Genomic DNA, 70443 nt, shown 5'->3' with positions numbered 1-70443 from the left:
ACACAGCAGCAGGTCCCCGGCTTCTTGGCGCTTACAGTCTAGTGGGCATTCATAGCATTTCTCCGCTTCCTTCGTCTTGACCTTGAAAAGTCACTCTCCGTCTTATGCTGGTGGCCCTGCCCCCCGCTGTTATTCCAGCCTATCCAGCTTCCTTTAGCCCACGGACTGGGGAGACAGTCACGATCGTAGGTAATGAGGTTTGGGTCAGCCCTGGGGCACCTGCCAGTGTGAGCAAAGGGTTCCATTCGCTCCGTGGTGTGTTTCCAGTGGTTCGGCTTCCGGAAGTCCTCGGTGTGCGGTGCTAAAGGAGAAGTTGGGACAATGACTTAATTGATCCTTGTAAAGAACAACCAGTGCCGGAGAAAGGAGGTCACACATTCTGGAACGGCCCTGGATGTGCATCCGAGTGGCCAGAACATCCCTCCCTTAGCCGCTGTCCTTTACAGGAATCAGGTACAGTATCTTAGGAAGCTTTTGTAAGAATGGATGAGACAGGCAGGCGACTCAGACTATTTCTCTTCTACGGAGGAGGAAACAGAGGCACAGACGTCCCCCTGAGCCACACACCAGCGAAGCGGTGGGAATGGTTAAAACAGCTACGAGTTACCAAGAATCCACTGCTCGCCTCACGGTCGGGCCAGCACTGTTATAAACATTATCGCTGCTTTCACCTGGACTCTGGGAGGTAAATGTCAGCACAAGGTTGAGAGGTTAAGTGACTTGCCTAGGTCACACAGCAGGTAAGTGACTGGATTTAGGACCTGCCTGTCTTGGTCCAGAGCCCAGTTCTTTGTACTCCCTCCCGGGTAGGCATCCTGGCCTGTGGCTGAGAAGATCACACCGTGAGGTAGGGAGGTAGAACGGGCACGTGAAAGCCTCGCGTGGGGTTTCAGAGAAGAGTTACAGGCGAATTCTGCCTCCGGTGTAGCTGCTGCGAAAGCCGGTGTTCCCGGCACAGCAAATGTCGCTGAGCTGCGGTGGGCCGCGGGCCAGGGAGGAAGGAGCACGGGGCCTGCCCCAGCTCCGGGGAAGAGTAGGGCCAGGACCCGTGCTGGGCTGGAGGAGGGGGCGCCCCTGCCTTTCTCCCGAGCATCCTGCGGAGAGAGCCTCAGAGCGAGGCAGGGAGCTCAGCCTTCCTCCCAACCCCACATACCAGTGGTCGTTTCAGACCCGCCTCCTCTACTGCTTCCCCGAGGGCAGGCCCAGCTTCGTGACTGGGACCAGGGACGTTCTGACCATCTTCAGAGCGACCTGAGAGAGCTGAAGTGGGAAGATACGGTTAAAGGGGTTAAATCCCAGAGTCGGTCTTGGCTCCCACTTTTGACCTTCCTTTTCTGGAATGGCCGGGACTCAGAAAGCCAGATCACTTCTGCGGGGGAGGAGGTGGGACCCGAGGGCAGCCCAGGCCGGTTTGGTGTGCCCGGAGCAAGCCGGGCCCGGCCCTGGCGTTCACAGCTCTGGTGTTCCGGGCGCGCGGTTCCGGCTTGCTGGCGGGCACGGGCAGTTTCCACCAGGCTGACTGAGAAGAAGGAGGCAGGGAGGACAGGGACTGCCTGGGGCCCGGTCACCTCCCGGAGTGTGGCCCAGGCCGCCGTGCTCCCCACCCGAGCAGCAAGCTGCTGGTGGGGTCTGGAGAGGCCTGCAGGGCGCGGGCAGGGGTAAAAGCAAATCGCCCACTTCTCGAGGCCTCTTGCAAGCTTCAGGTGTTCCCTACGTCACCCACGGTTTTGAGCAGGGCACAGAGCAGTACCCCCTCCTCCAGCTCCCATCAGATGGCCTCCTTGTATGCTGCCTCCTGACCTGCAGGCTCTCGGGGCACGGCTTGTGGAGAGTGAGGGCCTCCTGATTCCGGACTAAGTGGAGTGAGCACGGCACCAGAGCCTCCACATTTTCTGTGACTCGGGAGCCTCCAGCGCTACGGTAATTTGCAGTTAATGGGGTGACCTGTTTCTCACTTGCCCTCGACCCTGACTGAGTGCCCTCTTCTAGCCGGGCACGAACTGCACAGCCCAGGGCGCCGGGGTCCCGACTGAGCACACAGCTTGCGATGGGCTTGCTTTGCCCGGCTTACTGCCCCAGCCACTTCGGGCCCCTGGACTTGAGCTGCCGCGTCTGTAAAATGAGAACGCCGTGAACGCGCACAAGGGGTTTCGTCCGTGAATAGTTCTGTTACCGTGCGGTCATAATGAAGAGCAAACAGAAGAATTGTGTGTACGCGTGATGTGTGTGTCAGCGTGCAATTCAGAGATGCCATGACTAGGAAGGACCACGAGACGCAGAATTCTGGAGAGTGACCTTAAAGGCATTTAATTCTGCCAGACGGTCATGCTGGGCCAACAGCCAGCTCCAAGCGGGCCTCAGCTTCAGAACTGCATTTTAACGAGGAGGATTTTTAACTTCGTTATCATATGGCTCAGGGGTGTTGGTGATAATTTCATTCATTCCACAAATATTTTTACTGCCTACCATGTGCAAAGTTTTCCAAATAAAATAGCTGCACATTCAGGCAAGAGTGACACATACAATTTCTTGTTAATCAGTCGGGATCCTGTGGGGTGATGCTACCGAGAAGGCAGATTGCCCCGTTCCGTGTGTGCTGCGCCCCAGCACCCCCCTTGCTCCGGGAGCCCCTCCGCCCACCACATCCCGCCTGGGCATGGAGGTCTCGCTGGTTGCTAGGGGTCTCCCTCCTTCCCGCGTGGAAATCAGTAGACTCCTCCCCTTGCTCATCCTATCCTTGTTTCCTCAATGTCCGAGCCTCGGCGAGTTCTGGAAAGCCAAACGGAGAGACTGCATTTCACGTTCTAGTAACCCCACCGAAGCCTCAGTGGTTCCAGTATGAAGAAGGGCAGGCTGGGCGTGGAGCACCTGGGCCTCAGGAGCTGAACCCAGCAGGGCTGCAGACGCGACAGCAGGAGATGAGGCACGGACACACAGTTTTGCTTCCTACTCTGACATTTTTGCCAGAAGATGGGAGAAGAAGGAAGAAGAGAATCTCAGGAGGAAGCGGACCGGATGCTGAGCTGGGCGTTGGCAATAAGTAAACGAACAAGACAGTCTGAACAGATTTTTAAGTGGGAAAAAATGAGGTGATTTGAAAGGTGCTAAGATAATGCTTTTTCCTCCAAGTAGAGACTTTCGCCATGTCGTGACTTGACGTCTTCTGGACATTCTCCCTCTGCTGGAATCTCCAGGGCGGCCGTCGCCCACCTCCTACCCGACGTGTTCCCTGTCTGACCTGTCGGATGGAATCTTGAAATGCCCCAGGTCACTAAGCAGATTTTTACAAGGGAATTTGTGATCACATAAACACCGTGTTTCGTCAAGTGGTCAGTCCTTGAGTCTGTTTTCCTGGCGTTTTAAAACAGTGGGCACAGGGGTGGTTCCTTCGATCAAATCCGGCCAAAGGGGTTTCACAGGAGAATATTAGTTTTCATCAAAATATGATTATTTTCTTTGCTTATATTCATAGTCAGGGATCAAAATATTTTTTCCCATGGGAAATCTTTCAAATCATAATGCAAGTAGGAAGGTTGATTCATTAGGAAAATTTAATTTAATTTACAAATATACAGAAAGAAAACTAAGGATTATAATCTGAACCTGTTTGATTAAAAATTTGTACTATTCTATGGGTGAAAAATCAAGAACTACCAGATTTTCAAATTTTAACCTGATCCTCTCTGGAATATTGAATTTAAAATTAATGTCTTCAGGGCAGAATTAATGCTCGTATGGTTTACTCCCTCCTGTAATGAGTTCGTGGTCATATAACATTAGAAGAGGGAAAACAGTATTCGGAGAGTACCCTTTAAAGTAGGGACCCACAGTCTGTGGATGGATTCAAAGTGCCCACAAAATCCCCAGAAATGTATGTTAAAAGTTTAATGTGCATGTTCTTTTCTGGAATGAAATTTCAGTATTTTCACCAGAGTCTCAAACTTGTCTATAGATCTTCCAAATGTTGAGAATCACTGTGTTGGAGGAGAGCTACATTAACCCTCATTCTAACCGGCGGGCACCTGCCCACCCCTTCCCAAACCTGAATGGTTAAACAACCTGCCTAACTTCTCCAGGAGTATAGGGCAGATCTCGGGCATGGACTTCCAGGAACGTAAGAATTAAAACCAGCCCCACCAGCCCGAGTATCCCCAGGGCCTTTCCGGCAAACAACAGATACTAAATTTAGCTTTTAAAAGACCATTTCCACCATAACTTGTAAATGAACATTGAAGGGGAGCTGGGACTGGATCCGGGAAACCCGGCATGGCCTCCTGTTCGGTTCTGATTTAGGACTGGGGATGCACAGGTCCTTGAACCAACACCCCCCTCCCTTTCTCTAGACCTGCATCCCGCTCACATGCTTGGTCTCCTCTGATGACGCTCTTTGACTGGGGAAATGCTGTCTGCTTTAGTTTCATGGAAAAGTACTCCCACATCTGCCATGATACCTGAAACCCCTTCCACAGTTCTCATCCAACAGGTCTTTCAGGCGTCAGGCCTTTGCAAAACGGTCTGTTGGATGATAACAGAGAAGATCAAGTTTCACAGATAAGGAGGAAGTGTTGGGAGTGGAAACCCAGGGGTGAACTTTGCACTCCGTGCTCCCCTCCACGGGTCTCCGCTGCCCTCCAGCTCTGGCCCTGGGACCCCTGCCTGTCTGGACAGTTACTACAAGCTGCAGAGTCCACAACTACTAGCTGTGAGCCGTCCACCACGAAATGCTTCCTCTGCACGTGCGACGTGTGAACTGCTCCTTCCTGAGCCGTTGGGAGGAAGCAAAGCTGGGTTTGAAGGGTTAAGCTAAATTACCTGTCAGCCTTCGAGTGACCTGGGCTCCCTTCTCTGGCACACCTGGGAGAAACGACCCCCATCATCCGTATCAGCGTGCCCTGGACGATCTGTTTACGTCCGTAACTCTAGGAGCCGACGAGGTCCTTTCATTCCAACGCGTAAGAACTTGTCTTGATGTTTGTATGAAACAGAACTCTTACTTGAGGGCTTTCCTCGCTCCTCGCTCGCAGCCAAGTTCCTGAGGACCCACGTCAGGCGGCTGTTAGACAGGATGTCCTTTCTGCTCTGTCTGTTCTCGTCTGGGGGACGTGGCCTCCTCGGTTCCTTGTTACCGTGTCCGGCAGCAGGGTTTGAGCTGAGCTCTGATGGCCTGAAGTCGTTAACAGGTGTCGCTTGCGAAGTGCTTACTACGGGCTTCGTGCATTCTCTCATTCTGTGCCCACAGCACCCTGTGGCATAGACACTTACAACCGGGAAAATGCGGGCTCACACTTCAAATGACTCCAACCACCAAACGCACTTCTTGCTGCCTCCCTAACGCCGGCTTCCTTGTAAGCTCTCCAGCCCGCAGGAGGTGGACGGCGCTCCAGGCTCTGCTTCCGTGTTTCTTGGCTGCACAGCGGGAAGTCGGTCTCAGGGAGCAGGACTGTGGCAGCCTGGAAAACAGCGCAGGAACGCTGCTTGAGCCCGGAGCAGGCCCTCTGGGCCAGGCTTGCCCGAGCACCTCACAGACACAATTATCATCTCGTCCTCAAGACAATCTTGAGAATCTCCAGTATTACAGTTGCAGAGACTCTGAGAGCTGAAATTACTTCCTTGAAAGAACGTCAAAGAGCGGGGCCTTGACCTGATGTCCCAGTGACTCCTTTCCGATCTCCTCATCCGGCAGGGAGACGAGTGTCCACAAACCTGATCAAAGACCTCCAGGCTTTGGTTTTTTAAGATTTTATTTATTTATTTGTCAGAGAGAGAGAGAGAGAGAGCGTGTGCGCACAAACAGGAGGAGGGGAAGAGGGGACACAGACTCCCCGCAGAGCAGGGAGCCCGATGCAGGACTCGATCAGGACCCCGGGATCATGACCTGAGCCGAAGGCAGAGGCTTTAACCCACCGAGCACCCAGGCGTCCTACTTCCAGGCTTTTAACCATGACTGTCCCTTTGCCTCCTTCCTTTCTCCAACCCAGGACCAAAAGACAAGTTTGAGAAGATCCTAGATCCCTTCATCGAGCTGGCTTCCTGTCGTTAGCTAGAATGCTGCAGGCTGAATTACCCACTGACAATGGGAAAGAAATGGGAGTAGTGAATTCTCACCATCACCTCCCAGAATTCGTACCACACTCTGCGTTACACATGAAAGAACTTATACTCAGCGAAGAACCTTGGTTCACGTCAGAGAGTCGTGATGCAGAGTCAGTGGGGAGGGATTCGTCGCAGGTGACGGAGATCGGCTCCCCGTCTCCGGGGAGAAACCCAGCCTCCTTGGGCGGTTCTTTGGAGGGACACGCAGTCCGAATTCGTAGATGGTCCCTTTCTTCCTAGTTTGGAATTGGGCTGTTCTGTTCCTTGTGGGACTTGGGAGTGTGTGTTGGACTTCCCTTTCACGGTTCTTTGCTGAGGTGCTGGAGCAGACCCCATGGGAGGCCCTTTCACAGCCCAGCTCTACAGAGGAGGCAAGAAGGGCCCCAGGATTGCATGGCCCTGGGGGAGATTGCAGAACGTGCTTCCTTCTCCGTCTCAGGTGAAAGCAGCATGTTTCTCAGCAGGTCATGGGGTGAATGTCCAAATGCCTGTCAGGTAGCCGTGCCATGCTGGTGATTTATGGGGTGGATCTCAGAGGACAGCGGTTCTCAGCGAACCAACCGACAACCGCAGTGTGACAGTCTTACTCAGAGGGACTAAACTTTTATACAACGCTGTGTGACTGAAAGCCCGTGTTCTCCCACAGCGACATGCGGATTTATCGGGCACCCATCCCTGGGCCAGCTGCTCTGTGAGAAGCTGGATGTAAGGCTGGAGAATGTTAAACTTCCACCTTACGATCTGGAAGCGTCTGCAAAGCAAGCAAGCAAGCACACTCGAGTTCAGGACGTGGCGTCATCGGGGCACTCGGAACAGGAATGCCCAGGGTGCGCTGTCCGGATGCGGGGTCTGGGAGGGCTTCTCCAGAGAGCTTCCCCTGGGCCGAAGTGGGAAGGGGAGATGGAGAGGCCTTCCTGGGCCACCAGGGCACCGCACAAAGGCCAGCACGTAAGAATGATCACGTGGTTTTAGAGACGAGGTAGTCGTTCGTCATACAGCTCTGGGGAGGAAGCAGGGGACACTGCCAGATGACATCTCCTGTCTTTCAGGCACTGATTATTCTCCATAATCAATAATTTAATGGTCACTTCAAAGTTTTAGAGACAGAATCTTTGTCAACACTTTTTTTTTTTGAGATTATATTTTAATATTTTCCAGATTGGAAAGGGCCTCTCATCCAAGGCCATCCCCTTGTGTAACATGTGAGGAAACGGAGGCTCAGGGCAGTTGGGTGAATTATCCAAGGCCCCCGACAGGCTTTAACAAATGCTTTTGCTTTTAGTGAATGCGCAAGTGTAGTACATCGCTGGACGGAAGGACGGCGTATTGTCAGAGGGAATACCTTTTCCAGATCCAGGTGTAGCATTCACACAACCCCAACTCAGCTGACAAATGGTTATTCATAAACAATTCAACAAAGTCACTCTAGAAATCCGTGACCCTGAAGTCCTCCAGTCATTTGAGGTACTTGTCTGTGCCATAGTACATTCTGTTATTGGCTTGTTTGTTCGAGAGAGAATGCACACACGTGAGCGGGGCAAAGGAGAGGGGGAGAGAAAGTCTAAAGCAGACTCTGTGCTCAGCACGGATCCTGGCAGGGGCGGAGATCATGACCTGAGCCAAAACCAGGCAGTTGCTCGACTGCCTGAGCCACCCAGGCTCCCCTCCATAGTACATTCTAGACAGAAAGGTCGAGTGTTGGCGATATGAACCCTTTCCTCCTAACACAAGGTACTTTCTCGTGTCATATCCACCTTTTAAGGAATGTGAGTACATGCTGAGGACACACCCCCAGGGAAATGTTCTTGTCCTTGGCACTGTCCATCCGTCCGACTGCCGTCTTGGCGAGCTGATTTGCAGGCAAACCGAGCCATGCTGACATCGGCCACAAAAGGAAAGCAGCAGAGGCTGTGCCCATGACCTTGACGAGAGCCTCACTCCGCCCTGAAAATCCTGTATTAGCTCTTCTTCCTTCCAACTGCAATAGTAATGCTTATATAATGTCCTTTATCCCAGGCGCGGGGAGGGATGTACCCACGTTACCCGCTTCGTTCCCTTCCGATTAGCCACGGGAAAATGCTGGCTCTTGTTGTCAGGAAAGTTACTGGCCTTTCCCCGACACACACACAGGCTGAGCCATCATCATCAGGCCAGGACGGGGGGGTGGGGGGGGTCCTACGTCCCGAAGGCAAACCAAGACAGAGACAAGGAGGGACCCCTGCAGGTCGTGGGACTCCGTTGCTGGGGGGGTGGCGTTGACAGGTTCAGCGCTGGGGATGGTCTGCTGTTGGAGGACCTGGTTCCAGAACTATGCAGTCCCATGGGCAAGGTGTCCGCGTGCTGGGGCAAGTAGATCACGTCTACAGGGAAAGTGACACTTGAGGCCCCACTCCTTGGGCGCTTTCCCAGCCTTCAGTCAGCATCTGGTTTCCTGTCTAGACCGTGAACTTTGAAGTCAGAGTTCTGGGGTTCAAATCCCGTGTGCTCTCCGACCCGACCGTGGGACCGTGGACGGTTTCCTAGCTCCGTCCTGTGAGTCTGTTTCCTCATCTCTGCCGTGTGTCCAGTCCCATCCCAAGGGCTGTCGTGAGGATCAAACGTGGTGAACATGAAGAGCCTGGTCCTGGTCCAGGGCCAGCTCTGCGGGCGGCGACTTCGTTCTGTCCGTGTGGTGCTTGCGGCCGACAGCCTTGTTCGCAGGGTTAAGCCAAGTACCCTTTGCTTTTGTGAAAAGGAACAGGAGACTGTTTTTTCCTCCTTTATGACAATCAGGATTTTTAAAAAATATATATGAACTGTGACTTAGCAAAAACAGGATTGGCTCTCTCTGGCCCTTGCCACTAATAGCTCTTCCCCACATGCTAGCTTTCTATCTCGTCTTCCAGTTTGACGTTGTTTTCTGTTTCCGCTGACATCTTTGAAGTAAGATATTTATATCATTATCAGATTGTTCCTAAAGTTTTGAAGTTTAATGGAGAATTCTTACTAGCTTGGTATCAAAACCCGAATCTCCTGACAGCCCGGAACGGTTTGCGTTGCTCACCTCTTATTACGTGCCTAACGGCTTTCCAGGGCTTTACATCTGCCGACCTGTTTGGTTCTCACACTGATCGTACAAGGCAGGAACTATTAATTTTCCCATTTTACAAAGGAAGAAACCAAAGCACAGAGACATTCATTAATTTTCTCTGGTTATGCCACCATGTCTTCCCAGGGTTGGCTAAAACTCAGAGCCTGAGGTAAGCAATAAAACTTTTACTTCAGGCTTTATGCAGGGGATGCAAACCTGAGTGAGGATGAGATAAGATGAAGTAAAGTGAGGTGGGATGAGGGGAGGGGAGGGGAGGGGAGGGGAGGGGAGGTGGGATGAGGTGAGGTGAAGCACGGGCAGGCATGTTCCCTGGGAGCCTGGGCTTCTCCACAACATTTGCAAGGGGAAAGTGTACCTCAGAGCAGTCGATGGAAGGGAGGGCCCCTTCAGTCCCACTTGCTCCCCTCTGATGGAGGTGCCCCTCGCCTCCAGGCTCATGACCCCACACAGTCCCTCAGCTCAGCAGCTGCTCAGGAGACCAACACTGTGATGTTGCATTCAAGTGACGATGCGGAAGGGCCACTTGCAGCAGGTGCGGTGCTGTCAGGAAGAAGGAGGCGCTTAAGGGAAACGGAGAAGGCTGGTGGGGATGGTTCCTCACGCAGGGGTGCAAGGGCGGCAATTCTCACCATACTGGCGGACTCCTAGAACTTAGAGACATTTTTCCTGGGACGGCTGCAGTAAACAACCACAAACCTGGGGCTTAACACCATGGAAATTTGTCATCTCACCCTTCCAGAGGCTGGAACTCTGACATCGAGGCGTCATCATAGCCGTATCTCCCTATCCTCCATAGCTCCCTTGGAGACTCCGGGCAAGGACCCTTCCTTGCTTCTGCAGAGCTTCAGTTGGCTCCTGGCAATGCTTGGTGCTCCTTGGTGCTTCTTGGCTGGAGATGCCTCACTGCAGTCTCCGTCACCGTCTCCATCACCCTCTTCTCTGTGTCTGTGTCCTCTCTTCTTGTGGGGACACCAGTCATTGGCCAGCGGGCCCACCCTAAATCCAAGATCCTTTCACCTTGAGACTCTTATAACTGACCACACCTGCAAAGACATTTCTTCCAACTGAGACCACATTCTGAGGTTTTGGGGACAGAAAGGTGTGGGGGACACTATTTAACCCACTTCCCCAGGCCTCAGGAAACCACCACTGCTATCGGTTTCAGTGAAATAAACAGAGTAAACACGCCCTGCCTAAGAGAGACCAAGTCCATCCGGGGCTCTAGAAAGCATGGAGTCAAAAGCTTAAAGTCCAGATACCTCAGAATGTACGGATAATTCGGTTTTCTGAGCTTATCAGGATAAACCACTTGATAGCTGCTGAGAATTTTGAATCGATCACATATTCTTTGGCATTCCCACTTGAAATGAGCTGCGTGATATAGCCACACGGCCACAAAAATGGATCCCGTGATGCTGAAGGCATCTAAGTGGGTTATGGACACTTCTGCACACACACAGACTGATATACAGAGGGTAGACAGAGGATAGACAGGGCAGGCAAAAGAGGTTTGATGGACATCACTCCCGGTGTTATTACATACAGACAGAGAAGACCCAAAGCCCTTTGCACTGGTGTGCGACCGGAGGCTTCCCCTTCAGTTGTGCTGTTGGTCACTTCATGGCACAGTGTGCAACTTCATTGTCTCTTCATGCCATGAATTACATTTTGTCCCAAGTCCGTCTCCTGGGATTTTCGCAGAGTGTACTTTTCATCCTCGATTGTTTTCTCTATAATGTCACCCGCGGGTTGGCCACATGGTTTCCAGTTTGCTTCATTTACTCTTGGATGCATTTTGGAGGGATGAGGAGTAGGACTCCCTTGATGTTGGCCTAGTTCACCCCGTCCCTGCAAGAAGATGTCGGATCACACCCCCCCACCCCCGCCATGCAGCAGCCCCTGCAGCCGGCCAGCCATCCCGCTCGGCAGACAGCAGCTGCCTGGATATCCTGAGACGGCAAGAATCAGAAAAACCACAGTTTCTGAGCTGTGCCTTGATCTGAATTTGATATCTCAGGAGACATCAGACAAAAAGAAGTCACCGTTGCTCTTAAAGGTATTTATAGAGTCAAAGACTGAAAGGGCCCTCGGGAGCATTCGATCCAATCTCCCGATTTCTGTCCAGAAACAGCGGAGGGACACTTGTCGGAGCCGGCAGCGTGCCAGGCACGGCACTCGTCCTGCAGAAACAACAGGGGTAAACCGGGCACAGAATCACCCTGCTGGAGCGGCGACAGTCCCACGGGAGAGGCCAGACGTCACCCAAAATGACACGAATGAAGACGGAGATGTGACGGTGATGGGCACCGCACGCCGCGTCATGGGAGCGAGATGGGAGTCGCTGGAGTCGAAGCGCTCGAGAGGTCCTCCCGGGAAGCCGACTTGAGCCGGGCCGACCGTGGAAGCCGAGCAGAAGCAGGACGAGGGCGCAGCCCCAGGGCAGGGAGCCGGGAAGCTCCCTGCGGACTCCGGCCCCCCGCGCTCTGGGGGCAGCCCCGGAAGCTGCACGTCCTGTGCCCTGTGCGTCCGGTTACGCCCCGAGCGCGCGGTCGTTCCAGGAGGGCGAGCTCTGGGTCCGCACAGGCTTGCCCCGGGGTGGCCTCAGGCAAGCTCCCCCTGGAGCGCCGTGGCGGGGCGTCCTGAGCGCCAAGGTGACGCGCAGTCGAGCGAGTGTGAACGTTCTGCGCCGTCAACCTGCCGCGCCAAGTGCGCGCGGGTCCGCAGATGTCGCCGTCCTGTGCTCGGGACGTCTCCGGGGCGCAGACTGCCCGGTGGGAAGCCCGACTCCGCACAGAGGGACACTCCGAGGGGAGGGAAAGCGTGTCGTCAAGGACGAGGTCCAGCTCTGACCTCGCGAAGGGAGCAGGTCGCAAGGGTGGGCCCTGGGTCGGAGCCGGGTCAGAGTCGGGGACGAAGGACCGCGGGGGACGTCAGGCCGCCTGACCCGGAGCAGGGACCGCGCGACGCTTCCGGACCGCGCGGCTGCTGAGCACGTCCTTCTCCGCGGGCGCAGCTCGCAGCGCCGCCGCGGGACGCGCGCCCGAGCCGGGGCCGTTCCAGGTTTCGGGGTCTCGCGCCGGGTCCAGCCGGGTCTCGCTTCCATCAGCCGCGCCCTGGCGGGAAGCCGGAGGCGCGGCCGGGGCGGGGTCGAGACGCAGCCCCTCCGGGCCAGTGGCGCCTGGAAGGTGCGGACGGACCGTTCCAGCCTGAAGCGGTGGCGGGAGGGCCGAGGTGACCCGAAGCCTCGAAGCGGGAGCGGCCGGCGGAAGCCCAGGCGTCAAGGAGACGAAGGCGGCCGCTGCCCACCGGGGCCGGCAGGCCGGGAGCCCGGGAGCCCGAGGAGTTGGTGACGCGCGGCTCCTCTCAGCCTCCGGCGTCCTCGGTGCCGCACTGGCCCAGCCCCGGGAGCGGGAGTGGAAAGGCCCGTCCATGCGGCCGTGAGTCATCTGCGCACCGCCCGGATGACACGTCCTGCAAAGTGACAGTCTCCTTCTTGGAGCGCCCGACTCCGTGCCACGCTTTCCTCGTATTTACGGCCTTAACCTCCACGGCGGGTCCAAAGTACGCGGCGTGCGTGTGGGACTGTGTGTGTGCGAGCGCAACCCGTGCACACGCACACCTGCACGCACGTACACGCGCGTGCGCACACACATGTACACACGTACACGTGTGCGCACGCACACCCACACATGTACACGCGCGCGCACATGCACACCCTCTCTCGTGCGCACGCACGTGCACACACACATACACGTGCGCACACACGGACGCGCACACGCACACGCACACGCACACACAGGGCTTTGGCCGCGGCAGGAACGCTGCGGCTCTGCAGCTTCTTCCCCTCTGGTGAGGCCCACGGTGGACGCAGCCGACTCGGTCCGGCGGCGGTGGGCGCGGCGGCCCTGGAGCAGCGGGAGGGCGAGTGGCCGGGGTCAGCTCCGCCGCAGACTGGCCGGGCCGGGAGCGGGCAGAGCCGCGGTTCTTCCTTCTGCTCCGTCGGTGTCTGCGTGGGGGCGGGAGTCGCGGCTCCACACCAGGGGTCCCAGCGCAGAGCCCCGCACACCGCCCGAGTGCGCAGAGGCCACAGCCCGACCCGCACGGTGGCTGGGTTCTTGGCCGAGACTTGCCCGGCGCCGCCGCATGCGGGGAACGCAGGTGCACCGCAGCTGCGGCTCCAGACATCGGGGTGCAGAGAGGTCACCCGGAGGGCTCGCCGCGAACACGGACGCCGGCCCCGTCTCCAGCGCCCCGCCTTCGGCACGGCTGACTTCAGCGCGTCCCTCGCCCGCCGCGACGCCGCAGTCCGCGGACTCACCCGGAATCGCTGATTTGCGGGGGACGCGTGCTCCAGGCCTGGGAAAGGCGGTGGGCTTCCTCGGTGACCACGGCAGCACCCAAAGCTAGAGGCGAAGGGACTGACCAATACAAACGGGAGTCCAAGGGTGTGGTTGCCGCAGTGCGTCGAGGGCACGGACCCTAGCAGGAGGGTAGCCGTGTGATCCGAGGAAGCGGCAGGCACCGTGCTGGGGCAGCGCCCGGCAGAGACAGTGGGAATGCTGTCTCCTCTGAGGAGAAGGGCCGTCCAGGGAGGCTGCTTCTGCTGCCCAAACCCAGTGCCACAGCCGTCAGAGTGGTCAGACGACAGGGCGTGGCAAACGTGTGTTGTGGATCTTCCAGAACATTCTAGAATGGGCCACCTTGCTTCCGTGCAAGTCAAGTTCAAGGGCCTCTGACCGGTCCTACAGCGCCCTGAGAACCTGGCAGGGCTCACCGGGTGGTCAGAGTGAGGCAGGGAGCTTCCCCCGACATGGAACCCGGAGGCACAGGTTTATATCCACACGCGGTCACTCGGCATGTCTGTAACCTCGGACAGGACCCAACCTCCCCAAGCCTCCATTTCAAAGGCGGTAAGAGGACTGGTGAAGCCCCCTCACCACCTCCATCAACGCAAAGGTGAACGGACTCTCGCTGGAGCCCTGCAGGTAGAAGAGAATAAACATGAACCGGGGCCTTCTCCCTGCTGGGTGGCATGCTTTATACCAGGTCTGAGCATTCATAAAGCCACTTTGAAACTAGGAACTTCGGCTTGGAGTGACATCACTCAAGACCTCCTTCTCCCCCACGAAGCCTCCTCCTCCTCCTGCCTGTTGCTCCCAGACCTCCAGAATTCTCCTCCCTCACTCCCTGCCTCTAGTGCCCAGCCCTGTCCTCCTGACATCTGCAAACTCACTCTCTCGGTGACCTCTGCCATCCGCACTCACCCGTGTGGAGTACTGAAGCCCTTGGGTGGTAAAACGTGAATTCTGAGCTTCACCATTCCCAGACGAGTCCCTCCTGGCCCTCGGGTGCTTAGGAGTGCTGGGCTGCAGGCGGAGACAGGCCCTCATTCCACTGCTTGGCATGACGAGCCCCTCTGCTCCAGTGGCTAGTGTTTCTCTGAGGGATAATGACAACCTATGTTTGGGGCAAGCTCTGCAATCCACAAAGGCTTTGCAAGACCATTATCCGGTCTTGCATTATCTGGTCACAGCAATCTCATGGCGGGGAGAGGGGCAGGTCCTGTGATCATCCCCCGTCTTACAGATGACCAAACAGGTTTTGTCTAACTCCATGGTTCTCAACCAGAAAGGATTCTGTCCCCAGGAAATGTTTGGCGATGTCTACAGGCATTCTTGATTGTCACATCGTGGGGAAGGAGGTGCTGCTGGCATGTAGTGAGTGACGAGACCAGAGATGCTGCCCAGGACAGCAGAGAGTTATCTGGCCCAAAGCACCACTAGTGCCAAAGTCAGAAAACTGGTTCAGTCCTTTAGTTTACTTTGTAGAACCAGGGTTTTGACCCAAATATGTGAATGCCAAGCACCTCTGCCCATTTCAGGATCATGTGTCCCAGCTCTGAAGTCCTGCCATGACCGTTTGGGACCTGGGATAGTAGAATCGGAAACAGACTGATGGTCAAGCCCCCTTTGTGCCTTGTGCCATCTGTAAAAATTGAGGTGAGTTACCATTCCCCTCTCAGCCTCATTTTCTTCAGCCATGAAATGATGATCCTGACCTGTGGGACGACGAACTGGCCAATCGCACGTAAAGTCACAGCAAAGGTTCCGGCACACAGTAGGTGCTCTGTGCTCTACCCGCTCCTGATGCCCCCCTCCCCTCTCATTGACCTTGGTGCTCACTCTCTCCCGCTGCCTCCAATACAAGCGTCTTTAACCTCACTGGGAGCTCGCAGGACTCCCCTCCAAGTGGCAGAATGGTGAGGGCCCCACAGATCTTAGGAAAACAGTGCGTCATGCAAAGAGTGGCGAGCTGGAGGGACAAGAGGAAAGCCTGGGGATACAGAGGCCATTTAAGACCTTCCTCAGCTAAACTCTGAAGCTGGGAAGTGTTCTTTCTGAGGAGAGAACACGGATGGGGAAGAAAGTGTTCTCTCTGGGGCACACACGTGGCCTGGGGTTCCTCGCAGTGTGTGTGCAAAGACCTTGTACAGAGAGCTGTAGCTACACCCCGGTTATAGGCAGTTGTTGAAAGGGGAAAAAAGAAAGTGTGCACAAATGGAATCTTCCCGTAATTTCCAGCCAATATTTCAGGCTAAGCATCTGCTCGCTCATCTGGGGCATCCGCTTTCATCCAAGCACCACAGTGAGCTATGCCTTCTGCCTTCCCCATGGCTTGTCCATGGAGCCAACGGGTCTTACCAGAATACTGCAGTGGCTTCGGTCTGCTCGAGAGTGACACCACGAATACACACTGTTTTTCTTGCCAACGTGCAATGAGATCTGCTGCAATCCAGAAAGTGTAAAAATAACTCACTCAGAGGGCTAAGTGGATTCCAGGATCATTCTGGGGGCTCCCCACTGACATCAGGCCAAAAGAGTATACTCCGCCTTTCTCGAGAAGGAATTACATCTCTGAGAAAGCGACCAGATTGGAGTGGATCCAGACCGTGAAAAGTGTCACCAGAGCGGCTGTGGCTTCCCACAGCTTTCCAGAGAAGCCAGACCTGCTAAAGGTCTTGGTGAAGACGTAGAGAAATCGGAACACCTTGCACACTGCTGGTGGTTCGACTGTGCTGCAAAGCACACCGGCAGTTCCTCAAAAAGTTAAACACGGAGTTATTCTACACCCCAGCAATTCCACTCCTGGGTGCATATCCAAGAAAATGGAAACCTATGTCCCTCAAAGACTGGCACGTGGATGTTCATAACAACGTTGTTGGCAGTAGCCAAAAGGTGGAAACAACCCAAATGTCCACCAAGCTGTGAGTGGGTGAACAGCCTGCAGGATGCCTACACCGTGGGACGTTGTCTGGCAACGAGAAGAAATGAAGTCCTGACACGTGTTGCCACAGGGACGGGGCTGGAAAGCCGCTACACTAAGTGGAAGAACAGTCACCAAAGACCACAGGATTCTGTCCACATGAAGTGTCCAGGTTGGACAAGTCTGCAGAGACAGAATGTAGATTAGTGGTTCCCCAGGGTGGGGAGGAGTGGGGAGCCCCTGCTGACAAGGACAGCGGCTCTCGTCGGGTGACGGAACCGCTCGGAAACCGGCTGTGCTGACGGTCCGATGCGGCTGCAGCCGGAGCCGCGGACTCTCGTGGCTCACCTGACGAATCGCGGGGTATGTGAGCTGCATGTCAGCGAAGCTGTTAGACGGAGCCGGAGGAAGAGGAAGGAGGAGGAGGAGAAGGTGACTCATCCTCATCCTCACCATCCAGGCTTTGGAAGGCTCATCAGCTGAGTTTCTGCAGAATAGCTCGGGTTCATGACTACTCGGCAGTGCCCCAGTCCAGTCCTTCCTGTGTGGGCTCTCGAACAGAAGGAGTGGTTCAGACTCATGGGCTTCAGCAGCACTCACGGCCTCAGGAACCCTTTGTGCGGCAGCGCGCTCTGAGTGCTGACGTCCGGTCCGTGACTGCAGTTCGGACAGAGCAAGGAAAGGAATCCCAGGATGGGCCCGAGCGACCGGCAGTGGGACCCTCCCCGCTCTAGAGATCAGAGCCAGAATGCCCCCGGCCCCAGATCCCTCACTGTGGAAATGAACCCAGCGACGCCTCACTGGCAGACGTTATAAGGTTGTGAGAGAGATGGTAAGATCCCCTAGTTGAAAGTGCACGTTAACGTGCACGTGTTTAACAGGTTCCTAATGTCCGCTCGGGAAAACCATTCTCTGTGAGGCCTCCAGCAGCTCGCTCAAAGCCCTCGGCAGTTTCTGGAATCCCCCGAGCCATCGCGTAAGTTGGGACACTTTCAGCTCCACGTAAAGGATTCGACACCCAGACTGGCCTAAACTATCAAGATGTCCCCGCACGTCGGAGGGGGTCCAGCCGGAGTGTCTCTGAGCGGCGAGACAAGAGAGTCTGCCCAGAAGAGGGAACAGGCGGGCCCTGGAATGGTTGGGAAATGAATGTACCGTCGCGATAAGTGCTTCGAGGGCTTGCATTGCCTCTGGGAGTTCTTTAAGGGTTGGGGTTACTCAGACGTCATACCCAGAATGCAGGAGAGACCTCTGAGCAGCAGGACGCTATAATCCAAAACCTCCAGGGGAAAGGGATGGAGGAAAACTGATCAATCCATCAATCAGTCGCTTGATCCTCTCTGGTAGTGGCTCTCAAAGCTGGCTGCGTGTGAGACTCATACAGGAGCCGGGGCCCTGCTCAGAAGCTTCTGGTCCGGGTGGTCTGGGACGAGGCTGAGACCCTGGGTATTTCACAAGCTCCCCAGGTAGTTCTTGAGTGCTGAGCTTTGACAAGCTTGAGAACGATTGCTCCAGCATGTGGAAAATCAAAGGGGTCACCCTAAGCGTGGAGGCCCCCAGTGGCCAGTGGTGAGCAGTTACTTAGGGATGACGTGGTGAGGAAGGATGATGCTGGAAACAAAACTGAGGCCCCTTTCCCTGTTCAGCCCAGAGCCTCTTCCTCTCCCTTTGGTAAACATAACCTCAGAGCAAGCTGCATGCCCAACACACACACACACACACACACACACACACCTGCTCTCCTCACGTGTGGGACGTTCTTTCTCCTCCGAGGTCATCGTGATTAATCTAGCCTGAATGCCATCTGGTGAATGTGCTGTGGGTCAGACGTGGGATTTAGGATTTGTAGTGTGATTTCTTTTTCCCCAGCTCCACATTCCTTTAGGAAAGTGGTTCTTTAACTTGAACAAGAATCACCTGGTAAACTGTTTTTAGCTGTGGTACTTGGGCATCCCCTGTGAGGCTGTGGTCGACTGGGTTCCGGGGTGGAGCCCAGGAATCTGCATTTTAACAAGCTTCACAGGGGGCTGAAGAGATCATTTAAAGAAACTTCTTTAAGAACAACCCAGATGAAAAATGAGATACACTGTGCACCGGGAGACACCCAGGGGGCTCAAAAGATCTGAACAGCTAAGTCACCGAGAAGACATACGGTGGCTGATAAACACATGAAAAAATGTTCAAAATCCTCAGTCATTAGCGAAATGCAGATCAAAACCTCACTGAAATACCACTAGAAACCCGTTACCCTATTAAAATGGTTAAAGTAAAGAAAAATGGCAATTTTCCAGGAGGGATAGAGAGAGAGAGTGAGCACAGGCTCAAGCAAGGGGACACGCAGGCAGAGGGAGAAGCAGGCTCCCCGCTGAGCAGAGAGCCCGATGCAGGACTCAATCCCAGGACCCTGAGGTCATGACCTGACCCGAAGGCAGAGGCCTAACCAACAGAGCCCGTAGGCGTCCCTTGAAAGCACTATTCTCAGGGAAAGGGTCAGACACAAAAGACCACTGAGGTACGACTGCATTTACTGGGCATTCTGGAAACAGCAAAGCTGTAGTGACAGAGTAGGTCAGGGGTTCCCAGGAACAGAGCGTTGGGGAAGACTTGACTATCAAGGGGTATAAGTGGGATTGGGGGGGGGTGGACCTGTTCTATGTCTCAGTTATGGTACTGGTTAAATGACTGAATCTAAATATTTTAAAAGATGAGTTTCAGGGGCACCTGGGTGGCTCCATTGGTCAAGCATCTGCCCTTGGCTCATGTTATGATCCCAGAGTCCTGGGTTCGAGCCCCACATCGGGCTCGCTGCTCGGCGGGGAGTCTGCCTGCCGCTCCCTCTGCTTGTGCGCTCTCTCTCTCCCTCTTTCTGTCAAATAAACAGATAAAATCTTTCTTTTTAAAGATGAATTTTATTTTCTGTACATTATACTTCAAAGAAAACCACAACCATGGAGGAAAACAAAAACTCTGAGGGACGAATTCAGATGACTCAGATTAAACTCACTACACACTTGGGAGCAGAGCGCAGCTTGTAAATGTGGCCGGTCCCATTCCAGCAGCTTAGGAGGCACCTCAAGGGCAGAGAGCGTCCCGAACGTCCCCTCCCGGGGCCCACAGCACCTCCGTGTGTGACTGGACAGCTCCCAGAGCAGCCGTGCAGGCCGGCACGCCGTCTAGACGCTGACGGTCGAGAGACAGTGGGCCCAGAGCCTAAGAGAAACCAGGCACCTCGCCCTGCAGAAATCGTAGTGACTCCTTCCCTTCACCCCATGACGTTGCGGTTCTGGAATCCCTCCGGGTGTCTGGGGGTCCCAGAGGGCGAGTTGGGAGAACACAGGAGGAGCTTGCCGGGGGAGGGGAGCCCTCCACGGGGGTAAAGCCTCTGTCTGCAGAGCCGGTCTCTTTCCAGGGCGTTTCTTTCATGTGCACGTTCTTACGTTTTCCTAGAATTCCACCTTAAAACAAGCCGGATGGGCTTGTGGCCGGGATCTCCACGCCGAAGAGTCCTGCCTCCGCGATGACAGAGCAGCTGGAGCCCGTTCACCCACATCTGCCGGCCACATGTCGGCGGCCGCCGCATAAAACGGTCAGCCCGGCGGCCAGGGGTGCAGTGCTTGCCAGCGCCCGGCAGCATGGACCTCGCTGTGCTCTGCGTGCTTCTGCCCCTGGTCACCGCGGCCTGGGGCCAGTACGGAGACTACGGGTACCCATACCAACAGTACCACGACTACAGCGACGACGGCTGGGTGAACCTGAACCGGCAGGGCTTCAGCTACCAGTGTCCCCACGGGCAGGTGGTGGTGGCTGTGAGGAGCATCTTCAACAAGAAAGAGGGCTCGGACCGACAGTGGAACTACGCCTGCATGCCCACGCCGCAGAGCCTCGGGGAGCCCACGGAGTGCTGGTGGGAGGAGATCAACAGAGCCGGAATGGAGTGGTAAGGGCAGCCTGCGCGCAGCCGGGGGGCGCGGCCGTGGTAGCCGTCCCTCCCCCAGCCTCTAGGGACGGGGGCCGGGAGCTCGTTCTCTGGGGGGCCGGCCTGCTGCCCAGTAGCCTTCAGGACAGACAGAAACCCGGGACGGGGAGTGCCCGCAGCAGATGGGCTCCTCTGAGGTCTGTTCCTTCTAGAATCAAGCCCTCTCAGTCTGGTCAGGGACGGCCATGGGTCTGCGAAATGTTTCCTAGCCTGCAAAAAGGGAAGTACAGAAATGGACACTTTACAAATTTCTTTTTATTAAAGACTTTATTTATTTGACAGACAGAGATCATAAGTAGGCAGAGAGGCAGGCAGAGAGAGAGGAGGAAGCAGGCTCCCCGCTGAGCAGAGAGCCCGATGCAGGGCTCGATCCCAGGACCCTGAGATCATGACCTGAGCCGAAGGCAGAGGCTTAACCCACTGAGCCACCCAGGTGCCCCAAAGACACTTCAAAGACAACAATCTAACATTGTTGTGATGTCCAAATGGCGTTTTCATTTGGCAGTAACTTATTTACTGTTTTACGACGTTATTGGTCTGAGAGAGTGTGGGGACAGTGAACAACAGGACACGGACAGTTTGAGAAGCACGGACTTGAAACAAGTGAGAGGGGAAGAGTGGACAAAGAAGCTGAGGCAAAGAGAAGGGAAACTGAGTCTTTGTTGCCCCAGTAAAAACTCGCTCTCTGGGTTGTAAGAGCTGAGATCCTCCTCTCCGTGAATTTCAAGTGGGTTTCACTGCCGGAGAACAGTTTCCTAAGGACTTTAGGGAGAAGTGCTGTTCGCACCCGAACGGACTCTGCCACAGTCAGTGGCGTGAAGTGGTCCAGGCCGGGGCTTCGCTGTGGGTGTGACCGTCCCGGCCCCAGAGCTTGGTCAGGACCTGTCCCAGCACTACTGCCTGCAGGCAGCTTCGGGGGGAGGGCAGGGACCCGGGGGCGGAGGTGAGGGAGGGGGACCTGGGGGAGGCAGGTCCAGGCTGTAGAGCAGGGCTCTCTGAGGGTTCCAGAAGCACGTGGCGGAGAGCGGGTTGGGGGTGGTCGAACCTGGGGGATCACGCAGCCAGCAGACCGCACCATGACGAGACCCCGAGAGGGACAGGCGCCGACACGCCTGTGCAGGGGCAGGCAAGAGAGGGGACTTCTGAGTCGTCCAACGGCCGCCGTTCGGGGAGGGCTTACCCCGGGCTACGCCGTTATCCCCTCAGCGCTCAGAACAAATCCTAAGTCGTTATGCGCAGCCGGACTGCGGTCTGCAGACCCGGGGGTCCCCTCAGCCAGCAAGCGGCAGAGCCGGGATTCGGATCCAGAGCGAAGTGCATGAGCTTGGCCGCGGCGAGAAACGTGACCGCCTGCTGCCCCCCTGCTGTGGGCCAGGGGCCGGCGCTGGGCCCAGGGAAGGGCGTCCTCCGGGGGCCGGGAGCTGCGAGGTCGCAGAGGAAGCGGAGGCTGCAGGAGTGGGGGCAGCGTGGTGACCGTCACGGAGGAGGGGCCCAGCCAGCTCGGGGGCGGGCGGGGCAGGCGTCAAACATGCGGCAGCAGGTGTGGCCCTTTCCTGGGCTTTCGTTGTCTGCCGGACTGTCTCTGTTCGGTGGATTTAATGACCCAGACTCCTGTTAGGAGTCCCCCCTCCCACCCCCAGCCTCGGCGACGCCCACAGCCAGGCCCACGGCTCGGCCGGGTCCTCCCAGCGGGGGCTGCTGTCTGCGCGGTGCCCCCTCTAATGCCCCTTTTTAGAGCCGTGTGGGAAAACAGCGCTCAGAGATGATTTCTGGGCTCTGAGTCAGAAGGCCTGCGTTCGGGTCCAGGCTCCAAGACCACGTGACCTTGCTCCAGGGGTTCAACTCCCTGGGCTCAAACCTCCTGTGGAAAATCAGTGTCACGCTGCATGACCTCAGAAGAATCCACAGCCGCCGTAGCCCACGCTTGTCTGGCCCCGAAAGCGCACTTGGATTTCTCCCGCGCTCTGACCCTTGCATCTCCCTGCTGGGAGAGACGCAGCTGGGGCTTAGTCTGAAGCGTGCCAGCGTCTGGCGCGCGGACCCCCCGGCTGCTGGGAGAGAAGTGGGAGAGGAAGGGAGTGGACGCAACGCGATTCTGTTTGGCTCAGAGCGGGGGTCGAGGGAGAGGCTGACAGACGGGCCACTCTCCCCCTCCCCCACATGTGGGCTGTGCTGACTCAACGGTTTTCCTTCTCCCTTTCCACCCTCCGCCGCCTCCTACTCTGCTAATCACAGAGTAAAAAATGCCCAAACATGAAAAACTCTACTGCCCCAGGTCTGATACCCATGACCACAAACGCGCTTTTTAGATGATTATTGGTTTGAGTTTTGACTCTGGTCTCAGTGAAAAGTCTGGAAGGACAGGATTTGCTCCCCGGCCGACGAGCCGTCCCACGCGCCCTGGACTTGCCGTCTGCTCTGGGGGCGGAGCTGTGGCGGCTCCGGGACTCTGGCTCGGTCCCGGCCCGGGGTCCCCTTGCGGGTCTGCTTCAGGAGGGAGGGGAGCTCAGGTGCCCATCTGGCAACAGGACACAGGACCCGCAAAGACGCTTGCGAACGGACGCACAGATTCAAAACGCGCTGCACGGGGCGGCCGGTGGCTCGGTCTCTTAAGGGTCGGACTCTTGGCTTTAGCTCAGGTCATGGTCCCGCCATCGTGGGGTCGAGCCCCGGGCCAGGCTCTGCGCTCAGCCCGGAACCTGCTTCACAGTGTCTCCCTACCCCGCGCGCTCTCTCTCAGATAAATAAAATCTTTAAAAATAAATAACTGAATGAAAGGGGTGTCAAGCGTGGCTGAGCCACTCGTAACCCTGCTGTTGGCTACAGCTTCTCGGGAGAAAACCACCTCTTCGGGTGCTGGACTCTGGAGCACCGGCTGGCCCCCAGAGCCCAGGAGCGCCGCTCTGCCATTTCGGGGCCTGCCCTGGTGGTTCCCCGGGAATCTTCTCTCACGTGATGTGGCACAGGCTCTGGGGCACGTGGGTCCCGCGTGGGGCAAACACAGCGGGGACTGCCTGGTGAGGCCGAGCTGTCGCATGGCAGAGGGAGCTCCGGCCTTAGAGGCAGGACCCCCGGATTCACGGCCCCTTCCTAGCCCTGTGGTCCTGAGCACCCGAGTCCTTGGTCTTGAAGAAGGGAAGGTGCAGCGGCCACCAGGGCAGGGGGCCCCCGTGCAGGAGCAGCGGACAGAGGACTCCGTGTGAGCGGCGAGGCCCGTCGCCTGCGGTCTGCGGTTTCGCGCGTCTGGAAGCGCTCGCGGCTGGTCCGGGGCCAGCCGGGCTATGTGGAGACCGAATTCAAAGGAACGGCTATGGGCACCTGCTTTCCTCTCCCGCTCCCGGGGTCCCTGGGCTTCGGAGGCACCCGGGAAGGTGTTTTTAAATGGCAGCTTCTGTTAGGGCTGATCCCGGAGGTTTATGAAGTCGCCAGAGACAAGCCATGCGGCCGGGAAGAGGAGAAGGAGAGCCCCGAGCCGGGTCAGCATGAAAGTCAACGTGGAGCAGAGAGCGGAGGACCAGAGCTCGGGTTTCCGTAATCTGACTCTCCCCGAGACCAGGGCGCTGGGCGTGCAGAGCGATCCCCCCGATCCACAGTTCTGAGCCCTCAGGGCCCGCAGTGCCGCCTCCTCTGAGAGTCTCAGACCACCTTGTCCAAACCCACGTTTCCCACCTTCTACTCCCCGACCTGCCTTGCGGTTGCTGCGGAGGCCCCGTCATTACCTGACCGGTGCTTGTGGGCTGTCCGTCTCCTTCAAACAAGCTTTACGGAGGTAGGGACTCTGTCTTGTTTGACACGGCCCAGAATATTCCCCAGGGCCTGGGCATGCGGTGCACAGTAGGACCACGAAATGCGGCCGCACCCCTGCATCGGACTAGCCAGTGTTGAGAGCGGTTCGACCCAGCCAGTGACCGCACCTTGCCCAGCAGAGAAGCCTGCGGAAGCGCCCGGGGGGAAACCGTTTGTTCGTACTTTCGGCTCTCTGTCCTGTTGCTTATAGGGCCCGGCTTTGCTGTCGGCCTCACATTCCGGCTAGTTGTCTTGGTCGCCCTGAGACTCCCTGAGGTTCTCTGAAACGTGCACAGAGGACGTCAGACTCACTTACCTCCGATGAATTCTTTATTGCATCTCCACGATCCCCAAACCTTACTGTCCCGGTAAACGTTCAAAAGTACAGTCATGAGCTCTTTATCTCAAAAACCACATGGGCCGAATGCCACATTCTGGTGTGGATCTAGGTGCACACATGCACACACACACACACACACAGAAGAAGACATTCGTGAGGAAACTTGAAACCCAGATGAAGTCTGGCGCTTACGTTTGCAGCAATCGAAACTCCTCGGCGCAGATCAAGGAACCAGAGTTCTGAGAGATAAGGTCAGGGGACAGCTCTTCTGTACGTCTAAGATTACTTCAGTCTGAAAGGATTTTTAAAAACAAGGCCCCACACTGGCAGTTTAAAGGCAAAGAGCAGCGGAACCAAAGAAGCTGAGCCCAGGAGAGGCCTGAGAGTCAGCGCAGCAGCGTCCCCACGTCACGGAGGAGCGAAGGCCCAGGGAGTCGGCGACGGAGAAACCCGGAAACACGTGTGTTCCGTGTGGGGCGACCAGCCTAGGCCTGGTCTCTGTGGTGCTGGTTTCTAAACATGCGCTGCTTTGCTCTTTCACTCACTGCAAGATGTTTATCTCAGACTTTGCCAGACTCCGGGCGCGTGAGGACGAAGGGCGGTCTGTGGCCTTGAGTCCCTCGCAGTCTGGTCTCAAGGTCTCGGTGCCGCGGGAGGCAGCACCGCATAGCCCGGCTGGCAGAGCAGGGGCCGGGCTCCGAGCGTCGGGACGCTTGGCCGCCGGGAGCGGGTGCGCAGCGGAGGCTCAAGCCAGACATTTCGCGGCCCCCGTGCTGGGGCCGACGGGAAAGGTTGGCTCCGTTTCTGTTTGTGGACCAAGCCAGGCTCGAGAAGATACCGCAGCCCCGGAAGAGTGACTTCTGAGGGCAAGCAGGCAGGTGTGGGGGAAGGGTGATGGCCGCCGCGGGACTCTCGCCGACGCCCCATCGCGGCCACCCTTCTTCTCGGCCCCAGGAATCGGCTGTCTGGGGACTCGAGTTCTGCAAAACTGGCTCTTGGCTGTGCTCATAAGGACGGCAAATGTCCACTAATCCCAGGAGAGGGTTTGCCTCTGCGGACGTGCCTGCCAGACGTAACCTTCTCCTTAAATAAGAGGTTCCCCAGAGTTACGAGATCTTCCTCTTAAAGTAATGGAAAGATGATTTTTGCAGCCCAGCAGGACAGTGCTCCAGAGGCCACCGTACTGCCGCGGAGGCAGGCTGGGTCATCTTCCGAGCCGTGTCTCCCTCCACAAAGACGGAAGTAAGTGACATAACATCTAGGCGTTACCGGCAGTGTGTCCCTGAGAAGATCACATGATGTCTCAAGTCCACGTTTCCTTAAGGTCGCACGCCGGCGGCAGCGGGAACTGGCTAGGCAAGCCCGTGCCCTGAGACGGTTTCGGTGACCTAAAGTCATGAACAGGGGCCACGGCGCGGAGCACACCCCGGGCGCGGTGCGGCAGGTCCCTGACAAAGGTTACTTGTTTCTACTCTCGACTGCTCTGTGGAAACTAAACTCAGATATCAAAGGCCATTGAAAAGCTGGAGATGAGGTGTAAATTGGTCCATCACAAAGGCCGCTGGTGTTACCGTTTTGCTTAGGGATGTGTAACTCAGCTACGATCTGTGAAGATTTAACGTGCATTATGAGTGTCTTGAACATCGCTCACATTTTCAGAGATGTTGAGGCACCGTTTGATCTCTGGGTTAGCAAATGTTGTGATAATCGATGTCCGTGGGCTCCTGTCCCCGAGCCTCAGATCCCCACCTGACCTGGGCTTGCTCTCAAGCCATAACGGACCTCAGGACATTAATACGTCACCCAAGATCATCTGGATCTTCTCGGAAGCCTTTGGGATCGTCTCTACTGGTCGAATTTTTCCAAAACAGGGCAGGAGTTTGTATTTTGGGGAGAGCATGTTTTTCTTCCTCTCTCCTGCTGTGTTTTTTTCTTTCATCCAGAGAAGCTACTCAGCAGGTTCTTGTGCGTCACCATCTGGAAACCTGGTAGACAGGCAGGTGGACCCGAAACCAGACGCAGAGAAGACAGGAGAGTCTTCCTCAGAGGTGGAAGGCCGAGCGCTCAGGCCGAGCGCTCACGTCCCCCCTGCGCGGCGGAAGGTACCTCCAGAAACGGCTCTGGCACGCCTTACCCCAGACCGCCTCTTGCCACTTCCCCTTGCCACTTGCCTGTCCCAAAGTCCGCACCTGGTCTCTCTCTTCTCTTCTCTGGCTGTGGTGCCGATCTCCTTCCTCCGACACCCGTATTGCCGTGGCAGGTGCAAGCGGGTACCAGGCCACGCACAGAACCAGGCAGAGAGTAGTTCCGATGAGTGTTTGCTGGAAGCTTTAATGAACATTCTGAAACCCTGTGGACTGTGCTCTAAATGCCTTTGAGTTGCACTCAAAGGCTTATTCTGGGGAAAAGAGAATTAAGAGGCATCAAAACTTTATTTTAAAATAATGAATCTCTCTTGGTGGAACTTAAGCCCTCATCAAGCTGGATTGGGAGGAAAACTGGGGAGAGTAAAGGAGGCTGTGTCACATGGTGTCCCCCCGTGGCTCTTACTCCACCCCTGCTGGCCGGGGGGAGACCGGCTGATGGGCCCGGAGCACAGCGCACGTCTGCGGGACTGGAGGAAAGAGACTGCGCATCCGCCGTTCGACGTGACTGTGGAAGCTTGACCCAGAGGGCGCCGCTTTACCCTGTCCTACGACAGACCCGTCGCTGTAAGAGCTTGGACTTTTGTAAGCTTGGGCCCAAGCCAGCCGAGACTGTGAGGAGGGACTAAAACCCCACAGAAGAGCTCACCAGCCCGACCAGACATGGGCACCCCCGCCGGTCCCAGCCCCCGTCACTCGGCCTGACGGACAGCCCGGACCCAAGGAGGACTCCAGGAGACAGAGAAACCCCGGCCAGGGGATGAGCCGGAAGCAGAGGGCGGCTCCACACAACGCTGTGCCCCGATAGCTCCCGTGCAGAGATTCGGCCTCGGGAGAAGCCACGTCCGGGTCCGGCTCTCCTGGTTTCCCCGAGGTGAGGCTCCACGGCGTGGCAAGGACAGGGCGCGGGCGGGACCTGGTCGGCCGCTTCCTCGACGGGACGCCGTCCTCTCCCGGCAGGTCCCCGCGTGCTCGGGAGGGCTACTCCCTGCCTGTGACCCGCCTTCTAGAAGGTTTCTTCCGTGCGGTGGAGCAGGGGTATGTGAAACAAACGCCCCCGAAGGGCGGGCGCGGGAGCACCGGGACGCCGTGGCCGGGGAGTCGGTGCCCGGGACGCGGTTCTGCGGCGCCTGTGCCGCGGCTCGGCCGGTCACGCAGGAGTGGGGGGGCGGCCCCCAGACGTGGGGCGGAGGCATCGGCCAGTCTCCTCGCCACCCGCCCCTTCTTAAAAACGGAGTCTGAGTCGCTTCACCGATGCCGGCCCTCGGCGGCGGCCCCGCAGCCCCTGCTCACGGCCGCCCTCGCCCTCTTCGCTGCTGCGGGCCCCCTTGGTTGTGGTCCTGCCGCTTGTGGCCACGTGCGCGAGCGCGAGCGAGTCTGGTCCAGTAAGGAGCTTTTACAGAACAGTGATCGGAGGGACAGGCGTGGAGCAGGCTTCGTTCCTGAGGGAGAAGGTGATGTGGGGCGAGCTTCAGTCACTCTGCGTCCTGGAAACTTCTGGGGGGAGCAGCACGGCCCTTTCTGGATCGGAGCGGGGGCTCTCCCGTGTCACCTGTGCCTCTGGGGACGGCAGACGCCTGACCAGGCCCCCGTCCGTCCGCTCTCCCGTCAGACTCCTGCTAGAGCTGCCGTGCGGGGCACCGAGGGGGGGTTCAGCCTGAGGACAGAGCGGACTTTCCCCTTAAGGTCTTCACCATCCACTCACGTCTGCGCTGCCGCGGGCGTGTGTGCCGGCGGCTCCCCGGCCCACCTCCCGGAGCTTCGTGCTGGGCGGTCAGCAGCTCAGGGCCACACTGGAGTCCGCCGGCTTTGCTCCGACTGGAGACGTTTAAGCAGGCAGCTCTGGCCCAGCTTCCACAGTCGCGGCTGTCGAGTGGGCGAAATGAAAGCAGGTGACGCTAACAAATGCCGCTTCGAGCGCCAGGAGTCATGTGCGTCGTCTCATTAACTTAAACGAGTGTGTGCTACTATTATGCCCATTTTACAGAAGAGAAAACTGAGGCCAATACGGAGTATAAATCCTACACCCAAGACGACAGCCAGGGTGACTGCGGCCCGGTCCAGCAGCCGTCCACACTCTTAGCCGTTCCGCTCACTGATCCCGCACGAGTGTGACAAGGCGCCTCAGCACAAGTCCTGTTCTGGAAGGCGCGACGTTCTCGGTGGCCACAAGCCCTACGGAACTCCGTGCTCACACTCCCAGAAGGGAAGGCCACGGGACAGAGGCAGGAGGGGAGCGCCGCCCGGTTCTCTGGTCTTCATGGGCAGCGCCATGGAAGGTGGTGTGTGAGGGAGCGACACACACTCCCGCACAGGGTCGCGGGGCTGCCTGGCTCTCGGCCGGCGGGGACTCACGGAGCTGGGGTTGTACCCCTGAAACAGCTCAGCTTATCTTGCTGCCCCCCCGGGAACACTGTCCCCACAGGACAAACCCAGACGATGGAACAGCGGCCACAGGGAAACCGCAGCCTGGCTCGGGCTCGAAAGGGCTGTTCTGGAGGAAATCAGAATTGCGGTGGCGGTGAGGAGGCCGGCAGAAGCCCGCTCACAGCTTCCCTCTTGAACGGCTCGCACTCACACTGCTAGGAGGAGGACGCGACAGGCTGTCTTGGCCTGCGACTGCCCCAGACCCGAGCATCCGTTCCGGTCTCAGTCCCCAGTGGGGCAGGTGTCTTCCAAAGTGGCACGATGAGCCGTGAGCAGCGTTAGAGCAAAGAAGGTTAGTGGGTCAGGGCTCGGGTCTCAGCGCACACTTGGACCCGCACTCCTGATGGCCCAGCGCTGTGTCTGGGGTCCGCCAGAACCTCTGACACATCCCAGGGACAGGCAAGTCCGGCTGAGACGCGAGGCTGCCCAACACCAAGCCACTCCTCAGTGCCCTGAGCACGGTCGCGTGGTAGGAAGGACCGCCGGGTAAAGTGTGTGGAGCGGATGGACAAATACGTGCATGTGTTTGAGTGTAGCTATGCACGAATGAGTAAATGAGTAGTGAATGGATGAAAAGGTCAGATGCCCTCCGCTCAGAGACAGGACGTATATTTAATGCCGGTTTCGTCAAATCCACGGGGTCGTTTCCAGCGATTGCAAAGAAACCATCACTGGTTTTATAGTCTGGGTCTCAGGAAGGTCCCTCTCACCGATCAGCAGGAGAGAGACAGCAATTCTGGATTCCTTATTCTTACACTGTCTGCCGTATCTTCTGGGAACTGACCTGTACTTGGGAAATGGGGCTGTGTTCCGGAACCGTCACGCCGTCACACGCAGACGCCGTCCCGAGCGCGAGCTTGGCCAGTGGCTGCGCGATGGGAAACACGGAGAACCTGGCGGAGCTGAGGGCTGGTTCCGGAAGGACTTGTGAGAGATCCCACCCCCCACCAGGCCGGGCGGACACAGCCTCCCCACCGTCCAGCAGGAAGCGGCGGCCTTCGGGCACTGGTGGGATTTGGGCCGGAGCCGGGAGAAAGCAGGGAGGAGGGACGAGGAAGAAATGGCCGTAGCGTCCGCAGCCAGACTCCGGAAGGTGCCGTGACGATGACAGGGCCAGCACCCAGAGGCCTCAGCGGACCAGCTAGAAAGAAAGAGGAGGGTCTGTGGGCCAGAGAGAAGGGTTTGCCTTCTTCGAAGAAATAGAACAGAGCATCTAAGACAGGAAAAAGGTCCCTACAGGGAACTTGAGGCAGTCAGTTGGCCTGTCACCACCCTGGAAGGAGTGTGCCGTGTGCCGGGACCCACCGTGGGCGCTGGGGATAACTCCGAGCCAGCCCACCTGACGACGTACAGTCTAGCGGGCAGGAAGAAGATCCCTGCCAAGTGCTGAGAACCCAGGCATGTGGTCCAGCTTCCCACGGGTGCCCCGTACGACGTGCCGTCCGTGCCCACTGGGCTTTGGGGCTGCATGGGCTCGAGTGAATGGGTGTCCCGTGCAAACTCCTGGGGCTCTGTTCTTGAGCCAGAGAAACGTTTGAAGTTCATCGATTCATTGTTTCTCTTTGTCTTCTTCTTATTTTAAATTCAAGTAAAATAAAGGGATTTCTGTTTCAAGTGGCAGAAGTAACGTTGTGTTATTTTGTAAAAAACGCTTCTCCGTCCGTGCATGCGTAAACTCTTGTAAGTATAAGTTCATCGACGTCTCTCAGGAGCCAGGCTCCCCCGTTTCCTTCAGCGGAAATACTCTGAGTCGTCTGAGTTGTAATGGTGACCATGTGTCATTTCTACAAGTGCAGCAAAGTCTTTATCATCCGCATCACAGTGGAAAAACTGGGGCACCTGCGTGGCCTGGTCGCGTAAGCATCCGACCCTTGATCCTGGCTCCAGCCATCCTCTCGGGGTCCCGAGACCGCGCCCCGTGTCGGGCTGCACGCTGGGTGTGGAGCCTGCTTAAGATTCTCTCTCCCGCTGCCCCCCCCCAAAGAGGCACGAATTGCCAGGAATCTGGGTTGTCAAAGCGTGGGCTGGCGCGGGAGCTGGGGTCGTGGTGTCCTTGCCGTTTGCTCACTTGTTCCCTTCTCTCCAGGTACCAGACATGCTCCAACAATGGGCTGGTGGCCGGCTTCCAGAGCCGCTACTTCGAGTCCGTGCTGGACCGGGAGTGGCAGTTTTACTGCTGTCGCTACAGCAAGAGATGTCCCTACTCCTGCTGGTAAGCCTGGCCGCCGAGCGTAAGCCCGGAGACGCCTGGGGCTGCAGGGGAGCTTGGGAGGGCGCGGTGTGGTCCCTGTTTCTGACGGCAGACAAGCCTGGGCCGTCACGAAGGAGCTTGGAAGGCAGCAGGCAGCAGTGGAAGGAAACGGATGCGCAGCATTCCCGAAAGGCTGGGGCAACATTTCCGCTGGGAGGGACCTCCCGGCTCATCAGCCAATGCCTCTACACCCCTCTTTTGGCAGGAAAGAACCCTACAAACCATAGAACAAAGAGGTCACTTGTCCAGAGTTACACGGCGTTCCATGGGGGTCACCCCTGCCGCTGGGATGTGCTGACTCCCGAGGCAGTGCTCTCTCCCTCTACCACAATAACGTCTCATCGCAGCCTTGGCTGCTGGACCTGTCCGGGAGCTGCTTTTTCCCTTGTCACAGGTCCGAGCAGCAAACATAGTCAATAATCACAGACCCGAGAGAGGCTAGTGTTTCCTAGACCCGTTCGTAATTCCAGCCTGTATAATTTTGCCCCTTTTGTGCCCCCTGGGCTGAGGCCAGACATGGCCGACCCAGGCTTCAAACTGACTGGGGGGTGTGAACATATTTCTTTAGCGGGAAACTTCCAGCGGGGGTCGACAGCACAGCTCGTCCTAAGTTCTTCGGTCTGAACACGAGCCGGGCATTTCTGCCTTGGACCGAGGGGTCCCAAAGTGTCCACGTTTGAAGTTTGGCTCCTCCGGGGACTGGGCTCTCTGCGGTGCGGCGCCGGAGAGGACAGGCCCGCGGGCCACACTTTGTCCTGCCCAGACAGCGCGACCGCAAGCTGCCCGAGCAGGCGCCCTAACAGTGAGGGCAGCTCCAGAAGCTAAGAGTTTTCTGTTCAAAGTAACGAGAAACAGAAAACACAGAGCTCGAAGCCCCCGACACCAGTAGCTGTAGGACAGAGCCAGGCCTTGCCATCAAGCAGTCCTCGCCCCAGCACGACGGGAGCAGGCGTGGCGAGGGTGTCAGGGCCGTGACTGGTCCCGAACAAAGCCCTAAAGCTTGCACGTGCTGGGGTGGGGTGGCAGAAACACCGACGGAAGGGGCAACGAGGGGCTGAGCTCCCCTCTCGGTATTGACCCCTCCCCCCCTGCTGCCCTCCCCCTCCCCCGCCTCCTCTCTGGCTGTAACTGTGCTAGAACGTCACCTCCCTTCTCTTTGGGCCTCAAGTCCATCCCTTGGAAGACAGCCACCTTTGCTGGGTCTCTGAGACTTTTGAGAATCCGATGGAAGCTGTAGGTCTTGGCCTCCGGAAAAAGAAAAAGCCCGTCACCGTATTCAGACCAAAAGGGTACACAGAATCTCCAGGAGCCCTCAAACCCCCTGAAGGCCGCCAAAAGACCTTTGAGGTTGTTTGAGCCCTAAAACTTCCTCGACGCCAAAGGTGCTTTTGCAAGAGGCAGTCCAGACACCCAGAACTGCTTTCAAAGATGGGGAGAAGGTCCATAAGGTGCCTGGACCCCATGAGTGGGGAGACGGTAGGAGCCTGCTGGCTGCCCCAAGAAGCGCGGATTTCCCCGATCTTCCTGTCCCCGGTCTGCCAACAGGAAGCCCCTCCCCGCCCTCCACTCCCAGGGGGAACCTGCTTCCCTCGTGGAGAGGCAGGGAGAGCCAGTTAAAATGAAAATGAATTCTCTGAAGAGTGAGAGTAAGCAACAGACTAATAGTCCATCACCCCATTAGCAAGACGTCCCCTTAGGCTCCAGAGGAAAACATCTGGGCCTCCGTACCCCGTACCCCGGGTGGTCCAGAGGAGCAAGTTCTGGAGACAAGGGATGCGGAGATCAGCTCTGAGCTGCTGCGGGGGGGTGGGGCACGGTGTAAGGGCAGGGGGAGGACCGGGCGTGGGGCCCTGCCTTCTGCCCCTTGTGGATGCCCGTCCGTGCTTCGAGTGCCGCCTCGGACTGGCTGTAGACTGGGAGCATCTGGGCACACGCCGACCGTGCGTCCCCAGTGCCGTGTGTCAAGCTCGGAACATAGTGTCTGCTGGGTAATTATGGAATGAGTATTTGCAGAAGGGATTCCGAAGGGCAGGCACAAACAGGAAATATGATTCACTTACTTGCTCTAAAAGTTTTTTGTATTTTTTTTAAATTGCACTCTCCCACCCCTGCCCTAGAGTGTAAGCTCTGTGCAGGCAAAGACCTTTGTGCGGATATGGTCCAGCCCTTAACTTGTGCCAAGCACTTCGTCGGCGCTCGGGAGCGTTTGTTGAACGAGCGATAACTTTGGCCTCTTCCTAATTCTGTGCGGATAAAGCGAGATGATATACGTCCGGACTTGGCGCTGGCCGCGATCACACAGAGCTGACCCGTCCCCTGCGACCTTCCCAGCTCCAGGGTAGACCCAGCCTCCTCGCTAAAAGACAGGCCTTTCAAAGGCTGACTCTGCCCAAGGTCATCGACGTCGGGGTGGGTCGCCCTGCAGGAGGCAGAGCGGTGACTGGAGCTGGCTGGGCAGAGAAGCAAGAGACGGTCCACGGGATAGTCTCCTGGGGGGCGCACCCCTTGCTCCCCCGGCAGAGGAAGGGGGATCTGGGGGAGCTGCACATCCCGTCACTGTGGGGACCGCTTCTCTCCAAGACGGACAGGAGCATCGGCCCCTCTAGTGGTCACCCAGTCCCTGGCCACCTGGCTTCCGGCCGAGCAGGGCGGCAGGGGGGAGTAGACTTAGGGCCACGGCTTTTGGCGATAAGGCAGGTAAGAAACAGTCTCACTCGTGTTGGAAAAATTGTCCAACAGCCGAGGTGGGGTGAGTGGAGGGAAGCGGGCGCGGAAGGGCAACACCTCATCTTCCCAGAGTCCCGTATTCTGTGGCGTCTGGGGCCTGCATCCCTGTCCCAAACACCGCCTGACCTTCACCCGTGTCGCTGAGAGCCGAGACCCAAGAGACACGCAGGTCTTTACGTCCCAAGAAGCCGGTCGCTCTCTAAGGCTGCCCCCGACGTCCGCGGTCACCTGCGGGGAGGTCCCAGCCCCCTCCTGCTCCCCGCCACCGCCGGGGTCCCTCCTCGCACGGCCGAGAGCGGTGACCGTCCACGTTCCCCTGCGTGCGCCCGCGGAGACGCGAGGAGCTGAGTGAGCCTGGAAACGCGTGTGGGAACCGAGTCCGGAGGTGAAGGATGAGCCACTTCCGCTCGGTCACCCGAGACACTCGGGCCCTGTGGCAGAACGTCCCCGAGCCTTGGTCTGCCGCGCCGGCCCCTCCCCCACCGCTCGGCCACCGAGATGTGTCACTGACGTCAGCAGAAGCCAGTGGGGGGCGAGGAGAGAATGACTCAGGAAGAGGCGCCGGCCGACTCGGGGTCAGGCCTCCTGAGGAAGACGTGGCTGGGCGGCCTCTGGCTCTGGCCACAGGGCGCTAGAGCTGAGGGCCACCGCGGTTGTCCAAGGAGACGGAGCTTTCTGGAAGGGGACTGGGAGCAGCCGCACCCCGGTGCACAGGTGTGACTCGCTCTTCCTCGCCGTCTGGACGCTTCAGCGCCGTCGTCAAACGGCCGTCATGGCGTCGCATGTCCCTCTACATGCGGGCGAAACGGAGGTCCTTCCGCAGCGTCTCGGCCTTCCCGAGCCTGACCGCGCTGCTCCCCGTGAGCGGCGCCGCGGGCCTGCTCGTGAGGGGGACGCTTCGGCGGTGACAAGGGTCTCCTGCCTGCGCCGCTCCACTCGGTCCCTCCGGCGGCCCCTCACGGTGCTCCCCGCGCCTTCCCCCTGCGGAAGCTGCCACCTGCGCGACGCCTTCCGTCCCGTCACTTCACCAGCTTGAATTAGCTCCCGGGACCCGGCGCAGCGGGGGGACACGTTCTCTCCCCCGCCGTGAGCCACCTGCGGCTCCGAGCCCGACCGCGCTGTGACTCGCTGAGCGAGCATCTGTCCCCCCCGCGTCTGCAACGCTCGGGGGACACACAGCACCGCCACGCAGGGGGAGAGGACAGACCGCCCGGCGGCGCCCGGGTGAGAACGAGGCTGTCGCTTGACGGGGACCGAGGCGCTGCCCTCACTTCGGGCGGTGAAGCTGCTCCTGGATGGTCTGTCTTGGTGGGACCCTGGCAGAGGCCGGATCTTGGACACACTCAGACGTGCGGTCGCCGAACAGGCCGCACCGGGCGGGAGATGTGCGGGAGACACACGCTTACTTGTGTGTGAGGATTCCAGGGCTCGGTGCCGTCACCTGCAAACCACAGACCCGTGTCACCGAAGAAGCCCCCCCCCCTTTCAGAGGCGCTGGTCCTGAGTCCCCGTCCGCAAGCAGCTGTGGCCGTGGCTGGCCCTGCGCAGACCGTCCCCGTCAGCGTGGGTGGCCGGCCGCAGGCCCTGGTCCTGGGAACCGGTGGTTGCGAATCGAGCACCGATTTCCTTTTCCATGCACGGTTCTTCTCCAGACCCGTGGCCTTTCATCAGATTCACTCCGAGTGATGTTTTTCGATAAGCTCTCTGGCTGATCTCCTGCTAGCTGAAGTAGTCTCAGCCTGCTACTTCTCCGCCATCTTGACTCCTCCCCTCCCAAGTTATGTTTTGATAGGGGAAAAAACGTTATTCTCCAAATCCACAGAGATAACATTTCAGTTTTCTTCCAAACTTGGCATCCTGTGACCTTACAGGTCACTTTCTCCAGGGCCCATCGTCCCTCCCTTCCTGAAGCTCAGGTCTTACACCAGAGAACACGGTTCTTAATTCCTGGGTAGCTCTAGTTAGCAACGACAGAATCAGCTAAGGAGAACGGTCTCCTCTCTCCACCCCAAAGCCTCAACCAAAGCTAATCTGTAACTCCTCATCTCAAGGTTCAGACTTTTTTTTAACTTGTATATTCTCTGGATTACTTCTTCTTTTTCTTCAATTAACATATAATGTATTCTTCGCCCCAGGGGTACGGATCTGTGAATCGACAGGCAACACACTTCACAGCACTCACCATAGCACACACCCTCCCGTGTCCATGACCCGGCCGCCCCATCCGTGCCCCCCACCCCCCAGCAAGCCTCAGTTTGTTTTGTGAGATTAAGAGTCTCTTATGGTTTGTCTTCCTCACTGGTTCCATCTTATTTCATTTCTTCCCTCCTTACCTCCCTCAACACTCTGCCCCATCTCTCAAATTCCTCATATCAGACAGATCACATGATAATTGTCTTTCTCTGATTGACGTATTTTGCTCAGCATAATCCCCTCTCGTTCCACCCATGTCGTTGCAAATGGCAAGATTTCATTTCTTTTAATGGCTGCATAGTATTCCATTGTGTATATATACCACGTCTTCTTTATCCATTCGTCTGTTGATGGACATCTAGGCTCTTTCCATAGTTTGGCTATTGTGGACATTGCTGCTATAAACGTTGAGGTGCACGTGCCCCTTGGGATCACTACATCTGTTATCTTCAGGGTAAATATCCAGTAATGTGATGGCTAGATCGTAGGATAGCTCTATTTTCAACTTTTTTTTTAAATTTTTTTTATAAACATATAATGTATTATTAGCCCCAGGGGTACAGGTCTATGAATCATCAGGTTTACACACTTCACAGCACTCACCATAGCACATGCCCTCCCCAGTGTCTATAACCCAACAACCCTCTCCCTACCCTCCACCCCTGAACAATCCTCAGTTTGTTTTGTGAGATTAAAAGTCTTTTCTGGTTTGTCTCCCTCCCAATCCCATCTTGTTTCATTTATTCTTTTCCTACCCCCCAGTCCCCCCATGTTGCATCTCCACTTCCTCATATCAGGGAGATCATATGATAGTTGTCTTTCTCCGATTGACTTATTTCGCTAAGCACCATACCCTCTAGTTCCATCCACATACTCGCAAATGGCAAGATTTCATTTCTTTTGATGGCTGCATAGTATTCCATTGTGTATATCTACCACATCTTCTTTATCCATTCATCTGTTGATGGGCATCTAGGCTCTTTCCATAGTTTGGCTATTGTGGGCATTGCTGCTATAAACATTAGGGTGCATGTGCCCCTTCGGACCACTAAAATTTCTGTCTTCAGGGAAAATACCCAGTAGTGTGATTGCTGGGTCGTAGGATAGCTCTGTTTAAAACTTTTTCAGGAACCTCCCTGCCGTTTTCCAGAGTGGCTGCACCAGCTTGCATTCCCACTAACAGTGTTGGAGGGTTCCACTTTCTCCGCATCCTCGCCAGCATCAGTTATTTCCTGACTTGTTAATTTTAGCCATTCTGACTGGTGTGAGGTGGTAACTCATTGTGGTTTTGATTTGTATTTCCCTGATGCCAAGTGATGTGGAGCACTTCTTCATGTGTCTGTTGGCCATCTGGATATCTTCTTTGCAGAAATGTCTGTTCATGTCCTCTGCCCATTTCTTGATTGGATTATTTGTTCTATAGGTGTTGAGTTTGATAAGTTCTTTCTAGATTTTGGATACTAGCCCTTTATCTGATATGTCGTTTGCAAATATCTTCTCCCATTCTGTCAGTTGTCTTTTGGTTTTGGTGACTGTTTCCTTTGCTGTGCAAAAACTTTGGATCTTGATGAAATCCTAATAGTTCATTTTTGCCCTTGCTTCCCTTGCCTTTGACGATGTTTCTAGGAAGAAGTTGTTGCTGCTGAGGTGGAAAAGGTTGCTGTCTGTGTTCTCCTCAAGGATTTTGATGGATTCCTTTCTCACATTGAGGTCCTTCATCCATTTTGAGTCTATTTTCATGTGTGGTGTAAGGAAATGGTCCAGTTTCATTCTTCTGCATGTGACTGTCCAATTGTCCCAGCACCATTTGTTGAAGAGACTGTCTTTATTCCTTAGGACATTCGTTCCTGCTTTGTCAAAGATTAATTGATCATAAAGTTGAGGGTCTGTTTCTGGGCTCTCTCTTCTGTTCCATTGATCTATGTGTCTGTTTTTGTGCCAGTACCATACTGTCTTGATGAGACAGCTTTGTAATAGAGCTTGAAGTCTGGAATTGTGATGCTACCAACTTTGGCTTTCTTTTTCAATATTCCTCTGGCTATTCAAGGTCTTTTCTGGTTCCATATAAATTTTAGGATTATTTGTTCCATTTCTTTGAAAAATATGGATGGGATTTTTGATAGGGGTTGCATTAAACGTGTAGATCATTTTAGGTAGCATCAACATTTTCACAATATTTGCTCTTCCAATTCATGAGCTTGGAAAGTTTTTCCATTTCATTGTGTATTCCTCAATTTCTTCCATGAGTACTTTATAGTTTTCTGAGTACAGATTCTTTGCTTCTTTGGTTAGGTTTATTCCTAGGAGTCTTGTGGTTTGGGGTATAATTGTAAATAGGATGGACTCCTTAATTTCTCTTTCTTCTGTCTTGCTCTTGGTGTATAGAAATGCAGCTGATTTCTCTGCATTGATTTTATATCCTGACACTTTACTGAATTCCTGTATGAGTTCTAGCAGTTTGGGAGTGGAATGTTTTGGGTTTTCCACATAAAATATCCTATCATCTGCAAAGAGTGATAGTTTGACTTCTTAGCCAATTCAGATGCCTTTTATTTCTTTTTGTTGTCTTACTGCTGGGGCTAGGACTTCTAGTACTATGTAGAATAGCAGTGGTGATAGTGGACATCCCTGCCATATTCCTGACCTTACAGGAAAAGCTCTCAGTTTTTTTCTATTGAGAATGATATTCACTGTGGGCTTTTCATAGATGGCTTTGATGATATTGAAGTAGGTATCCTCTATGCCTGTACTGTGAAGAGTTTTGATCAAGAACGGATGCTCTATTTGTCAAATGCTTTTTTAGCATCTATTAAGAGTATCATATGGTTCTTGTCCTTTTTTTTTAAATTAATGTATTGTATCACATTGATTGATTTGCAGATGTTGAACCAACCTTGCAGCCCAGGAATAAATCCCACTTGGTCATGGTGAATCATCCTTTTACTGTGCTGTTGGATTCTCTTGACTAGTATTTTGGTGAGAATTTTCACATCTGTGCTTCTCACGGATATTGGTCTGTAATTCTCCTTTTTGATGGGGTCTTTGTCTGGTTTGGGGATCAAGGTAATGCTAGCCTCTTAGAATGTGTTTAGAAGTTTTCCTTCCATCTCTATTTTTTTTGGAATAGTTTCAGGAGAATATTTATTAAATCTTCTTTAAATGTTTCATAGAATTCCCCTGGGAAGCTGTCTGGCCCTCGGCTCTTGTTTGTTGGGAGATTTTTAATGACTGCTTCAATCTCCTTACTAGTTATGGGCCTGTTCCGGTTTTCTAGTTCTTCCTGGCTCAGTTTTGGTAGTTTATATGTCTCTAGGAATGCCTCCATTTCTTCTAGATTATCAAATTTGCTGCCATATAGTTGCTCATAATATGTTCTTATAACTGTTTGTATTTCTTTAGTGTTGGTTGTGATCTCTCCTCTTTCATTCTTGATTTTATTTATTTGGGTCCTTTCTCTTTTCTTTTTGATAAGAGTGGCCAAGGGTTTATCAATCTTATTAATTCTTTCAAAGAACCAGCTCGTAGTTTTGTTGATTTGTTCTACTGTTCTTTTGGCTTCTATTTCATTGATTTTTGCTCTGATCCTTATTATTTCTCTTCTCCCGCTGGGTTTAGGCTTTCTTTGCCTTTCTTTCTCCAGCTCCTTTAGGTATAGGGTTAGGTTGTGTATTGAGACCTCTCTTGTTTCTTGAGAAAGGCTTGTATTGCTATGTATTTTCCTCTCAGGACTGCCTTTGCTGTATCCAAAAGATTTTGAGCAGTTGTGTTTTCATTTTCATTTGTTTCCATGATTTTTTTCAATTCTCCTTTAATTTCCTGGTTGACCCATTCATTCTTTAGTAGGATGCTCTCTAGCCTCCATGTGTCTGAATTTTTTCCAAATTTCCTCTTGTGATTGAGTTCTAGTTTCAAAGCATTGTGATCTGAAAATATACATGGAATGATCCCAATCTTTTGGTACCAGTTGAGACCTGATTTGTGACCCAGGATGTGATCTATTCCGGAGAATGTTCCATGTGCACTAGAGAAGAATGTTTATTCTGTTGCTTTGGGATGGAATGTTCTGAATATATCTGTGATGTTCATCTGGTCCAGTGTGTCATTTAAGGCTTTTATTTCCTTGTTGATCTTTTGCTTGGATGATCTGTCCATTTCAGTGAGGAGGATGTTAAAGTCCCCTAATAATATTGTATTATTATCTATGTGTTTCTTTTATTTTGTTATGAATTGGTTTATATAGTTGGCTGATCCCATGTTAGGGGTATAGATATTTAAAATTGTTAGATCTTGTTGGACAGGCCCTTTGAGTATAATATAGTGTCCTTCCTCATCTCTCATTATAGTCTTCGGCTTAACACTGAATTTGTCTGATATAAGGATTGCCACCCCACCTTTCTTTTGATGTCCATTAGCATGGTACATTGTTTTCCACCCCCTCACTTTAAATATGGAGGTGTCTTTGGGTCTAAGATGAGTTTCTTGAAAACAGCATATTGAAGGTTTTTTTTTTTTTTTTATCCATTCTGATACCCTGTGTCTTTTGATTGGGGCATTTAGCCCATTTACATTCAGGGTAACTATTGAAAGATATGAATTTAGTGCCGTTGTATTGCCTGTAAGGTGATTGTTACTGTATGTTGTCTCTGTTCCTTTCTGGTCTGTTATGTTTAGGCTCTCTCTTTGCTTAGAGGACCCCTTTCAATATTTCGTGTGAGGCTGGTTTGGTGTTTGCAAATTCTTTTAATTTTTTTTTGTCCTGGAAACTTTTTATCTCTCCTTCATTTTCAATGACAGCCTAGATGGATATAGTACTCTTGGCTGCATATTTTTCTCGTTTAGTGCTCTGAATATATCATGCCAGTCCTTTCTGGCCTGCCAGGTCTCTGTGGCTTGGTCTGTTGCCAATCTAATATTTCTACCCTTCTATGTTTCAAACGTCTTGTCCTGGGCTGCTTTCAGGATTTTCTCTTTGTCTCTGAGACTTGTAAATTTTACTATTGGATGATGGGGTGGTGACCGACTTTTATTGATTTTAAAGGGAGTTCTCTGTGCCTCCTATTTTGATGCTTGTTCCCTTCGCCAAGTTAGGCAAATTCTCTGCTATGATCTTCCCCAATATACCTTCTGCCCCCCTCTCTCTTTCATTTTCTTCTGCGATCACAATTATTCTAATATTTTTCTGTCTTATGGTATCACTTATCTCTCGAATTCTCTCACGATCTAGTAGTTGTCTCTCTTTTGCTCAGCTTCTTTATTCTCTGTCATTTGATCTTCTATATCACTAATTCTCTCTTTTGCTTCATTTATCCTAACAGTAAGAACCTCCTTTTTTGATTGTACCTCACTAATAACTATTTTGATTTCAACTTGGTTATATTTTAGTTCTTTTATTTCTCCAGAAAGGGGTTTTATTTCTCCAGAAATAGATTCTCTAATATCTTCCACACTTTTTTCGAGCCCAGCTAGTGACTTATAGTCACCATTCTGAACTCTAGCTCTGACATATTACTAATGTCTGTATTGATTAGGTCATTAGGCATTGATACTACATCTTGTTCTTTTTTTGTGTGGTGAGTTTTTCTGCCTTGTCATTTTATCCAGGTTAGAACAGAGGAATGAGAGAACAAAATACTGAAATGTAGCAATGACCCTCGAAAACTATACACTAACCAAATCAGAAGAGACCTGAAACCAGGGGAGAAGATGGGGGGGGGAGAGAAAAAAAAAGTGTGTGTGTGCGTGTATTAGACTGGCGAATAGAACACAGCCACACACTTGCTTTTGGTTTCATTTTGGTTTTAGAAGAAACTACCTCCCAAAATTTAAAAAAAAGAAAAATTTATGTATATACAAAAATAAGGGTAAACAAGATGAAGGGATGAACTATGACTGTAAAGATGAAAATTTTAAAAGATTCTAAAAAATTGATTGATAAGAAAGTTGGTTGGTAAAAAAAAAAAGAGAGAGAGAGAATGTGATCATGCTGCAGATTGGAACAAAGCCATGTGATAGATTTAGGCTATATTTTGACATATTAGAAGAAATTATATCTCAAATTTTTAAAGAAAAAACCTGTATGTATACAAGAAAATAAGATTAAATATGATGAAGGGATAGAATATGACTAATAATGAAAAATTTTAAAGATTTTCTTAAAAAGGTATTGATCATATAAAATAATTTAAAACGTTAAAATAGGAAAGCGTTGAAAAGTTTAAAAAGTAAAATAAAAAAATTTTAAAAATTTAACTTTGAAAGACTCAAGAATCACAGGAGAAAAGCCATGAGTTCTATGTGCTACAACCGCCTTGCTCTGGAGTTCCTCAGTTCTCCATCAGTGAACTTGGTCTTGGCTGGACGTTCTTGCTGATCTTCTGGGGGAGGGTCTCTTGCGGTGACTCTGAGTTGTCTTTGCCGCAGGCGGAACCGCACCGCCCTTGCCAGGGGCCGGGTAAGCGATGTGCTCGGGTTCGCGCTCGGACCTTTGTTCCCTGAGCGCTTTCCGTACCGCGTTGGACGACGGGAACGAAGATGGCGGCCGCCCGGTCTCCCCCGGAGGAGGCGAGAGCTGGGGCCCGCTCCTCAGTGCGACCGGGGAGAAACGCCGTCAGTCCCTCCCATCTCCCCGTCTACGGCGGCGCTCCGAGCGCCCCGGCTGTGACCGAGCGTCTCTGTCTCTGGCGCGCGGCCCGTGTGGAGCCTCCAAACGCCGCGGATCCTGCCGCGCGGCCTCGCTGCTCCTCCCAGAGAAGGAACCGGGTCTCCCCGGACCTGCCGCTTGCGGACGGCGCCGGGACCCCGGCCTGTGGCAACCCCGAGCTGAGAGCCCCTCCTCGGCCTGTCTGCGCCCGCGCTGCCCCGCTCCGGCCCCGGGAGCTCGGCCGCCCTCGGACACGCCCGGTCCTCCCGTGACCCCGAGGGACCCGAGACCACACGGTCCCCGCGAGGACTCCGCCCCCCCGTGGCCTCTGGAGCGACGGCCCCCGGCGCCGACTTCTGTGAGTCCCGCTGCGCTCGGGGCTCCGGCCTCGCCGGAGCCGGCCCTGCCCCTGCCCCTGCGGCTGCTCTTCCCCGCGCGTCCGGCCTCCGGGAGGTGCGGACTTTCCGCTCCGGGAGCCGCTGCGGGGCCTGCGGCGTGCGGCGTTGGGACGACTGTCGCGCTGGTCTCCGCACCCGAGAGCGCGGGCTCCGGCTCCTTTCCCGGTTCAGGTGTGTATACGGGGGCGGTGTCCGCACAACCAGCCCCTCGGGCAGCCCGGCAGGGACAGGAGTGACATCACAGGCTCCCCCTGGTCCGGGGCGGCTCGGCCTGTGCCCAGGGGCCGGGGAGAGCAGCGGCTGGTTCCTCGGAGCGCGGCGGAAGCTGTCGGTGCAGAGACCGCGGGTCCCGCTGCCGTCACTGGACTCTCGGGACGGTCATTCCTCCGCGCGTTGTTTACCGGCTCAGCCCGTGAACGGGGTCAAGTGAGTTGTTTACAGATGTTGGTCCGATGCGCCCCCGTGATGGCGATGGTGCTTGTCCTCACTGAGCTCCCGGCCTGTGCTCCCGTGTCGCCTCGTCTCTCTCACACTGAAAACGTGACCCTTTCCCACAGATGAGGGAAGCGAGGCAGGGAAGTCGCTCCAGACTCTGTCTGCCCAAAGTTCCAGACTGTTCGATCGTGTCCGCCTGCCTCGCCCCACAGACCTTCTGCACAGCACTGAGCTCTCCGTCCAGGGAGAAAGTAAGGCCCACACGGGTGAAGTACCAGGTGGCATCTGGAAGAAAACGAAGAAGAACGGGGTTGTTATTTGGAGTAGAGATGGTGGAGGTGGAGGTGTCCCCATCCGTGTTCAGGACAAAGGTGACCATGATGTAATGTGCCTGACCAAAGCCGGTAGGAATGGAAACAAACGTGTTTGCTGAGCAGCCCCGGGCACGGGTAGAGAGCCAGAAACTCGGTTCCAAGAGAGCAATTTGGAAAATATTTAAGTTTTCCTCCCTGTAATTTAAGTCAGAGATCTCTCTAGAACTCTGTTTCCCTGTATGGTGACACGTACTTGGACCATTTGAAATATAAATCTGCCAAGTACTGCGAGGAGACAGACATGAGCTTGGAAGGTCCTTTCTCATCCCCCGCCCAGGGTCTAGGGTCTCTCCACAGAGGACGGCTATGGGGACCTGGTCATTCAGCCCCACGGGCTCAGTTCCCCAGCAGTGTGGGGGGGCAGCCAGGTGGCTGCTCCTTTGCAGATGCTTTCCTTCATGCATAACTGCATTGGGGTCTTAATTTTCCCCTTTTTGCAAAAACAATTCAAATAGGTTCTGATGCAATTCCTATTGGGGGTGCCAGGATGAGCAAATTAGTCCAACCGGAAACAGGCTAATTCCTGCGAGCTTCTCCGGAAGAGCGGTGCGCAAGAGGATAGGTCGCGAACAGATTCTGTTTCCTTAAAAACTTCTCACTGACTTGCCTGTCCGTGAGGGACGTCCTCCTCGCAGGCGGAAGTAGACTGTGGGGTACCTCAACACCGCAACTCTACAAGTGCTGAATTTCTCGTCCAGGCCGCTGCCAACGAGACCACTAAGGTTATGTGCTGCCAGGGGCCACTGACCCCTTAAGGAGCCCAACAGATGGGTCATCATCGTGAAACAGGATGCTTTCATTGGATCCTGGGGGTTTTGTTCTGGTTTGGTTTTTTGGTGGTTTTCTTGTTATTGTTGTTGTGTTTTGTTTTGTTTTTTGGTCTGGGGCAGAGTACCATTTTGTGTTTTTCTTTTTTTAAATCAAATGCTCCATATTTGGTGCTAACAAGATCAGGACATTAGTGTTATATACTTAAAATAAGGTGGTGTCAGGACATGGAGAAAATAGGGGCAAAACAGAATTAGAGGTTGGACTGACCAGAAGCTTCTCGAAATTGTTGTCTGAATGTGAGTTGCTCAAAGAATGGGTCAGAAAACAGCCTCGGTTTATACTCGTTTAGAGAAAAGCTGAAGCTTCCTTGGGCCCCCCCCATTCTGGTTTGTTAATGTGGAAATGATGGGTGCTCTTGGAGTTCCTACAGCACGGAGGCTGCGGGGTGTGGCTCTCTGGCGCCCCACGACGCGGGATAAGGTTGAGTGTGATTCTCGCTCACTGTGATCCAGCTCACTCTCTGCCCGCAGATCAGACCCGTGGTGTGAAGTTTGACTTTAGGTCTAACCACTCCGTAATCAATAGTAGCAGTGGACCTTGATACACTTTTACACTGAGTCACTGTCTTCTGAGGAGCAGATTTAAAACCCTTTCTTTCGACTATTAAAACTGGTCCTCAGCCAAACCTCTGACAACATGTAAACTTGCCTCTTTGGCCAACTAAGTTGTATCTCCACTCCCGTTTTCAAAATGGGTGCGGGAGGGGCGCCTGGGTGGCTCAGTGGGTTGAGCCGCTGCCTTCGGCTCAGGTCATGATCTCAGGGTCCTGGGATGGAGTCCCGCATCGGGCTCCCTGCTCAGCGGGGAGCCTGCTTCCCTCTCTCTCATCCTGCCTCTCTGCCTGCTTGTGATCTCTCTGTCAAATAAATAACTAAAATCTTTAGAAATGGGTGTGGGAGCGCATCTCCAGGCCGCCTCTGTCCCGCTCTCCCAGCACAGGAGCCGGGCGCTCTCCCCGGGCGCTGCGATTCTGCCGGCGGCCTGCTCAGCAGCCCTGTCTTGATTCGAGTCGGATCTGTTGGTAACTTCAGTGCTCGGAGAACCTTAGATGAGAACATCTTCTCTCTTATAAATCGCCTCTGTTTGACCGGGTTGTCTTCAGCAACTAAGATTTATTTAATTTCCTTCCGTCTCATTCAAGCCCATCTGAGAAGCCGCACAAGTGGTTCTGTTCCCGCTGAGCTTTTCTCGTACGCTTGTCAGGTCTCATCTTTGCTGCAGATGACAGAAAAAGTATTATGGGGTGAGAAGGTATACCCCAGTAGTCACTCACCTAGAAGTGATGGGGGGACCACACACACACACACACACACACACACACACACAGCCACACACACGAGTTCTTCGTAAAGGGGTCCGTGAGGATCCCAACAGAAGAGCTTCCGTTATGTACCCGTTCCCGTGCGCTGAGTAAAGGCGCCTCACTGACTGGTCCTTCCCTTCACCTGGCCAAGCTGAGGGCTTGTTCGATTGTTGTCGTTGGTCTAGGAAGGTATGACCGTGTTCAGCAGGAAGTGTGCTCTCAAAAGGGTTACCTGGGGTGACCTGGTACTCACACGGAAGCTGGAAGCACGCACAGCGCTGGCCCCAGCCCCCCCCTTCAGGAAGCCTGATGCCAGCACTTATGAAACCCTGATCTTCTGCTTCCTCGTAGCCTCGTTAAACCTCCTGACAAGACCTTTTGTCCCTATCTCAGTGTCTAGCTCTGACAGTTTAAATTCCGTTTCTTCTCGGAGGAGTGAATACTGGGGCTTTCATTTATTAAGACATTTGGTGTGTGCCTGATATCATCGAGAACCGAACGGAGACGCATCTATCTGATTCTAAAACTCAGGGTCCTGGATCCTATGGGAACAGTGGTTCCCTCTGTGGATGGTCCTGGGGAGGTTTGCTTTCTACTAATGATTTGGGCCATTTCCCTCTCTGTTTTTGGTTTCATAAAGCAGGCATAATTTCCATCAATGTCCAAATTCCTTCCCTGGCCCCCTTCACCCAGGGATCTGTAAGATGGTATAAACTTATCTCACAGTTTTGTAACAAAACCACCACCACCACCACCAAAAATCAAGTAGAACAAAAACTGGGCTGGGACCTAGATGGAAACGTACCAGACCTTCTCCATGACACTCTAGAAATCTACTGGACAGCAGTACCCCCAGAGAGGCCTCCAGAGAAACTGTTAATTGGGGGGGTTGTATCTGATCACTACCAAAAATGAACTAATAGAGAACGCCAGGTAAAGTATTGAATAAACTGTTCCGCTTTAAAGCTTAAAACTTCATTTTTTACATGCAAGCCTCTCTCTCCCACTTTATTCCAAGTTTGTTGAAATCACCAAGTACTCGGACATCAAATCAGCAAACACTTAAAGAATAATTATCTAGACTGATTATTTCCAAATAATTTTGGCAGCTGGACCTAGCATAGTGCAGTACTGCCTTAGAACAGAGAAAAATGGCCACTAGCTTTTACATATTGAATCCCAGGAGTGCTTCAAAGTTCTGGAAAATATTTTGTATTCTCTGAAGTAAGGAAAACACCTCCCACTCCATTTCTTTTAATCCTAATCGGCATGATTCACGTTTACAACCAATGCCTCTTTTTTGGATAAACTTCAGTCTCACACGTGTGAGAATCCTCAGGGATCACGAGTCAAAAGGATCCAAGCGAAGCCCTATTCAGTCCATTTATGAGTCATTTAACACTTTTTTTTTTTTGAGGTATGTTCTTATTTTTTTTTCCAATTTATTTATATTCAGAAAAATGGTATTCATTATTTTTTCACCACACCCAGTGCTCCATGCAAGCCGTGCCCTCTATAATACCCACCACCTGGTACCCCAACCTCCCACCCCCCCGCCACTTCAAACCCCTCAGACTGTTTTTCAGAGTCCATAGTCTCTCATGGTTCACCTCCCCTTCCAATTTACCCAAATTCCCTACTCCTCTCTAAAGCCCCTTGTCCTCCATGCTATTTGTTATGCTCCACAAATAAGTGAAACCATATGATAATTGACTCTCTCTGCTTGACTTATTTCACTCAGCATCATCTCTTCCAGTCCCGTCCATGTTGCTACAAAAGTTGGGTATTCGTCCTTTCTGATAGGGGCATAATACTCCATAGTGTATATGGACCACATCTTCCTTATCCATTCATCCGTTGAAGGGCATCTTGGTTCTTTCCACAGTTTGGCGACTGTGGCCATTGCTGCTATAAACATTGGGGTACAGATGGCCCTTCTTTTCACGACATCTGTATCTTTGGGGTAAATACCCAAGAGTGCAATTGCAGGGTCATAGGGAAGCTCTATTTTTAATTTCTTGAGGAATCTCCACACTGTTCTCCAAAGAGGCTGCACCAACTTGCATTCCCACCAACAGTGTAAGAGGGTTCCCCTTTCTCCACATCCTCTCCAACACATGTTGTTTCCTGTTTTGTTAATTTTGGCCATTCTAACTGGTGTAAGGTGATATCTCAATGTGGTTTTAATTTGAATCTCCCTGAGGGCTAATGATGATGAGCATTTTTCCATGTGTCTGATAGCCATTTGTATGTCTTGATTGGAGAAGTGTCTGTTCATATCTTCTGCCCATTTTTTGATGTGTTTGTCTGTTTCCTGTGGGTTGAGTTTGAGGAGTTCATTATAGATCCTGGATATCAACCTTTTGTCTGTACTGTCATTTGCAAATATCTTCTCCCATTCCGTGGGGTGCCTCTTTGTTTTTTTGACTGTTTCCTTTGCTGTGCAGAAGCTTTTGATTTCGATGAAGTCCCAGAAGTTTATTTTCGCTTTTGTTTACTTTGCCTTTGGAGACGTATCTTGAAAGAAGTTGCTGTGGCTGATATCAAAGAGATTACTGCCTATGTTCTCCTCTAAGATTCTGATGGATTCCTGTCTCACGTTGAGATCTTTTATCCATCTTGAGTTTATCTTTGTGTACGGTGTAAGAGAATGGTCGAGTTTCATTCTTCTACATATAGCTGTCCAGTTTTCCCAGCACCATTTATTGAAGAGACTGTCTTTTTTCCACTGTATATTTTTTCCTGTTTTGTCAAAGATTAATTGACCATAGAGTTGAGGGTCCATATCAGGGCTTTCTACTCTGTTCCACTGGTCTATGTGTCTGTTTTTATGCCAGTACCATGCTGTCTTGGTGATCACAGCTTTGTAATAAAGCTTGAAATCAGGTAAGGTGATGCCGCCAGCTTTATTTTTGTTTTTCAACATTTCCTTAGCGATTCGGGGTCTCTTCTGATTCCATACAAATTTTAGGATTATTTGCTCCAGCTCTTTGAAGAATGCCGGTGGAATTTTGATCGGAATGGCATTAAAAGTATAGATTGCTCTAGGCAGTATAGACATTTTAACAATGTTTATTCTTCCGATCCAAGAGCATGGAATGGTCTTCCATCTTTTTGTGTCTTCTTCAATTTCTTTCATGAGTGTTCTATAGTTCCTCAAGTACAGATCCTTTACCTCTTTAGTTAGGTTTATTCCCAGGTATCTTATGGTTCTTGGTGCTATAGTAAATGGAATCGATTCTCTAATTTCCCTTTCTGTATTTTCATTGTTAGTGTATAAGAAAGCCACTGATTTCTGCACATTGACATTTAACACTTTTATTAGAAAGAGAAAGTCCTTGTTCTGGGTCTCTAGAAGCACAAAGTGGATTTCGGTATTAGCAGAGCCTTTTTCCCTTCATGAACACAGTAAGTGAAAACACATGGAACCCACTCTGGGCTGGGCTTGGCATCCTCCGAAGCATCACTACGTCTTGAGAAAAGTTCCAGAACAAGGACAGCTGTGTCATGTGGAGGAACAGCCATAAGCCTAGAGAAGCGGTTTCCAGGGCCCCGGCTAACTCCAGGCTACCGTGAGCGGACCGTCGAGCTTGCTGCATCCAAACGCTGAGATCCTCCTAAGTGACCTCCCACGTTATAAATCAGTCTTTTTAGGATTTCATAGTAATCCTTGCAATATGGAGTAGAGTGGGACATCTCTCTATCGTCAACATGTGCGACAACAACATGCAATGACCTCGCGAACTGAAGTCAGCAACTGACACTCGGTAACTGGCTTGGAGATACAGGTAAAGACTGTGGCAGACCCGTGTCACTGGGAAAGGACTGTTTTGGTCCCAAAGATCCCCTTATGAGAATCAGGAGATTCTAGATTTATTCCAGAAAGACCACAGCAGACCTACTTAACAGGCCTGGGACTGACTTAATCAAGAAGGGACAGGAAAGAAGGGACAGGAGAAAGGGGAAGAAGACACAAAACTGCTGGTAGGATTCAACTTCCGCCGTTTACGCGTCATGCACATCTGTACTAGTCCCACTGACCAACCTGTAAGGCTCTTCCATTCTTCTATTGACCAGGAAACTAAGATTAAGGGACTCTCCCAAGGGTATTTATTTATTCAGCAAATACTACGTAGCAGGAACTATTTCAGGTGCCACAAAACAATGGTGAACAAGGAAAAGGCATTTTGTGAGGATTAAATATTACTTTAATATTTTCATACACTTTAATCATGACTCAAAGTAAAAAAATACATAAAAAATGATCACACCATACATTATAAATACACATATACAGTACATTTGAAACGAAGGTTTTACACACGTACATGAGAACTTATCTGGTATGTCTCTACTTTCTCTTTTTCAAAGCTCATTTGGTAATAACCAATGAGACTGATTTCATGATCCACTAACAATCCCAGTCCACAGTTTGGAAGCCTGATTCCAGCAGACTTGAATGGCGTGGACTAGTACCGATATTAATATTCCCTCAAGGCCTGGGGACTCCTCTCCGTCGTTTTCAGCGTGTAGTTTAGCGACGAGAAGAAAGGAGAAGCCGGAGGAAACCAGCCTCTGCCCGCAGCCCGCACTGGTTCGGCGGAGACCGTCCAACTCCGGCTTGGGCTTCCCGTGAAGTGCAAGTGCCGTCTCCTCTTTGTAATCATGGTGTGTTTTATCCTTCTCTAAACTTTTTCATTCTTCCCGCATAGGCTGACCACGGAATACCCAGGCCACTACGGGGAGGAAATGGACATGATCTCCTACAACTACGACTATTACATGCGAGGCGCGACCACCACGTTCTCGGCAGTGGAAAGGTGAGCGTTCCCAGGGCAGAGACCACGTCGGCAGGGGTCTCCGGGATTTTCCCTACTTTATTGCTGCGTGGTCTAGAGTAAGCGGAGAGTCGCCTGGGGGTTGGGAGGCCCTGGGCGGGGCGCTGTTCTCACAAACCCACTTCCCCGAGAAGCTCAGCCGTCGGCAGGGGGACGCGCTCCAGGCCGCTCGGAGCAGGAACGCCTCAGCGAGGTCTCTGGCGGTCTAAGCTCTGTCCGTCGCTCAATCTCAAAGAGCACGTTTTCTACCCAGTGTCGGGAGCAGAGGGCAAAACTGGTCGGAGGAGGATCCATTGTCTAACTGGACCCCGTGGCCGCCGACCCCCTCCTGGGGTTGCAGGGAAGGGGGGGAGGGACCCCCATACTCGGGAAAGGAAAGGGTTTACATAACCTGAAGGCGGGCAGAATTCCTCCATCGCCTCTCCTAGTCCTACCCCAGCCACTCCAACAGAAAACAGACCACGCGATGTCTTCTCCCAGCTAGTGTAGACGGCGCCAGCAGAGTCAGGGGCTTCGCGTCAGGAGAGCCCGTGAACGCAGCACGGGAATCCCTGAAAAGCCACCACAAACCTTTTGCAAACAGCAAAACTTACCTTCGCTCATTAAATAATGGACTTTGATGAATGTGAGCGTGACTCACCTCTCAGGGATATTTATGTTTGTCAATGAAATGACGTCGCACTAACCAAAGTTAGCATGGCCCAGAATTTAAACAACCAAAACAACAGAAAAAACAACATTAAATAGCTCTGAAAAGGCACCCGACATGCTGCAGGCTCCACAAAGACCTTTATGTTTACCCCCAAGGGACCCCTCATTTCTCACACATTAGTCCCTTTTATTTTACATCCATTTCTAAGTAGCTTACTTAGCTGTTTTCTAGAAGCAGAACCCTAGAAACTGAACAGGGAAGAGCAGACATAAAATGGAACTCGTCAGCCGTGAGAACAGCGAAGTGACCGAGCCCTCGCACAGAATGTATTTAAGAAAAGGAAAGACTTAAGAACTCGAAACTGGGGGAGCCTGGTGACAGTGAGCAGGTGTGTCACCCCCAAGGGCAGACTAGGGACAGTGCCGGGGGCATCCAGCATTCCTAACGATGTCTCCACGTCAGTAAGAAAGTTAGTCCTGATTGGCTGGTTAAGAAGGAACATAAGAAAGGAAATACCATCCAAAATTACGACTCCCTCTCTCTCTCTCTCTATATATATATATATGCATAAAATAAAATTATGACTATATGTAAAACAAATTTACGACTATATACAGTCATAATTTGGGGTGGTATTTTCTTTATTATATACATACGCACATGCCTGTCAAAATATCCAATTCCCATTGGCTTTGAAATTTTTCAGTTCCGGGGAGTAACCCAGAACCTTGGAAAACTGAGAGGCCGTGTCATGTATTTGTTGAAAACGAGCCTGTGCGGTTGTACAGCTGTCAGTAACAGCCGGTGGCTTCACGATCCACAGCACGTGTCCCTTCAGCTCTGCTGCAAGATGCTAAGGCCACCGGCTTGGAGAAATGGCACCAGCGCAGACCTGCTGGGAGGGAGTTTTGCGCATCCAGTGGGTTCCTCCTGGCACCCAGTCGCTCAACCTGAGCGCTACTGACCGAGAAGTTCTCTGCTGCAGAGACGACCCTGTCATTCCAGATGTTTAGTGGCAGGCTTGGCCCCAGCTGCTGGCTGGCAGTAGCAACCTCCCCTCCCCCACAGCCGTGACAACGAAAACTGTCCTGGGGAGCCAGAGCGCCCCTGCTCGAGAGCCACCAAGACTGGGTCCTCTTAGGACCACGTCTGAAACTCGCTCGGCAGCGGCCAGTGGCTTACAGGAGACAAGGCTGAACAAATGCTTGTATTTCAAGCTGTTAACCTGTGTGTCCTCGAGGTACCCGTGGACAGAGCGGCGCAGCTGACCCCAAGGGACGGTCACCGGGTGCCCTGGGCCGGAAGGTGTCGAGGTTACGCCCCTCACCGAGGAGTGCCTGATGGTTTTCGAGAGGCTTCCTAGAGAACCAAGGGAGATCAGGCGCCCCTTAAGTTCCCAAACCCTCGGAAGGTCATTCAGCACTTCCCGGGCGGCAGGGACCTTTCTCACCGGCCTCGGCCGTCTCTGTCCCCACAGGGACCGCCAGTGGAAGTTCATAATGTGCCGCATGACCGACTACGACTGCGAGTTTGCCAGCGTGTAGGTCCGCCGCTCGCCGAGTGCGGGGACGCCGGGAGCCGGGAGAGCCGCGTCCGCCCGCCCCGCCCGCCGCCGGACCCCGGTGCGTCCTCTGCTCTGTTCTTCCCCCGACCGGGCTGGCGGCCACCGCGCCAGCTTCCCGGGCCTTCCTAACGAGCATCACGCTTACAATAAAATCCACAATCAAAGCGCGTTCTCACTTTCAACATGTTCTGTAGCGACCGAGGGGTGTGACTGACCATGGCTTCCTTGTGCGCCGCATAGACCTGCGCGTCTCACGGCCAGAAAACGGCCGGGTTCCGGGAGCCCCGGCCGGAGCCTCGCTACTGCTTTTGCCGCCACATGAGCTGCAGGCAGGCCTGGGGCCGAGCAGTATCTGTAGGAGGTTCAGGGTAGTGGAGTGAAGGCGGCAGTGGGCGTTCTCTGTAGGTCCGTGCGTTTGAATGGAACCCGGGGTCCTCACCAAGCCTTGAGGGGACACGTGCCCACTGCCCCCCCCATCAGCCATGTCGTCTAGAAGTCCCAAGTGCAGGGTTCTGAGCTCCGGGAGGGTGCAGACCGGGAGGTCAAATGCAGGGATACAAGGGTCTGGGCAGAGCTGGACGCCTTAGCGCGGGAAGAGTTCCCTAACTGACGGAAGGTTCTAGGCACCAGTAATGCCAAAGATGCAGAAACACAGAAACCTATGCAGATGCGGCTCAGGTCAGACGGGAACAAGGGAGGAGAGAGAATGGGACTCGGGTTAGGAACCTGGGGGCAAGGAAAGGGTAGCTGGGTGGCTTTGGGAACAGAAAAGGGGGGCTGGGTCACGGGCACCTGGAGAGAGTCGTGGTTCCTGGAGTCCTAAGAGTCACAGGCAAACTCACCTGCATCGGTGCCCGTTTTCTGGCTGGGAAAGGCCGCCTGAGACTCCACGTCCCTTCTCGGCACAGTTCAGGGGTGTTTCTTGCGGAGGTGACTCCACCCTTCCTCCTCCGCTGATGTCTCTGTCCCCAGCCCTTTGTACCGTCTTCATCATAAAAGGAATAAAAACGTTAACCTTCACTATGCTGCCAACGTGGAGGGTCAGTCTGTGCTCTCGCCTCCCCCTTTCCAATTATTCATCTGGAAAATGGGGCTTAGCGTTGTGATCTGGGCCAAGCCCCGGGCCTGGCTGCGATGGTGAGGACGGAGTATGGTCCGCAAGTCCAACGACCGAAGCAGAAAATGCCAACGAAGGACCGGACGAGAGGCAGAACCACAGTTCGGGGCGTGGAACGGGGCCTGATTTGCCTCCTCCTACCCGCACGCCACGTGCATTTTTTAAAGATTGTTCTTGCGTCCCGTGAGCCAGCGCAGGGTGCGCTGTTACTGTCAGACGTAGCGTCCACAGCGCTTTTTGACACGGGGCCCCGTTCCCTTTATCCTCAGTTTACCTTTTGTTTTCAAATCCGGGCCGCCCTTCCCTCCTCCTCTCCCCCAGTGGACCCGGGAGAGCAGGGGCTGGACAAAAGCATGGGGTCACCTCCCTCGTCCTGCAGGTGGCCGAGATGGTGGACCCTGGGCAGTGCAGGTGCGCCTCCCTGGCGACATCCTGGGGCCGTGAAGGGGAAGGCAGGGCTCCGAGGTCCTTTCCTCCCCTTTGCCCTGTAAGGCCATTTCTCACATTACGGCTTTGCTCTACCGGCTCCATTTCAGTGCTGGCCGCCTCCCTGGCAATTTTAATCTACAGCAACCTTTCCCGTGTTACTGTTCACAAAGGCGGCCATTAATATTTCAGCGTTCACCGCGCCGGTGCAGGATGGCAGCCAGGAAAAGCCTTAGCTGGGCCCGTGGAGCACAGCTGGGAGGCAGCCCTGAGGAGAACAAAGGGCTGGTAAGAGGGGCCACAGGGGGAGGCGGTGAGGGCTGCAGGGCTGCGGCTGCAGGGGCTGTCCCGGGGCCTGCAAGAGAGCAAAGCCCAAAACACACCCGATAAAGCCATCCGGTAAGTGCCCGCGCCAAGGACGGTGAATAGGTTTTTACTACGAAAAAGCTACTCTCTGCATGGAGGCCAAGGAAGGACAGTAAAGACGTTCTCGCCGTGGTTCAAATCTGAGCGACGTAGCTCTGCATCGCACGTCATCGGAAAGAGCCACGCGGCGGCCGGGGGCTGACCCCGCGCTCTCGCTGCTCCGGAGCCTGGGACATGCCCCCCAATCAGTGAGGACATTTATTCAGGTAACCTGGTGGTTTCTTGCAATTCTAGAATTCTGTAAACTCTGCTGTTGGCCCCAAACTGTTTGGAAGGACCCTTGCTAAGGCATTTTCTTCCAGACTGGAAGCCCCAGATGAGAGTTGAAAAGTGGAGTCTGACCTCTGACCCTGACAGGGGGTGGCCTCGTCCAATTAGACGCCGCCCCAGCCACCGTTTCCTCCTCTGCCCGGTACGGACGGGAACCCCTGTCCCGACAGCTTCCCAAGACGGTGGCCACACAAAGTGGGAAGAAGACACAAGATTTGGGCGCCTGGGTGGCTCAGTGGGTTAAGCCGCTGCCTTCGGCTCAGGTCATGATCTCAGGGTCCTGGGATCGAGTCCCACATCGGGCTCTCTGCTCAGCGGGGAGCCTGCTTCCCTCTCTCTCTGTCTGCCTGCCTCGCCATCTACTTGTGATTTCTCTCTGTCAAATAAATAAATAAAATCTTTAAAAAAAAAAAAAAAAAAGAAGACACAAGATTTCCCCCTCCCGGGGACCGCGGTCCTGGAAGATGGACGATGTGGGAAAGTTTGCTGAGGAAGCGAGGTGTCCGCCTGGCCCCGAGGGAAAGGGGAACTGCGCAGGTAAGTGGAAGGCGCGTGGGGCTCTGTTCGGGCTCCGTGACTTACCAGCTTCACGACCTGGGCCTGGTCACCTGCCTTTCCCGATCGACTTTCTTGCCAGCGGAGAGAGTCACGGGGCCCGCAGCCTGCTGGGGCCCGCACGGGAGCGCCCGGCAGATCCAGCAGATCCAGTAGGAGGAGCGGCGCTATCGCTCACGGTCGGAGATGACGTTCCTCGGTGAGTGGAGGTTAGTGAGGTCGGCAACGGAGACGGTTTTCCAGAGCGACGGAGCGTCCTTTTCGCTCTCGCGGGTTTCTTCCCTTCAGCTGCTCGGTCGACAACGTAGTGTTTGTCGCTCGCCAGTCGCTGTTCCAGGACGTCCCGGCGCTGCGGGCGGCCAGAGGCTGCGGGGGCCCGACAAGCACAGCGCCGCCCAGTCCGGGTGGAGGCGTCGGGGACGGAGGACAGGCTGGGGGGCGAGAAGGCGCTGTGGCATTTCAGGCAACGGGAACGACGCGGTACAAGACACAAAAACACGGACGGGCTCGGCCAAGCTTCCCGAGGAAACCCTGACGTCAGCAGAGTCCGGCCAACACGCCGTCATGACGACCTAAGGAGGGACCAGGAGCGCCCGGGGCGCCATCGCGGGCTCCACTGTTTGGGCAAATGAATGGCCATTTGTGGTGTGTCTGGAGCTCCGTTTCGGCTGGGGCGTCCTGCAAATCTCGGAGCGGGAGTTCACCCCGCGCCCCCTCCTCGCCGCCCCCCATTCCTTCCTCCCACAGTGCCACGGCCTGGGGTCCCCCTCCACGCTGGGGCTTCGTCCCCACGTACCGACTTTTTGACCAGCTGTCTTGACCCAGACACGAAACTCAACACTTTAGATCCTTCAGGAGACTGTCCCTTACAGAAGCCTTCGTGAACGCAAAACCCAAAAAGGTAAACCTAGACACTCCCTCCTTCCATGCTTTTTCCCTGCCTGCGGGCGAACCCTCGCTATGCGGCGCCTCCTCTCTCCGGCTCGTCTCCGTCTGCCCCGGCCTGCCCGGCTCTCCTCACCCTCCCTAGCCTTCTCCCCCCGTCAGCAAGGGAAAACGCTGCTGGGTGCAGCGCACACCCAAACAGCTGGGCCAACGCAACCGAAGTCACACAAAGCCAACAGCATCCACGCTCCCCGCGAAGCCTCGGGTCGACGTCAGCTAACCCCTTCGGCCGTGGGGTCCGCGGCCAGTGAGGGAGCGAAGCCTTCACACAGCGCTCAGCCCAGGTGGGTGTGTGAGCCTTTGCTCACTCAACTGCTGGCTTTCTTTTCATCAGTTCACTCCTTTTGGCAAAGCAAGGATAAGAAACACGCCGACTTGCAGAGCGTCACACAGAGCTCAGATTTCACGGAACTTAGGACTTCGGCACAGAGTGGAGATTCTGCCGAAGAGTGGGAGGTTTGTCCAATCTCGTTGTTAAGGAGACCATGTCCCCGGTCTCTTAAAACTGAAAACCAGGCAGAACTCCTCACGTGCTTCAGCCCCAAGTGTCAGAGCTGCCGTGCCTCGTGAACGCCGGGAACCTCCGGCTGTCCGACCCTCCTTCCTCCCCGAGCGGCCGCAGGAGCCGCTACCGCTGTGAGTGTGCGTCTGCGTCAGTGACAATCACAGACCCGAAATACCGAAACATGCTCATGATTACGTTGTCTGCACTGCGGCATCTCTCTGCGTTTCCTTGTTCTCTCCTTTTCTGCCTTTCTCAACTTTAAAAACAATTGCCACTGACCGTGTTCATAGTCAAAAAAGAAAAGTGATTTTAATCATATCAAACAAAAACAGTCACCACGGTCCAACAGTTCAGCCCGAGGACCTCGTTCCGGCCAAAGGTGAGCCTACGGTGGCTTCACGGAAGAGACCACGAAACCAGACCCTTTCATCTAACCAGCCGCCTGGCGGCTTCTAATTTAGTGAGCAGAAGTACCTGCTCTTTCCATAGCTGCTCACCACCCCCAGGGACGAGGGAACAGATGTCTGCTCTGTCAGGTGGCCAATGGAAAACTGTCATTTAAACGTCCTCCACTCACCAAAGTCCTTGGCGTCCTTCAGGGCCAAGCAGACGCTCGGCTTCCTCAGAAAACTTCCTCCGCCTTCCGACATCTGCCCAGGGTCCTTCCCCTGCTCCCTCGATACCGTCGCCTTCCTTCTCTCCCGTCTCTCTTGTTCTCCGGCAGGTTTCTAATGCCTCGTGAGGGTCTTACATACAGCGGACGCCCGAGACATGGATTTTAAAACTAATCTGCATTCCTGTCAGTTTTTATGAGCAAGACCTCTCCGATGGGGGTTGATGCCATCTCCCACTTTCTTTTTCCAGCAGCATTAGGTGACCATTAATCTTACCCTCTAAAGTGCTCCTCACTAATGATGAGTTGGAAAACATGCCCGTCTGTCCCTGTTGTCACTGACACATTCAGAAAGTGGATGTCACCGTCCTAGCGCCCGTGAATGTCAATTTGCTGTTGTTCTGACCCCAGAACCACACGGAAACCAGCACGTGAGCGGTCGGCACCCGGCCGCGCGTTCGGTGAGCCTGGCGTAGGGCCTTGTCGCATCCCTGAGGTGACCGGGTGCATCGGTTCAGGTCAGTTACATAGGAGCGGCCCTGTATGCACTCGGATGCTGTTCCTAAACCCGATGATCGCGTACGGGCCCCGGGCAGGGGGCGTCGTGATTTCTGCTTGACGTGCCTCCCACACACGGGTAGTCAGTGAAGAGACAGAAGCAGACATGCCTGAGAGGGGCCACGACAGACCGCGACCGTGTGCACCACGGGACCCCTGCTGCCGCCTGTTACTCCCACTAAGAGTTTACTTGTGGAATCTCACCCGAGCAGTAAAACTGGTTTCTCAGAGTCAGAGGGTTTCCTGTTTCCGTGGCCGCCCGGCAGGCGATCACAGCCCACACCGCGGTCGGCACCTTCCCAGTCTGGGGCCGGTGGATTTCCGCTGGTCGGAGTCTCCACGGCCTCCTGTGTTGGCAGACTCGGAGGTGAGCTCGTCGGCCCTACCCCCAGGAAAGACGCTCTTGGAAACCGAACTTGCTCTGAGTCACATCTGCCTGTCCCCTACAGACACCGTACAGTGCCGCATGGATCGGCTCTGCCCATCGGCCTCCAGGACAAAGGAACTGACAATCTTGCGGGGCCACAACAGTGCAGCTTCATCTGGAGAAGGACTCGCTCAGCCCCATGGGAATTCAGAGCGAAGCAGCTCTTCGTGCACACAGGTCAGCCTGCGAAGCGGCCAGTCTGTGCAGAGGGCTGTGGGGAAAAGAAAAGGAAGGAAGGATCGGGTGAACCAGTAGCTTGTTGGTGCAGAGGACCAGGACACGGCTCTTCCCGGAGTGGGACCGCTCCTTGTTCTAAAGTCAAAAGCTCTGCGCTCTGTTTACGTGGGGCTGTCACCTGTCCCATCAGCTGTCGCCGCCTAGACCGGAAGAAGCCGGAGCGCACGGCGCAGCCCTTACTCTGGGAGACTCGTGCTCCCGATGGGGCGACAAGAACCAAAACGTGGGAAGGTTCCGAAGTAGAATGAGGCCGCTTGTGCTCCAGCGCGCAGGGAGCGACGCAGGGAGCGACGCAGGGAACCCGACGCCCAGACAGGAGGGTCTCCCTGGACGGGCAGAGCAGGAGGCTGCGGGGCAGGAGCGAGAAGGCCGGGCTTCAGGCCAGCAGTGAGCCAGGCCCGCAGTGAGGGTGTCCCCCGGGGCCTCGGGGGTCTTGGGGACTGTGCCGCCCCATCTCCCATCTTCCTGACAGGGAGCAAGAGCCCACCAAGGTCCGTGGGGACTCACGGCCGCCCCAGGCGTTGGGGCCGGGCGGGTCTGGACTCCGGGCTCTTGGTGGCGCGTCTCCAGGTCGGGGCGCCGCAGGCTCTCCTGCTCCTACGCAGGCGCGTCTACGGACACTAGAGGCGACCCCGGGGCTCCTGAAGTCGGAGGAACCGGCCCGGGCTCTCCGGCCGGGAAGTGGGTTTCGGACCCAAGTCTGTTGTCAGAACACTATTGTTATCACGCACACACGTAATGTGCACATGCGCGTGTAACCGAACTATTGTTATCACGCACACACGTAATGTGCACATGCGTGTGTAACAGAACTATTGTTATCACGCACACACGTACATGTGCGCACGCGTGTGTGTAATGGAACACTGCTGAGCCACAGAAGAGAATGGGATCTCGCTGCAAGGACACACATGGAGTTGGAGTGCATTATGCTAAGCTAAATAAGTCGGTCAAAAATATATACCATATAATTTCACTGATCTGTGGCATTTAAGAAACAAAACAAATGAGCAAATGGGAGAAAAGAGAGAAGCAAACCAACCAACAGACTCTGCTACGGAGCAGACTGACGGCCACCAGAGCGGAGGCGAGGGCCGGGCTCGGGAAGGCCGGGGCTGCGGGGGTGTGGCGCGAAGCGCTGAGTCACTGCACCGCACACCTGAGCCTCAACCACACCGTCCGCTACTGGGATTCGGTAACAACTGAAAACCTTCCTAATTCCTGAACACACTGAAGCAGCACTTCCGTTTCCCTGGGGACGCGGCACCCTCCACACTGCCCCGGGGCCTAGACACCAGCCACGCAGAATTGGGCCCATTTGCCCTACGAGGCGCCTCGGGGACGCTGAGGTGGCCCCGCATCTGCACCCCTCCCTGCGTCGACGCTGCGCTGCCGTCCCCGAGGCCCCGCTGCTGCTGCACCAACACCGAGCACCGCCACCTCGCAGGGCGCGTCCCACTCGTGCGTTCTCCTGCTGCCACTGCGACCAAACGTCCCCTCCGTCCCTTTACCGGCGGCTGGCATCAGTACCCGTGGCTCCCCACCGACTGTTCAAAGACGGAAGGACGGCCCTGCCGCCCCGCACAGCGACTGCAGAGGCTCCGCCGTCTCTCTCCCGAACCGCCGCCCAGCTCTGGGCCTGGGCTCCTCCTCCGCCTCCTCCTCGTCCCCTTCCCAGCCCAGGCCCCTACGGCCACCGGCAGGAGCCGGCAGTGGCCCTTCCTCTGGCCTCGCACCCCGCGTTCCCCCGCGCGGACGGAAGGTCCTTCCCTCGGCACCGGTGCCCTGCGCGCCAGTGTCCTCGGCCTGTCCCCGCCGCATTTCTCTGCCTTCCTTGGTGCCCCGGGCGGCGTCCAGGAGCTGCGCAGGGACACCGCGTGCGGCCTCTGCAACGGCGCGGGGCCATTTAAACGCGGTTCACAGTGAATCCCTCCGGGACGGAGCTGTGCGGGTTTCTCACCGGCTCAGCGGCGGCCGGCACGGGGCTGGCCGGGGGCCCGGGCTCAGGACAGCTCGGCGGGCAGGACAGCCGCGAAGGAAAGTGACTCCGGGCCGAAGTGCGGCGCTCGGCGGCCGTGAACTCCGCGTGTGTCAGGATGTTAAGGAACTTAACATTCTCATCAAACGTCAACGGAGGACAATGTTCCATAAACACTCTTCGGTGCAAATGGAAAACTGATTATAACAAAAAGTAAGTAGAAAATAAAAACGCAGATCATCTTCATAATGTCTTCTACTCCCTTTCCTCACCAGTGACACACGGCGGTCGGGGCACGACAGCTGCTAATGGCATCTGACGGCGCCCGCTGTGTCACTGTTCGCCTGCGACAAGCCCCAGCAACTGCCACGGGCCACCACGTGTGGAGTCGAGACGCCCCGTGAGCCCGGTGTCGCCCTGAGCGGGGACCGACGGCGTCGGCAGCTCGCGGCGCATCCGGGTAGAACAGAGGCGCCGAGGGCAAGACGGTCCGTGGACACAGAGCCCAAGAGCTGGCCATGGGGACCCAAAGCCGAGCCCGGGCTGCGGGCGGAGCGGGGGCAGCTGAGGGCGGCAGAGAGCCGGCAGAGAGCAGGCTCCCCCGGGACCCGAGGGCCCGCAGCTGCTTCACGCGTGTCCCCTCGTCAAATGGCCAGTCGTCTCCGCCTCTGAGCCCCGCCTTAGTCCCCGTCACACGTGCTCTGTTCACGGGTGTTACCACGGGCACCAGCAAGACACTTCGAAACAGAGCAAGCAAGCCGAGCTAGAAAGTCCCTTTTAAAATAGGGTCATGGGGGGCGCCTGGGTGGCTCAGTGGGTTAAGCCGCTGCCTTCGGCTCAGGTCATGGTCTCAGGGTCCTGGGATCGAGTCCCGCATCGGGCTCTCTGCTCTGCAGGGAGCCTGCTTCCTCCTCTCTCTCTCTCTGCCTGCCTCTCCGCCTACTTGTGATCTCTCTCTGTCAAATAAATAAAAAATACCTTTAAAAAATAAAATAAAATAGGGTCATGGGGCACCTGGGGGGCCCAGTCAGTTAAGCACCTGCCTTCGGCTCAGCTCATGATCTCAGGGTCCTGGGATTGAGCCCCGCATCGGGCTCCTTATTCAGCAGGGAGCCTGCTGCTCCCTCTCCCTGTGCCCTACCCCCCCACCCTGCTCTCTCCATCTCTCAAATAAGTATATAAAATATTTAAAAAGTAAAATAAAATAAAATAGGGTCACGGGCACCTGGGTGGCGCAGTGGGTTAAGCATCTGTTGATTTCAGCTCAGGTCAGGACCTCAGGGTCATGGGATCGAGCCCTGCATCAGGCTCACAGTGGGTGTGGAACCTACTTAAGTTTCACTCTGTCTCTGCCCCTCTCCCCCCTTTCCCTTCTTCCCACTCTACACACTGTGTCTCTCAAAAAATAAAATAAATAAAATAAAGTAAAATAATAAAATAAAACAGGGTAGCAAGGCCGTAAGAGGGGAGGATTTTATGCAGACGCTCATCAGGGGACAACAAAGGCATTGCCAGCTGCAAGCCTTCAAGCCGGCCTTACCCGTCCTCACCCTGACAGGCGAATCTCTTGCCTTCTTCACTTGGAAAGGAGCCACGGTGATCTGACAAGTTTCAGTCCCTCGTTTGCATCATTAATCCAAGCAATCCCGGTGAACCCAGTTTCATAGAGGACTACATGTGAACGGGACACGTGACATTTGGCCTTCTAACTCTGCCCCCTCTGTGTCTTCCTCGGAACAGCGGTCACCTTCTACCTGATTCTGTGTCTCCTGAGCTGCAATTCTCGTCACCCGCATAAGTGCCTGACAGCTTTAATTTCCAGGCGATTTTTTCTGCGTCAACAGCATAACCAGGGGAGAGAACCATTCACCTCCTCGCAGACCCGCGTGGTGGAGGTCACCGCCCCTATTTTGCAAATGAGCAAGTGGGCCCCCAAGACTGTGACTTGCCCAAGTACATAGCTACGAGACAAGACTAAAACTTGAATTCACATCTTCTGACCCCCAAGTCCCAGCTCTTCCTAGTCGGGTGCAGGAGGCAAATGTCCAATGTTGCCAGAAAGTATCATTAGTACTTCCACATTCCTTCCGGCATGAGAGTTTATGGATGAAACCTGTTAGCATAGATTTCGTTACATATGTTGGACTAAGAAAGCTACAATGTATCTCCTCCAAAAAGTACGCGATTCTCTCCAGACGGGATTTACAGACACCGTCAATGCCGCCGTAACCCAGCCGTTACAGTTGAATTGTTCCATCAGGGCAATGAACAAACGAACAATACGTTTGATTTATTTGACCAAGTGACTTAAGCACTATGGTTAAAACGCTTAAGAGTGAAACAAAGCCACCGTCTTGGCCAAAATAAATATTACCGCGTTCCTCCAGGGTTACGTAAGATGCCGGATGCCTGTTTACAGACCTCACCGTACCTCCATTAAGCTGCATTTTCTGTTAGAGAGTCCATTGAAATGTATTTTGGCCATGTGGAAATATTCGTATTAGTCCCTTCTGGCTCCCTTCCTATCTCGACACTCTTCCACAATACCCTATTTTGATTTTTAACGGTAAATTGCTGGATGGATTATTGCTATGATGTGAGCATTACATACTTGTTAAATGTTCACAGAATTCTCCACTTTTCTATGACACTCGAGGTGTATGTGTTATTTCTTTTTTCAAAGTATATCTTAAACTATGAATCTGAATCACTAAAAAGAGAATCTTTGGGAACTTCTAATTTTCCTTTTTTTTTTCCCCCCTTGACTGGAAGACAACATTCACTGAGGCAAATTTTTAGCTTTCATCCAACTCTTGTATGGCAAATCTATGTCCCCATGGTACATCCCTAGAAAGTCAGGGACTGTGGCTTGCTTCTTCAAAGTGCCAACATTAGCAACGATAGTTCTGAAGTATCACAAGAAGAGAAAGCTCCGGCCATCGGGGCCGTTAGCCTCTTGGGCCTCAATGACTCTGTGGAATCCACCAGCTGCTTCTACCTTACTGTGACTTCCAAGCCTGGGCCCCCGGTGCAACTAGATTCCAGGACAAACATCCTCTCTGAAGGACATTGTCCCTTAAAATGCAAACAATCTGCCCGTAACCAGGACAACTCTCGGGTATAGTTAGTGCAGATAAGAAAAGCAGGAAAGGAATTTCTTCACAGTGAGAGTTCCTGCTTCAAAGACAACGGATGAGGGGCGCCTGGGTGGCTCAGTGGGTTAAAGCCTCTGCCTTCGGCTCGGGTCATGATCCCGGGGTCCTGCGATCGAGCCCCGAATCGGGCTCTCTTCTCAGTGGGGAGCCTGCTTCCTCCTCTCTCTCTCTGCCTCTCTGCCTACTTGTGATCTCTGTCTGTCAAATAAATAGATAAAATCTTAAAAAAAAAAAAAAGACAACGGATGACAGCCTTACAGAGGACGTTTGGTAGGAAATCTGCCACCCACCTGGGAAGGCCGCAGGGCAGCATGGCAGGGAGAGCAGGGGATTGGAGCAGGACACCTGGTTCTCATTCTGCCCCTAGAATGTTCAGTCTGCACAACTTTGAGCAAGTGACTCAATTCGCATGAGTCAGTCCTTCTCTGTGAAATGAAGACAGCCACCGTAATTCCTCCCTTCCTTACTGAGGTGTTGTGAAGATCAGCTTAGTCCCGGTAAAACATATCATAAATACCATATGCTGATTCAATTAGCATTAATTCCGCATGCATACCTGCCCTTTGGGATTGCATGAGTAAGTCCTTTTAGGATTCCCCACGTGCCCTCAGCTTTGAAGCAGGGAAGGGTCATGAAGCAGGTGTTCACGGAGCGCCAAGTGTGGGCCCCGTACTCTGACAAGAGCTACAGGGGAACAATAAAGACAAAATGTATATGATGACCCTAACCTTAAGGACTTCATAATCTAGTCATGGAGAAGATATGGATATAAAAGAAATAATTACTGAAAAAAATCAAGATGACCTAGATTTAAAGCCACTTAGGTGAGACCTAAGATGATTCATACATCACAGGGGTGAAGGCTGGGTGGCGCCGAGGCAAGGCTTTGTGGGAAAGCGTCCCCCGGCTGGGTGAAGATGTGGGCATCTGGAGAAACCGAACTCGGGGAAAGCTCCTCCCTTAATTGAGCCATTCTTAAATTGATTGGTGTTCAAAGAAACCGAGGCATAGTAAAATGTTTACGAGTTTGAGCAAAAATTGATTTGAACTGACCAATATCTGATCTCCAAGGACCTCTAAGGACCTGGACAAAAGGAAAGACTTTTACAGACACAGGGGAGTGGGAACAGGGAAATGATGCTAGGGAAGAAAGAAAAACTGGGTTGGTCATAACTAAGTTACTCTCCTTCAGGGGATGGCCCCTGCCAGTAACCACTTCCGATCGGGTGACTCCTGAGGACCAGATTACAATTCCATGTCTGGGAGAGCTGAAACTGTAATCAAGTTACGTTTCAGCTTGTAATATGGGGCTCAGCATGCCCAGCTCCGTTTTGGACCCGTTGTCTTATTTTTACAAGAGAAGAACGACAAAGTAACAGGAGGAACACCAAATGATGGGATCCAAAATCCAGATCCTAGCACAAGGGTTGCTCTCTTTTTAGACAGAGGTGGACGTGTTGGCGAACGTATAAGGAAACGTGGTCAGTGAGGCTTGCTGCAGGGCAAGGATAGAAAACTCTAGCTGTTTTGGCTGACGAGCTTGGTCGAGGCGGGGCCTTTGACGAGGAACCACAGTGAAACACCCGTGCGTGCAGTTCAGGAGAGAACGTCTTACTGGACCAGATTTCATGCTGGCAAGTGTCCAAGTCTTTAAAAATGATGAACATTTTTGAATCTGTAACGTACAAAGTAAGTACACTGGCAAAGATAAAATCTTTACAAAAGTCCTGTACGTTGGTAGAACGCCGCATGTGTCCAGTTTCCAGGTACAAAATTAGCACGCGAGGGCAGTGGATTCACCTGCCCGCGTAAGTGGTGGGGCTGCGCTTCCAAGAGGCGACAGTCAATCGTTCTTCTTCGTTTCTCCTTTTCGTGAGCTGCTTGTTCATTCAAAGGCTGATGGGTTGCAACACTTTTAGGGCAGAAATGGCTCAAACTGGAGATCCATTCTGTGATTCTGTTTCTCTGTGAACTGGAACGTAATCTCCACCGTTGTCTTTTAGCAACAGATCACTTGGGAGCCAAACGTGTCATGCAGGGACGTGCAACGTCCACTGGAGGATCCTGGTTTGAAAACCACTGTAAAGCAAGTCAGAAACGTTGAGAAAGGCAAGAACAAGGATCCTTGTCTGGCACCAAGAACATTCGTGGCAGCAAATGAACTGGCTTCCCTAGCAGTCTTGCAACGCTCGGGGCTGGGACCCCAGGGAGCACCAAGAAAACAGCTGCTGGACTCCTTGGAAGGCTCCGTCAGCATTAACGGCAGTTGGATCAAATATGGTTTTAACAATTGTCACATTGTTTTTAAACGTCGCCTTGATTTCCAGCTGGCAGCTCTGAACATTTCTGCCTCTGTTTTCATCACAAACTGCAAATCTTCCAATGTCAAAGGTGAACCACTGGGCCCCCCGACTGCAGCAATTCCTGTCCCTGAAGGATGTGTGCGGGCTGCGAGGCTGAGCTGCCCACAGGATGGGGACGAGGGGGCCACAGCTCGGAGGCTCACGAGACGACATCTTCTCTTTCCGTTTGACCCAGACTCTGTTTCTCCTCCCTGGAGGTCCTGTTCTGTTCCAGAAATGTGCTCGTAGGTCATGGTGCAACTCAGTGTGGCTGAAATATTACTCAGGAAATAGATGTGCTTTTCTGTTTTTGTTTTGGTTGCTTAGTGTTGTTTTTGGAGAAATGTTGAGGGTTTTGTAGAAACTTTCTGATTTTGCTAGGAAACATCTTAAAAATGAGTAACATCGAAAAGTGGGGAAATTCGGACAGTAGGTCTTTAAGGCAATGTCTACTTCCCCCAAGACTAGACCAGAGGAGACATTAAATTTTCAAAATCCTGAAATAGAATTTACTACAATCCCAATAAGTCCCCCATTTAGGCTCTTTGTTTGTTGTTTGCTTGTTTCCTTCTGTGCTCTAAGCCTCTCAGTCACAGGCAGCTGTGGGAAAATGGACCTAGGGGGCAAAATGTAGCCCCTCACTCAGCTGAATTAAAAGGTTCTGTGCACCTACAGAACGGGAGGGGGCAGAGCAGTGAAGGCTGAGTCATCACCGCAAGTAAAAAATAAGCAAAAAATGAGGAAAAAGATTAGAAATGACAGAGAATGCACACAGCAGTAGCATAAACCAACCACGTCTCCAATACAACAGCCCACCAGGGGGTCCCCCACGACACTCCGTTCTGACTCCAGGAGTGGAAGGAGACGATTTGGAAATCATCATGAGGAAGTAGGGGGGTTCATTTCTGGAGTTTCATTGTGAGGACCCCTGTTGTAGGCAGGCCCCAGAGAAATAATAAATTCCATAAAAGATGCACGGGAGGGAAGAACAGAGATGATTCCTAGAGACCCAGCCAGAACTTCTTACGTTCAGTGACACCTCTGAGGGAGAAAGCTGGTGCTTCAGACACTTCCTGTTCCTTGCCGGCCTCAGCTGGAGGATTTCGGAGGCCGCTCTGGCTCGAAAGCACAGGCCCTTTCCTTGGCATATACCCAAGTGTGCGGAAGGGAGCAGTGATCACATCACCTGTGGCCCCTGCCCACGTCTCCATGGTTTCGAATTACCTACAATGATAATAACCCTCTTTGTCCGGATTGTGCGGTCACCTCAATTCTCCGTTTCCATGGTGCAGGTCACGGGCACCCTTGACTTTCGCCCCCAAAATAAACAGCCCAAAGTGTGCTGAGAGGGAACCACCGAGCGGGGAGGGAAGTGGATTCCCTGGGAAAGTGAGCAGACACCGTTGTGGCAAATTTGGAAGAGGAGCCTCAGCTGTGCTTTCTACTGGACAAGAGCATGGCCCTGTTGGCGCATAGGGACCTGGTGCAGCACAGGAGACCAACCATCTCAGCTTCCCCAGATTACCCCTGTTCCAGCACCGGACGTCTCTCCTCTCTCCGGGGGATGCAGAAAGGCCCAGTGGCCATGGATATGGAAAATTAGGGGAAAAGTACAAAACCCATACCACAGCCCAAAACATCGGGCTGAAACTATACCGTTTCTCATGTCAAATGACTGCCACGCAGGTCACCCAGCTTCGGGGGCAGTTGCTGGTGCTTATCGCCCCATGATGCCGCCTTAGCCTGAGCCGCTGTCACAGCCGCTGTCACAGAATGCCACACGCCGAGTAGCATACGAACAACAGGAAGTGGTTTCTCACACGTCCTACGCTAGGAGCCCAGATCGAGGCACTGGCAGATTCTGTTTGCTGAGAGCCCACTGCCCAGTTCACGGACAGCGCCCTTCTGTCCTCACGTGGCCGAAGAGGAGAGGGAGCCCTCTTGGGGCTCTTTGGTAAAGGCAGGAAGCCCACTGGGAAGGAAGGGCCCGTCCTCACGTCCTAAGGACCTCCCAACGGCCCTACTTCCTCATGGCGTTACCACGGGCGGTGGCCTGCAACGTGTGTGTTCGAGGGGGACACAAGCACGCAGACCACAGCAAGTGCTGGTGCCGGGGCCGTCGCCTCGTTCAGCACTCTGGATCGGTCGCTGCGGAAGTACTCCGAGCCGCTCGTGAGCAGTTCCGGCGCCCGGTAATCACGAGCCTTAACAGTCCCCCTTTTACTTTGCCCCAGGATCAATTATCGTGCTTTTTATTTGAATAAACCTCGTTTAATTTTTTCACATTGTGAATACTGTGATCCCATTTTCTAAGAGTTCAGGTAATGAAAACGAGACTGATTCCAATACCGACTGCAGCGTGACATGGAAATTGCTAGAAAAGAAGGTTAAATGACTCATATTTTAAGGACAGATGGAAGGACAGGTACAATGGGACAGGGGGTGCCGAGTAACCTGTGCGGACATGCGGGGCACAGTACACCATCTGCAGGAAGAGCCTGCAGCTGGGCGCAGCAAAGGGACGTTTACGGTGAGGGGCTGACGCGGAGCCCAGATCGCCTGTGCTCACGATGACGCAGGCACGCTTATCTCTCAGCGAAGAGACTATTTTCTCCAGGTCCCTAAAAGGACACCAGTGCTCAGTTGACTAACAACCGCACAAATGAGTAGACATTGTCCTGTCTCTCCCTCAGCGCCACTGTGAAACCGAGTAGTTTTATGTTCTGACTCGGGCTACAACCAAAGTGCCTATTGTTGAAAAAGAGAAAATTTCCATGACCGATGTGCTGGCCCCTTAGAGTGCAGACTTGACTCCGTCAGCTCTTACCAATGACCGTGCTCTCCACCGTTGATGCGGTGTTGAGTCGAACGGAGCAACAAAAGGTGTTCTTTCTCGCTCTCTAGAACTTTGGTTTAAAAAACGAAATTTCCAATCATTCTCTTGAATTCTGTGAAGATTTTAAAGAAACCACAGAAAACAGAAAAAAAAAGACTCTTGATCTCTGAACACACAGTAGACTGAGCAGATCTGCCTGTCTTGGCAGGCGCTGCAAATGTCAGTGTGCTCTGTTCCATGCGGCCTCTACTTCTCGTAGAGGGAAAGGGACAGTCAGTCGCTCGTGCCTGCGCCCCGGGTACACGGTGCTAAGAGCAGTCGTGGCTGACTTGTCTGTGACGCTGGGGCTCTCGTCGTGGAGGCTTCTCCTGCGAGGGACTTTCCACTTTCCTCAAAATGTGCAGGAGCCGCCGATGCTGGGCCACAGAGCGGAGCCTCCTGCCTCGTGTCTGCAGGAGCCGTCGCCGTCACCAGCGGCCCCGGACGTAACGCCTTTGGTTCCGCTGGGGACGTGGGCATTGAAAATCACGTCCAGGACCCTCTGCCGCGGCGAAAGGGGCTGTCGGGTCCCCCACACCGTGTCGGGGTCAGTGGCCGGAGACGGTTGCAGGCCACGGCGATGACCGGAGCTGGTGGTGCCCACGTGGCCGCAGGGGCCGCTGGCAGACCCCGCAGCGATGGGGCCGGGGCCGGAGGCCAGGGCCAGGGCCAGAGCACGCTGGTGACC

General features: G+C 54.0%; 1 protein-coding gene across 1 annotated transcript; it reads left to right on the top strand.

Moving 5' to 3' along the window:
* Positions 1-19894: 19894 nt before the first annotated feature.
* DPT (dermatopontin) lies at positions 19895-53354 on the top strand. The gene is made up of 4 exons (XM_044266901.1): positions 19895-20384; positions 31207-31332; positions 50985-51092; positions 53240-53354. Exons 1-4 carry the CDS (start codon positions 20080-20082, stop codon positions 53304-53306), a joined length of 606 nt encoding a protein of 201 aa, XP_044122836.1. The 5' UTR covers positions 19895-20079; the 3' UTR covers positions 53307-53354.
* Positions 53355-70443: the final 17089 nt, after the last annotated feature.

The sequence above is a fragment of the Neovison vison genome, chromosome 10 (genome assembly GCF_020171115.1).
Source record: "Neovison vison isolate M4711 chromosome 10, ASM_NN_V1, whole genome shotgun sequence".
Classification (NCBI taxonomy): domain Eukaryota; kingdom Metazoa; phylum Chordata; class Mammalia; order Carnivora; family Mustelidae; genus Neogale; species Neogale vison.
The sequence above is the reverse complement of the archived record's forward strand: the minus strand, read 5'-3'. Positions and strand labels throughout refer to the sequence as shown.

What these genes read in the sequence shown, in the direction of transcription:
- DPT (XM_044266901.1), top strand. Translation starts at nt 20,080, where the DNA reads ATGGACCTCGCTGTGCTCTGCGTGCTTCTGCCCCTGGTCACCGCGGCC. An exon ending in AGATGTCCCTACTCCTGCTG is followed by an intron (nt 31,333 to 50,984) that starts GTAAGCCTGGCC and finishes CTTCCCGCATAG; the next exon opens with GCTGACCACGGAATACCCAG. An exon ending in ACGTTCTCGGCAGTGGAAAG is followed by an intron (nt 51,093 to 53,239) that starts GTGAGCGTTCCC and finishes CTGTCCCCACAG; the next exon opens with GGACCGCCAGTGGAAGTTCA.